The following is a 72,089-nucleotide window of genomic DNA, read 5'->3' as shown; positions in this document are numbered from 1 at the left end:
GGTGTCTCCTGCATTGGCAGGCAAATTCTTTACCACTGTGCCACTTGGGAAGCTCAGTTAAGGTTAAACGTGTACTTAATTTCTTACTTCTTGATGTTCCTTGTATGTGGAGCTCCTTTAGAAAATCTACAAGGAAGGGGAATAGTGGTAAAGGATAGTGCCAGCATTCCTCGGATATCTAATTCAATAACTCAGGGAGCAGCATTAATTATAATGACTCATTGAAAGTTAGAGAATAATGGCAATAACTATCAGTGTATACAAAAATTACTATTATCAAATGCTCCCTGTGCATTGGAAATAGTTCTAGATACTTTTACATGCGATGTATCATTTTAATATACCACCTTCATGTTAATCCTATAAGGGTATTGTTTTTCCTGTTTTACAGAATGAGTCCATTCTGAAGGAGATCAGCCCTGCGATTTCTTTGGAAGGAATGATGCTAAAGCTGAAACTCCAGTACTTTGGCCATCTCATGCGAAGAGTTGACTCATTGGAAAAGACTCTGATGCTGGGAGGGACTGGGGGCAGGAGGAGAAGGGGACGACAGGATGAGATGGCTGGATGGCATCACTGACTCGATGGACGTGAGTCTGAGTGAACTGTGGGAGTTGGTGATGGACAGGGAGGCCTGGCGTTCTGTGATTCATGGGGTCGCAAAGAGTCGGACACGACTGAGCGACTGAAATGAACTGAACTGAACTGAACTGAATCTGAAGTAAAGATAGATTAAATGAGTTTGTCAAGGTTACATAGCAAACATTGACCTCAGGAGCCATCTGACTCCAAAGCCAAAGTTCTTCACCTTGTGTTAGGAATAAAATGCTCTAAAATCTTTAAATAAATAGCAGAAATAACATGGTGTGATAGTTAATTTTACATGTCAACTTGGCTAGGCTAATGTACCCATCATTTGGTCAAGCCCTAGTCTAGATGTTGCTGTGAAAGTATTTTATATTAACAGATGTGATGAACATGTATAGTCAGTTGACTTTAAGTCAAAGAGATCACGCTTGAGTATATGGATGGGGCTTACCCAATCAGTTTATGGCCTATAGAGAAAAAAACTAAGGTTTTGAAGGGAAGAAGAAATTCATCCTCAAGACTGTAATATAGAAATCCTGCCTCAGTATTCAACTTGCATTCTACCCTGTGCATTTCAGATTCAAGGCTACCTCAACTGTTGCCTAAATTCCCAGCTTGCTAGCCTGCCCTTAGAATTTCAGGCTTGCCAACCCCCACAATTGTTTCAGCTAATCCCTTAAAATGAATATAGAATACACACACACACACACACACACAGATATATATATATATATACACATATATATAGAAGAGAATTATATATATATAATATAAATATATATAAATAAGCTTGTATATAATATATATAATATAAATAAATATATAAAAGAATTTACATATATATACATTCTTTGGGTTCTGTTTCTCTGGAGAATCCTGACTGATGTAGGGGGCATTCATTCACACCTACTCTAACACACTCCATGTACACCACTGACACTTAAGGAAAGATGCTGGTTAAAAACCTCCTTGCTTAAATTAGACTGATATAACAGAACTCATAAATGGCACCATCTTATGGCACATGCTGACTCATGCTGGCCATTAAAAATCAAAGGAATTTTTTCATGCATACTTTCAGAAATCTTACGTGCTGCTTTGAAACTATACATGCCTTTAAGATTTCAGGGAACTTCAAGGATCTCACCTTAGATTTCAAAGGATGAATAAACCTGCCCTGGCCCATTCCCACTGCCCCCAGGCTCCACACACTTGCCCCCAAATTCTTTTTGCTCGTGGTAGTTTTAGTTGCCTTCAATGAAACCTCATTGAATACCCAGGGAGAGTTACGTACATATTGTACATTTTAGTTCCTAGAACACCTTTAATTCCTTGTCCTTTTAGAGATTTTTGAGGTTCTATGAGGGATCTTTGCAATGACTTTTTGGGTTTAAAAATATCCACTCTTACTTTTTCTTGTTCAAGTTCTGAACTCATTAGAGTTGGCCATAAAATACAGGACACTCAGTTACTTTAAATTTCAGGTAAATAATAAATAACTTATTTAGTATAAATATGTCTCAAATATTGCACGAGACATAATTACACCTTTCAAATACTTCACTCCCTTGAAATTCAAATTTCACTGTGTTTGCTGCGTTTTTATTTCTTAGATCTGGCAACACTTACGAGTAGCTGAGATATATAATTACCTAAACAGGAGAGTAAAACATAATATTTTCTATTGATATTATAACTGGGAATATTGGCAAAATAATTAATAATTGCTTTCACTTTAATTTTTATAAGACCTATAAGTTACTGGCATATCAGAACTGAAAAAAAAGGCTTCTTGAATGAAAGAAGGGTTCTTATGAGATGCTCAACAGAAGGAAAGTTAGGAAAACCCAACAACATTTACTCACTGAGTAGCTAGGTGGTGTGTCACTTAACCAAGTGTCAGTAAGCTATATCAGCTCAAAGACTGACACAAGATGAACTGAATAATCACCAGTACCCAGTACTGTTTCCAAAGTTGACAGAGGGTTATTTTAGTAATTACAATGTAAAACAATGCACTGTAGACAATTTAAAGAAACTCAAACCAATGCATTAAGTAGAAATAGAAATTTTATAGTCCTTCAAATAGAAAATTTCCTTAGTTGTCTTAAACAGACTGTTTATATTTCCTTTTGTAAAGAGAAGCATTTCTGATTCTTTGAGATGTTTACTTGGTATTTTAAATCATAAAAAAAGATAAAATAAAATTAAATCTCTAAGTTTGGTGCCATTCTATGTAATATACTATATAAAAGTGAAAGTCATTCAGTCATCCCATTCTCTGCGACCCCATGGACTACAGAGTTCACGGAATTCTCCAGGCCACAATACTGGAATGGGTAGCCGTTCCCTTCTCCAGGGGATCTTCCCAACCCATAGACTGAACCCAGGTCTCCCGCATTGAGGGTGGATTCTTTACCAGCTGAGCCACAAGGGAAGCCCAAGAGTACTGGAGTGGGTAGCCTATCCATTTTCCAGTGGATCTTCCCAACCCAGGAATCGAACCTGGGTCTCCTGCATTGCAGGTGGATTCTATACCAACTGAGCTATCAGGGAAGCCCTAATATACTATACAGTTGCTTTTAAAATTTTTTATCAATTATTGATAAACTTACTGAAACCCCATTCTAGCTCTTTCTTTGGTATATTTTTCTTTTTTATTATCTACTTTATTTTTGTTAATGATTTTGGCAACTAAATAATAAAATATAAAGCCTAAAAATGATTATAACTGGGAAACCTACAGGACAAGGGAGAGGGGGGTGGAAATCTTAGTAGCAACTTATAAATGCTCATTGAGTGCTATCTGAAGTGGCAAACACCAGAGTCAAATTAATGTCTGAAACACAGAAAGAGTGAAAGTTGGATGATATTTTGGAATCAGAATCAACCTTGGAGCAAAAGCCTATTCACTTACACCAACTGTGAAGGCCAAGAAGAAAAACATATCATCTTGTAAACAAGTACATGAATTAACTTATTCAATCCAGAACAAGTGATTTAACCAAGTTAGACAACATAAAGTAACTTCAGCCAAGAAAGACTAGATATTAATTGTAACAGAGCCAAAAACATCAGAGTTAGAAAATTTAGGAGTGAAGTGTTAAGACTGTTGGCATTTATATGCCTGTGTAGACCTTACAAGTTGGACGTCAGAAAATAATCTCTAGGAAGAACATCATAAATGGACTGTGTGATCCAGTTTCCTGTTCTGATAAAAGCCTCTTTTGATTTCAAATGTTTTCCTTCAGCAAATATTTGCTAAAGGAGACAAAATTTCTGGAATTGGTATATAATGTACACAGTGTGTGGGTTTTCCCTGAAGATTAATGTAGGAACCTATCTGTAATTAAAGTAGTAACTGTGGGAGAGGTAGTACCCATAATCATATTTACCTCATTCTAAAATGTAGTTTATCTTTGAATGAGTGATATTTGCTCAGTTGTGTCTGACTCTTTGCGACCCCATGGACTATAGCCCGCCAGGCTCCTCTGTCCATGGAATTCTCCAGGCAAGAATACTGGAGTGGGTTGCCATTTCCTTCTCCAAGTTGATCTTTAATCCAGTATAATACTGAATATTTAGTCTAAGTTTTTCCTACATCAGGAGAATTCTGTAAAGTCATATACCCCAAATACAGTGCCTGATATGTAATAGGCACATAGAAAATAAGGCAAATTTGGGAGTAAAATAATATATTAATCTTTTTATTGGTGTGAAATGGAGACTGGATATCTAATTTTTTAGAACAGTTTTAGATTTACAAAAACATTTAACAGATGGTGCAGAGATTTTCATGTAACACTCTCCCATCCCCCATGCACATTTCCTATTTTATTAATATCTTGCATTAGCATGGTACATTTGTTACGATAAATGAAGCAATATTAATACCTTATTATTAACTATAGTCCATCATTTATATTAAAGTTCACCACTAGTGATGTACGGTGCTATAGATTTTGGCAAATGCATAATGTCATGTAGGGCTTCCTTGTTGGCTCAGATAGTAAAGAATCTGCCTGCAATGCAAGAGACCCAGGTTCAATCTCTGGGTCAGGAAGGTCCCCTGGAGAAGGGAATGGCAACTCCAGTATTCCTGCCTGGAAGATTCTGTGGACAGAGGAGCCTGGTGGGCTACAGTCTATGGGGTAGCAAAGAGTCAGACATGACTGAGTGACTTAACATTAACACATAATGCCATATATTTACCATCACAATATTACACAGATGAGTTTACTTGCCTTAATAATCCCCCCTGCCTCACCTCTTAACCCCTACTCACTCCCTCTATAACCCTAACCATCACAGATCTTTTCACTGTCTCCACAGTTTCCCCTTTTGCAGACTGCCATATGGTTGGAATCATACAATATGTAGATTGAGAGTCCCCAGTCTCTGGGATCAAATGCCTGACAATCTGAGGTGGAGGTGATGTAATAACAGAAATAACATGCACAATACAGGTAGTGCACTTGAATCATCTCAAAACCACCCCCTCACCTGGTCCATGAAAAAGCCATCTTCCATGAAACCAGTACCTTATGCCAAAAAAAGTTGGGGACCACTGTTGTAAACTTCTAAGGTTGTCGTCTTTCCTTTAGCAATGTGTATTCAAATTTTTACAAGTTACTTTATTGTTTGATCTCTCATTTAAAAAATTATTTTAAAAATGCTTCATTGTATGGATATAGCACTGTATATTTATTCACCTTTGAAAGACATCTTGATTCCTTCCAGTTTGGGGTGATTATAAATAAAACTGCTGTAAACAGATATTCCCAACTCCTTCCTTCCATCCTTTACAATATTGTTGTCATTTATTTTATTTGTCCATATGCTATAATCACCTAAAACATTATTGCTATGATTATTTAAACAATTATGTATTAAATTAAGAATAAGATAAATAAAGTATTTAATTTCATCTTTATTTATCCCTCCCCTTATGCTCTTCCTTTATTTATTTAGGTCCAAGTTTCTGACCTATATCATTCTTCTCTTTAGACTTCTTTTAATATTTCTTGCAAGGCAGATCTACTGGTAACAGATTTCTTCAGTATATGTTTGTCTAAGAGTCTTTATTTCTCTTTCACTTTTGAAAGATAGGTTGCATGTGTGTGTGCTAAGTTGTTTCAGTTATGTCTGACTTGTTGTGACCCTATGGACTGCAGCCCACCAGGCTCCTCTATCTATGGGATTCTCCAGGCAAGAATACTGGAGTGGGTTGCTATGTCCTCCTTTAGGGAATCTTCCCAATTCAGGGATCAAACCCGCATCTCTTATGTCTCCTGCATTGGCAGGTGGGTTCTTTACTACCAGGGGCTACCCTCAGAGGGTAAAGCATCTGCCTGCAATGCAGGAGACCTGGGTTTGATCCCTAGGTCAGGAAGATCCCCTGGAGAAGGAAATGGCAACCCACTCCAGTACTCTTGCCTGGAAAATCCCATGGAGAGAAAAGCCTGGTAGACTACAAGCCATGGGATCACAAAGAGTCGGACACGACTGAGCAACTTCACTTCACTTTCACTTTCTTTACCACTAGTGTCATCTGGGAAACCTGAAAGATAGGTTAAACAAATACATAACTCAAGAATTTAGGGTTTTTTTTTTCCCCTCAACACTTTGAATATTTCACTTCATTCTCTTCTTGCTTGCATCCAATGTAATTCTTATTCTTACTCCTCTAGAGATGGTTTCTTCTACTGTTTAATACTTTTTTCTAGATTTCCTCTTTGTCTTTTTTTTTTTTTTTTGGTATTTAACTATAATATGCTTAGGTGTAGATTTCTTGGTATTTATTTTCTGCTTGTTGAATCTGTAGTTTGGTTCTGTAAATAACTTTAGAAAATTCTATTATTAGTATTTCAAATATTTCTGCTGCTCCTTCCTGTCATTTTTGTCCTTCTCATGTTTTTTATTATACATATTTTATACCTTTTAAAATTCTCCCACATGCCTTGGTTATTCTGTTTTTTTGATTTTTTTTTTTTTTATTCTTTGTGTTTCACTTTTGGCAGTTTGTATTAGCATATCTTGAGAGTCACCAATTCTTTCCTTTGCCATGTTTAGTCTACTTATGAGACCATCAAAAGAATTCTTCATGTCTATTATAGTATCTGTGACTTTTATACTTTCCTTTTGGGAATTCCCTGGTAGTTCAGTGCTTTAACTGCTGGGGCCCTAAAGTTTGATCCCTGGTTAGGATCTAAGATCCCCTAAGCCATGCAGTGTGGTGGGAAAAAAAAAAAAATTGTCTGATACTCTTTCTTGGGAGTTTCTGTCCCTCCATTTATATCACCCATTTGTTCTTGAAAGTTGTGTATGCTTTCCAATGAAGTCTTTAAAATACTAAACATAATAGTTTTAAATTCTCTGATAATTTCAATATTCATGTCATATCTGAGTTGGGTTGTTTTGTCTCTTTATCTCAAAACTTGTTTTGTTTTGTCTCTTCAGATTGTTTCTTTGTTTTTTATCTTTTAGAATACCTTGTAATTTTTTGCTGAAAGCTGGACATGATGTATTGAGTAATAGTCATCAGAGTAATTAAGCTTTTACTGTGACGTTTTATGTTAATCTGACTAGGAGTTGGGTTGTGTTCAGTGTTTGCCATAATTGTAATTGCCAGAAGCCTAGATTTTCTCTAGTTTCCTTGTCAGACTTTTTTTATTCCTGTTGCTTTTGGGTTTCCCTAGGGACTCCTTCTTAAATAGAATCTGTGATTCTCATTTATAGTCTGTGACTCACTTATGATCTGTTTTAATATTGAAGCCCTGTTGAGGTGGCAATAAGATGTTGGGAAGGGTAAGAAGTCTATATTCTTATAATAAATCTCAGATTTTTAATAGACCATAGTCCCTGAAATGTGGTTTTCAAAACATTCCTTAGCCCCTATTTTCTCATTGTTTATGACAGACAAGTCTAGCACGGTCTGGAATTGTCCGATTGTTTTTGCTTAAGTAAGATAGGGTAGAGTAGTTCCCCATGGAGGACACTGTTAAGTTTCCTTTGGGCATACTTTAAAATATTTACTAAAATCTGTGGAAGAGTGGCAGAGTTAAGAAAATATACAGAAAATATTGAGATAATAAAAAAATGATTAGAGCAAAAACTGATGGTGATGGAACAAAGCAAAATGAGTTTCAATATAACACAATTATTATTCCAGAAAATGATTACAAGGAATTAAACAGAAACAAAATTTCAAAGGTATATTAGATGAGATTTGTCCTGAAATTAAGAATACTAATTAACCTGCAAGTGAAAAATGAACCTTCTTCTTTTGTAAAGATTGACAAAACTGTAAAGGTCAAGCCATCTTTTGTGATGTTACCAATATTCAAAGTCTAGAAAACATCTTGAGTGTGCACAGAGGAAAAGTAAGTAACCTAAACAGTGGAAAATAACTAGGCTGGCTTCAGACTTTTCCACTGCAACTTTTAGTGCCAGAAGACAATGAAGCAATGTCTCAATATTCTAAGAAAGATGTGACCTAAGAATATTCTACCAATTTGTCCTTAGAGTAAAATATTCACAGATATAAAAAAAAAGAAAGAAAAAAAAAAGCAAGTACTCAGGGAACATAGCACATATGAGAAAGAAGTGAATATACTTTCAAAAGAGTTCTATCAAAATCGTACATTCAACACTGAAGCAGATGTGAATAAAAAAGAATGAGTCATTCATATTAAATACTATTGTGCATATATCTAAAGTCAAACACAAGACATACAATTTATAATGTGACAAATAAATGGTCTGGATCTACATTCTTATAGTTTCAACTCTGACAAGTCTTAGGTCTATAACCTTGGGCAAATTAATAATACAAACTATTTCATGAGGTCATTTTGAAGATTTGAAGATTAAATGTGCTATAATCTGCAAATAAAAATGCAGGAGACATTAGATGATGTTGGCTAAAGTAAGCAAACATGTATTCAGACAATAAGAAAAATTGCCAGTCTTTGATAAGTAAAATATAACAAAATTGGAAAGTGAAAAGAAGTGCAAATATAAATGAGTACATAAAATTAGAAATATTTTTAAAAGGTTTAACTCAATAATTTCATAATTTTTAATATTTAAATGAATAATTTTGAATTTTTTGGATAAAATGTCTATTAAACTTTTAACAATTCCTTATATAAGTAATATATCATTATTATATCTTATTATCTATACTTATATTTTTCATCCTTTTTTATCTCTAAATATGCAGAGATAATAAGATTTTGTGTGGTAAGCATGTGGATGATTATTGGGTCTTTTTCTCAAAACTTATAGTCCTTGAATTTTCATAATGATGAGTATGTATAAATTCTACCAAAATAATAAGCTTTTTAAAAAATGCAACATAAAAATGACAAGTAAAATGTAATAATTCAGAGTCTAAATTATGATAAAATAAGCATTAACAGTATCTAAAATTGTTATTTTACTGATTAAGCATGAGTAATGCCAAAATGACAAGGAAAATAGAATATATACATATGCTATACATGAAGCAGAGATTTAATGATACTACCATAACATTTTGGTTTTCAATGATTTATGTATATCTTATATCCAATTCGTTAGAAGACAGATAAGAATCAGAAATTGAGCAAAAGAAACAGCCAAAATAGTTTTTACAAAGTCCATGCATAAAAGTTCAAAGACTTTGTGATGCATGACAAATTCACTCTTCTTTCACTCGTTTTTGCTGGGAACTACCATTCACTCTCTTTTCAGTCTGTTACAAGCTCAAGGAGAAAGCATTTGGTCAAAGGTCTAAGTCAACAAATATTTACTGAATGCCTAACCTGTGTAATGGACTAGAAGTACAGCAATAAACAAAACTGATAAGCCATGTTTTGTGGAGATAACATTCTGGTGGAGAAAATAAATAAATAATAATCTATGCATTTATGTCATATAGTTATGAGTGTTATGAAGAAGTTCATTCACTTTTAGATGGAGTGCTCAGGGAAGGAGTAACCGAGGAGGTAACATTAAGCAGAGCCTCAAATGAGGTAGGGATTCAACCAAATAGACACTGTATTCTCCCAACCCCATTGTTTTCTTTTTGCTAGTTTGATTTTTGAGTGGTGAGCCTATGATTTGATCAGAATCAATAGTACAAAAGAAAATATTTTCTTGGGTTATGAGAACAAAGAATTCTCATCTTCTTCTCTGATATTAACCTAAAATGATACAAGGTATGGAGCAGATGTAGCTACCACCTCTATGTGGAAGATCACTAATTACGGCATCAACAAAAAGAAAGCTCTCTGTAAAGAGAGAAATGTAGTTAAAAAAAAAACTACATTATTTATTATTTATTACTTTGAATTACTATGCATTTGATTTCATACAATCATTAATTGACTGATTCACATAAGAAACACTGGGCACACATTGTGGGCCAGGAACTGTTTTAGACATTAAGGATACAACTGTGACTATGACTAGTAAAGCTGATGCCTCATGAAGCTAGTATTCACCTAAGAGAGATGTATATAAGAAAAGAAAAAATATAATAGCAGGTTGTAACAGGTACCATGAAAATCAACACTTGGAGGAAACAATGATTGGGTGTGACTTGACAACAGAAAGGTCATTCATATGACTGCAGTAGACAGACTGAGGGAGAGGTGCTTGATCTAGGCATGGAGAAGGAGGTGGGCTCCAGCTGATGGGGAACTTTCTGGGACATGGATCAGGAGTTTAGATTTTGTTCAAAGAGAAATATAAAGCTACTGAATGCTTCCAGTGAAAAAGATGTGGAGTTTTATGCATTTATGTTTTAAATGACTCTTGCTGGTGTTTGGCAGAGAAGGCAATGGCACCCCACTCCAGTACTCTTGCCTGGAAAATCCCATGGATGGAGGAGCCTGGTGGGCTGCAGTCCATGGGGTCGCTAAGAGTCGGACAAGACTCAGCGACTTCACGTTCCCTTTTCACTTTCCTGCATTGGAGAAGGCAATGGCAACCCACTCCAGTGTTCTTGCCTGGAGAATCCCAGGGACGGGGGAGCCTCGTGGGCTGCCGTCTATGGGGTCGCACAGAGTCGGACACAACTGAAGTGACTTAGCAGCAGCAGCAGCTGGTGTTTGGAGAATAAACAATAGAAACACAAAACAGAAAGCAAGGAGACCCAGTAGCATGCTTTTTTGGTAGTTCAGATGAGAGAAGATAGTGGAATGAACTATATTTTAAGTAGAACTGAGCTCTTTGATGGATTGGATGGGACACAGTAAAGAATTGGAAGGATTCTACAATAATTGTAAGGCTTTGAGCTGGAGCCAACTAGAGAGATGTATTATCATTTAATAAAGTGTAGAGTAAAGGGACAGAGTTTAGGGCGAGTCCTAAGGCCATTATTTCGGGTATATTATGATTAGACACCCAAGTGGAGACGTCAAGTTCTAAGTAGTCAATGGCATAAAAGAAAAGAAATGGCAGCTCAGACTGAGCTGTGCAGATTGGAGAGGCAGCAGTGGGAGATTTATACATAAGGTGGTGGTTCAAAGTTGTGGTTAAAAACTTGGACTTTGCTGCCAGATGACTTCAGCTTTGATTCTGGCTCTGCCTCTTACTAGCTGAAGTCATTTAATCTTCCTGGACCTTAGATACTTCTCCAGTAAGTGAGGATAATAATGCCAGGCCCATAGTGAGCATTCACAATGGTAGTTATTCTTAAAATTTTGTTTTTGTTGTAATTTTAGAGTGGAAAGAGATGAGGTCACCCAAAGACTAAAAGCTAAGGTACTCCAACATTTATAGGCCGGATAGGGAAAGAGAAAGTTGAGAAAGGAATTGAGAAGGCATAGCCAATGAGATATGGAAACCACGGTGGGTTGCTAGGACAGCAGTTGGGACGAAGCCAGAGAATTATCCATACAGAACCCCGAACTGCTGTAGAATGAAGAGCGGATGAGAAAAGAGCAAGAAGAAACAGTAAATGCAAACCATTAGTTTGAGAATTCTTTTTTCTGTAAAGGGGACAAAGAAATGGAATATAAGTAGGAGGAAAATGTGGAATATAAGAGCCATTACTTTTAACGATGAGACATACCATCTGAAGTCATAATTGTAGAATTTATAGGATGACTCAAGTCTGTAGATATACAGTTTTGGACCCTGGAGTGTTTTAAAATAATTTGATTTTGAATTTTATTTTAGAAGTGGCATATGCTCTGATAGTTACTACTGTACCCATGGTATTTTGTACTTTCACTCAGCATAGAATATCTGCCTGACTATGCACAGGCTGTGTGTGTTTCTACATCCAATAATAGAGAGGGGAGCTAGTGGAGCAAGAGGAGACAATTAAAGAAGCACAGACCCACTCCAGTACTCTTGCCTGGAAAATCCCATGGACGGAGGAGCCTGGTAGGCTGCAGTCCATGGGGTCGCTAGGAGTCAGACACGACTGAGCGACTTCACTTTCATTTTTCACTTTCATGCACTGGAGAAGGAAATGGCAACCCACTCCAGTGTTCTTGCCTGGAGAATCCCAGGGATGGGGGAGCCTGGTCAGCTGCCGTCTATGGGGTCACACAGAGTCAGACACGACTGAAGTGACGCAGCAACAGCAGCAGCAGCAGATCTTGAGAAGAGAAACAGGGAATTAGATCCTGTTTGGGGAATTTACTTTACTTCTTCCACTGTCACAGAAAGCAAAACAAAAACACACATACATGCAGGTGGGTTTTATAATGAGTTAATTGAACATTTCTCTAATGACTTTCACTGTTACTCTGCTGATATTTGTCAGGAGAAACAGAATACAGGATGCGTTTAAGGACAATGGAAATGTAATGTAGTCATCTTAGAGTACTGGGAAGGGAATAAACATCAGAAAAATGGTAGATCTGCTGGCTAGGGTTGAAGCTTATTTTTAAGAATTTAAAGTGACATCAATTGCTGTAGGTGATTTTCATTAGTAATATACAGCTGCTCAGATGCAAGAGAGAAGAGGGTTGGGAGTTGTGTTTAACCAAAATTTAAGTTTTCATAAATGAGTTTGATGAAAGAAAAAGAAGAAAGAGAGCAGAAAGTGCTTGAAAGGGAGTAATTATGATAATGGTCCATCAAATCTAAAAGCTAAGGAGGAATCTGAAGATAGGAAATTTAATAAATAGTGAAAAAGAGACAGAGTCTGTGGAATGATGTTTTCCTGAGACAAAGGGAAAAATAACAATACCTCAGTAATAGGATTATGTCATGCCTGGTGATGACAAGCTGGGGTTATGACAATAATAGTGGGTAACTTCACATGAGAAGATAAGGCAACTCCAAGTTATGACCAACCTAGATAGCATATTCAAAAGCAGAGACATTACTTTGCCAACAAAGGTCCGTCTAGTCAAGGCTATGGTTTTTCCAGTGGTCATGTATGGATGTGAGAGTTGGACTGTGAAGAAAGCTGAGCGCCGAAGAATTGATGCTTCTGAACTGTGGTGTTGTAGAAGACTCTTGAGAGTCCCTTGGACTGCAAGGAGATCCAACCAGTCCATTCTGAAGGAGATCAGCCCTGGATGTTCTTTGGAAGGAATGATGCTAAAGCTGAAACTCCAGTACTTTGGCCACCTCATGTGAAGAGTTGACTCATTGGAAAAGACCCTGATGCTGGGAGGGATTGGGGGCAGGAGGAAAAGGGGACGACAGAGGATGAGATGGCTGGGTGCCATCACCGACTCAATGGACGTGAGTCTGGGTGAACTCCAGGAGTTGGTGATGGACAGGGAGGCGTGGCTTGCTGCGATTCATGGGGTCGCAAAGAGTCGGACACGACTGAGCGACTGAACTGAACTGAACTGAAGGCCACGGTGGTACATGGGTTATGCACATTGAAGCATGTCATTGGACATGATCACGGGGTATCAGTAGAGAGTATGAGGGACCCAGGAGTCAAAGTCATAGACAAGGAGAGGCTTGACTAGGAGGTCCCGCAGTTGATGACAGGAAGAGGTTGCAGATAATTAAACCAAGTGTCATGAGTTTCAGAATGGATAAAGTTATTTTTTTAAGAGTAAAGAGAAGAAATCATTTGGAAGAGACGATGTAGAGCAGGGAACGTCCCTGCATCTTTGCGTCATGTGAGTAAAGAAGAAGCACAGCTTTTACTTTAAGGACTACAGTGGGAAACGTTTCTTGGGAGACAGCCAGATTTTTAAGGTTAAGAAAAGCAGAGGGGGATTTTTCAAAAGAAACTGAGGACAAAGGAGAATTTTTGGATCAGAGATCAGGCTTGAAAGAATACTGGAAGAGGAGACTGGCTAGGACTAGGGAACACAGGCAGCCCATTGTTTTAATACATAAGTGTATGGTGATGCTAGAAGACTTACAAGAGCTTTGAGTGTCTGATGATGACTAGGTATTTGAGGCAACAAGGGGATTCTTCAGAGCTAATCATACAGGCAATGGTTTTACTTCTTATACTCAATGGAGTGGGACATCTATACCCTCCTGCTGAGTCTTACTAATGTGGTCTTTGGGAGCTGATAACAAGGGCAGAGAGTTGTGGGCTGCCCTCGGAGTGACTGCTCCTGTCCGCTCACCACTGCTACAGAACAGAGAGAAGGGAATCATTAGTACAAGACCATTCTGTTTAAAAATTAATTCTGTCTCAGCAAGAAGGATGGTATTTAATTAACTGTGTAGAGAGTTATAGCCAAAAGGATTTGTATTGATAAAATGTTTGGGGACTTAAAAGGGATAAAGCCTCAGTTACTAGATAATACAAGTGGCCATAATAACTGATCTCCTGAGCATATCTGATGACCAAGTTCAGGCTCTATTAAGAAAATTATCATGAAACTAGAAGATACTTACCAGGGATATGAAAGGCTGGAACTGGTAATTAATCCTCCCTCATTGTTCAGTGCAGATTAGATCCTCAGGAGGCTGTTACAAATTTGAGCTCCCAGAGTTCAAAACAGTTTTGAAATATTGGAGAGGGTCCAGGTAAGAATAAGAGAAAGTTCTTTAAGAATTGTCCCTTAAAAAAAAATATTGGAGTACAGTTGATTTACAAAGTTGTTTTAGTTTCAGGGGCACAGCAAAATGGCTGAGTTATACACATACATATATTCACCCTGTTTTAGACTATTTTTCCCAGATAGGTTATCACAGAGTGTAGAGTTCCCTGTGTTACACAGTAGGTTCCTATTAGTTATCTATTTTATTTATAGCAGTGTGTATATGGCAATCCCAGTCTATCAATGTATCCCTCTTCCCATTACCCCCAATAACCATAAGCTTGTTTTCTGCATCCGTGACTCTACTTCTGTTTTATAAATAAGTTCACATGTACCCTTTTTTTAGATTCCACATCTAAGTGATATCACATGATATTCGTCTGTGTCTGACTTCACTCAGTATGACAATTTCCATTTTTATAAAGAAAGAGAACTTGGAAGAAGACTCACAAATGATCATTTTTGCTGTCAATTCTATATTAAGACTAGTAATTGTCAACATAATATTAATTCTATATATAATTCTATATATAACACAAGTAATTTGGCTGTGAAATCATCATGAAAAAACTGCATTCGTGGAGTGTTCTGGGGCCTATGAAAGACATCACTGAAACATCAGTAACTTAAAGCAGCAGTTCCCAACCTTTTTGACATCAAGGATTGGTTTTTGTGGAAGACAATTTTACAATTTTTCCATGGGAAGAGTCGGGGACAGTTCAGGCAGTAATGCCAGTTATGGGGAGAAGATGAAGCTTTGCTCGCTTGCCTGCGGCTCGCCTCCTACTGTGTAAGTTTCTAACAGGTAAGTTTCTAACAGGTGTGGCCCTGGGGTTGGGGATGCCTGGTTTAAAGGACAGAAATGCCTCTTTCCAGAAATGCTCTGAAAATAGCCTCTAGATGATGTGGTGAAACTGAAAGCGTGCGTGGCTGCCAGGAGGAAACCGCTGCCTCCAAGATGGCTTCACTACTGTTCCAGAGGTCTGTGTAGATTTCATACTTTACATTTTATCACTGCTTCCATTATCAATAAAGCTGACCCTGAGAACAATAATTCACACTGAGAACAAATTATCTGTAACCAGGTACAGATGATGGGGATAATGACTGAGAGTGCCCTGAAGAGATGGGCAAAGCAGTTTGAAGGACGAAATATCGGAGGGAACCAGAAAGGGGAATGAGTATTCTGAAGACAGACCATCTCCTCCGTCGGTTTGTCCAGGATCAAACCTGCTTTCAAAATCCAGGGAAGCTATTCACCTCTGGTCATGAAGGAAAGATTCCTGGTGTACAGGTGAGAGCCGGATGCCTAGATTTACGTAAGACATACCAGAATACCAGATGGAAGTTTCAGTTTTCTCTAGAACTTTTGCAGTGTGAGTGAAAGCAAAGAAGAGAAATTTAATACAAATATATTTTCTATATATACCTGTAATAAAACTCAGCTTCACAAAACACGTCAGGTACCAAAAGCCTAAAATAAATCTTGTATTCTGGGGCGAAAAAGTTTTTAATGTAATTTGATTTTTGGGGCTCTGATTGATAGATAAAAGAGAAGAAATGGAGCCTTCTTTTCAAAACACTCAGATCAAAAAAAAAAAAAAAACACTCAGATCATATTTATGCATTATTTCTGGGCATAATTTTTTAAAAAGATAATAATGCAAGAGGTTATTGTTTGTTCTCAAAGCATTCCAAGCAATCAAAATAATTTGTTTGCTTTTGATTCTTCTCCTTACCCAACATTATATAGGTAAGGTTTTTGCAACATTTACTAAATTTCAGTTAATGTCAATGAAAATTGGAAAAAAAAAAGACAATTCAAGATATGCAAGGTTTGATAAAATTCTTTCTTCTTAGAACATTTCTGAAATATCCATTTACAGCATCACTGTGTACATTAATGTCTTCCCTTAACTGGTGAATGTGTTGTAGAAGAGATATGTTAAAACAAACTTTTTTTTTTAATTTAAATTTATTTATGTTGATGTATGGTAAAACAAACTTTTTCCATTAAATATTTTTAAGGTGACACATGTGCAATCAGAATTCCTTTAACATAATTTCAGGAGCTTTTTGTACTATGTAATTGGCTTCTGCTGCTTAATTTGAGTGATTATAAAATAATTTGGGTTTTTTTAAAGACTGAGAAGCATTTCCCAAGGTGAGCTTTTCCAAACAAAAAACTGAGTGTTATAAATTCCACCTCCAACAGACCAGAATTCACAACCATTGGTCAGGGGCAAATACCACTGGGACGGCATCCTCAGTCCCTGCGTGCCATTTCAACAAGTCGGAGCCAAAGGTAAGTTTTTACACTTGCCTTCTTCTTGGGTTATAGACTTTTTTCCTACTATAACAACCTTTGAAAAAAAATAATTCACCTTGCTTTAGTGTTTCATGGTGAACTTCAATGGATTGGGTTTAGTTTGCTCCTTTTATATTTATATTATTCTTGGAAAATCCAAAATTCTGAATTAGCTTAGGAATTCAAAAATACAGCAAAAGAGTTTATCTTAATAGCCATGACAGATGCCAATAAAATTATAGTTGTTTCCAATATAGTCCTTAAATCAGGTGCCCTGATACAGAACACATTCTTTGCTAGTATTGACAGGTACTATTGGTTGTTACTGATTGAAATATTATGCAAAAGAAGAAAATTATAAGAATCAGGTGTTTAAAATGTACTGATGATCATATTAGGATTGTGCAATTAGAATGCCTTTTTAAGCTATATATTTTAAAGCTTTATATAAGTATATGCTATTAAAATATCATTAGATGGCATAAAGTAGACATTAAGTTCAAAGTTTCAACAAGCCACTACATTAAACACTAATGTAAGTATTTGAAGGAAGAGATATGCTTTTTATCTACACATGGATATGTGTTCTTCATATTTCTAAGGTTCACAGACTGCCTTATTGGTGATAGCTTTAGGGGATATGTCAAATGCAAGTAAATTCTAATATGCAGATCTTTATAGTATGAAGTGAGAAAAAATAAGCAAGTGCATAATTTTTTTGAACAATGAAACTTGCCAGAAATGTACAAGGAAAATGTATACTTCTTAGACTAGTGTTGACCGTTGTTACTGCTTCCCCCCTGAATATGGAGATTGGTTCTTGAGAGATTTGCAAATCACACTGTTTTATTAAGCAGGACTTTGTTGGTGACTGCATAATACAGTTTCAAATCTGAGATTGTGCAAAACCTTCTGCAAAGGCAAGTAAAACAGAGGTTTAGTTTATCCTGCGTGAATAAAATTTATTTGAAAAAAGCATAGGAGGGGATAAAAAAGAGCTCCTTGTACTACTTCTTATTCTCAGAGGAATTCCATATGCTTCTGCCTAAACCTGCTTCATAAAGACTTTCTTTCAAGTAACTGAAGGTCAGTTGGTCTGCCAGTGCATTCAAGTTTAAAGGTAATATTTACCATGAATTCCTTTTTATATGTCTGTGTAGGTACAAAACCACACGTACTGTTCATAAGTAAATCCAAGAAATGTATCTGAAATACAAAACCTTTAAAATTAGACATGCTTGATAAAAAGTTTTACAAATATTTTGTTCCTCAACAAATGATCACAAGGTAACACTTTTGATAGGCTTAATTTAAACATTTAAAATTATGCTAAGAGATTTTTTTCTAAACTACGCTGTATTCAAAGGAGTATACACAGAATTAAAATAATTAAAATTATAAGATATTGACTGATTCTCCCAAATGCGTGATGCTACCATGGAAAATAAAAATTACATTAATTAAAGAATTACAAAACATTGCTCTAATCTTATGTGTGTGCAAATGCTCCTCTAAGGAAATCTTGCTAAACGGTGACTTTTAAACATGTGTTCCCATTGATTCTGAATCTAAACTTTAAATAGCCATTAATAATTGAAATAAAACACCAAGGACTAAAGGAAAAATGGTTTTTCTTATCGCCTCCATTTAGTTAAGAACAAATTTTGAAAATATTGCCATGAAATATTAATTTTATGTATGTACATATTAAATTATGTGTGTATTAATGACACCCAGAGGCAACAAAGAAGGAAAAAAAAAGTCTTCATTATTTTGTCTGGAAAAAGCCTTGGGCTTAAATGAACAAGAAACAGACTTAGTTGTATTACTGGCCAGCTCTGTCTTGGTTTCCTCATTTTTAAAATGGTATGACAGTTATAGTAATTATCATCATTATCAGCTCTGCATCCCAGAGCTGATGAAATAACTTCATGCTTACTAAGTGGTGAAACTTAGATAATGTGAAGGCTTTTGTGAATAAAGTGAAAGTCGCTCAGTCGTGTCCAACAGTTTGTGAATCCCATGGACCGTATAGTCCATGCATTCTCCAGGCCAGAATGCTGGAATGTGTAGCTGTTCCCTTCTCCAGGTGATCTTCCCAAACCAGGGATCGAAGCCAGGTCTCCTGCATTGCGGGTGGATTCTTTACCATCTGATAAACCTAAGTTTATCACAGTCTTTCTGCATCTCTTTTTCTCCATGTTTCTTTGTAAAATAAAATCAGTTTATTGTAATTACAGTATCTACTGCAAAAATGTGGGTAGGTTTGTGAATTAATTTGAATACCTGGCAGCAGTAGTCCTCAGAGTCCACACAGTTACACGTTTTGTTATAAATTATCCATTGAAAGAAAACTACCGGCTTGAGTTTCTCAGTATTGACAGTGATGTATCATTCCTGTTTAGTGCAAACTATTCATAAGTTGTTAGCAATTAAATATTTACGTGTTCCAATGTTTTATGATTAGGAAATTTGAAAAATGAAAGCATTAGCAAGACTCATTGTGGGACTTCTCATCTTGGATGCTGCTGTGACTGCCCCAACTCTAGAATCCATCAACTACAACTCAGAGACATACGATGCCACCTTAGAAGACCTGGATCATCTGTACAACTATGAGAACATTCCAATGGGGCGAGCTGAGGTAACGGATTCCTCCAACTCTTGAGATTTTTTAAGCATCATATAAGGGATTATTGGGGTTTCTTCTCTTCAAATAGATTTTTGTTTACTTAGAAGTAGAGATGGTCCTGGCTTCCCAGGTGACTCAGTGGTAAAGAACGGCCTGCCAATGCAGGAGATGCAGGAGACACAGATTTGGTGCCTGGTTCCAGAAGATCCCCTGGAGGAGGAAATGGCAACCCACTCCAGTATCCTTGCCTGGAAAATCCCACGGACAGAGGAGCCTGGTGGGCTGCAGTTCATGGGGTCACAAAGAGTTAGACACAACTGAGCGACTTAGAACATACACTGAAATGTTCCGACTTAATAATTTCATATTAACATTTTCTCCAGAACATGTTCAGTGTGATGGAGGTTAACATTGGAAGACTCTTTTCTTTTTTATTCTTCATTTCATTTTCTTTACATCTCCTCATAAAGTTGAAAAATAAGAGTTTCTATCAAGTTAGAACAGAGAAAGAGGCAATCAGTGAGAGAAAGGTGAATTCAAATAGTACATCTATAATGATAAAGAAGTTTGGGAAGTTTGAAGTGAAGAAAAAAGATGTGAGAGATTAAAATGTAATAGAAGAAAACTAAAAGAATGCAAAAAAGGGACAATGGTTTGAAACTTTACTGTTTTCCAAGTGAAAATATGCTTCCCTAAATGATCACTCACAGCAGTAATGTAGGCATTGGCAAGGTTACAGACCATTACCTAAATCTAATATGACATGTTCCTAATTAAATGGTAGGCTTTTTATATAACTAAAGGATACAGACTAATTTTTCTGAATCAGAAAACAAGCAGACCTTGAAATGTTGGAGTGTAATGAACACACAACATTGACAAAAACTAATTAAGTACAAATAAACCGAAAGGGAAATTACATCACCTTTACAGAATCAGAACATATTTGGGGCAGTCATTCAAGTGCAAATCTCCTTAGAATAACTTTTGATAAATAAGGACATGAAATATTTAAATAAAAGCATGTATTTAAATTGTATGAGACTTAGATACATCTTTTTTAAGATACTAAATGTTCTCATCTTTCTTTTTATTGCCTTATTAAATAGTTAGATTTTCACTGTACAATATTTTTATATCTTCTCCCCCTACCCTATTCTTTTACTGTCTTTCTCTCATTTGCCCTCTGTCTCTTTATCTTTCTCTTCTTTTTTTTAGTGAAATTTCAGGCTTGATAGCAGGAGACTTCTTCTGAACATTTGGTTATGATTTTTTAAATCTTTATTAATATTCACTGTTGATTCATTTCACTGTGTGCCTTCTATTACATGAAGGGGGCCTTCTGTGGAGAATTTATAGTTATTAATATCTATCTTGCTATAAATGTGATGTCTATATCTCTATTGCATCAATGCAGAGCATTAGAAGAAAGTTTGCAGCACTTAACTCATCTGCCCGTCTCCTTTTTCCATATTGCATAAAATTTTTTTAAAACCACAGTGCGTGTTTGTGTTGTTATCTACTAAAATAAAGATTTTAAACTTATTTGTCATTCTTCCAAAAGATATTTCATAGGATTGGTGAGTACCATAAGTGAATTCTCTATTTTAAGTAGAGCTGAGGAATTTGGATTCAAGGGGCTATTATTCACTTCAGAAGAACAGATGCACAGTACAGAAAACACCTTTTGAGACTAAGCCTTCCTCGTGGCTCAGAAGATAAAAAAATCTGCCTGCAATGCAGGATACCTGGGTTCGATCTCTGGGTTGAGATGATCCCCTGGAGAAAGAAATGGTTACCCACTTTAGTATTCCTGCTTGGAGAATTCCGTGGACAGAGAAACCTGGTGGGCTACAGTCCATGGGGTCGCGGAAGTGAGTAACACTTTCACGTTTTTCAATGCCCTGGGAAAACTGTGAAGGAAGTGAACTTTATCTGCAGACTGCTTTTAAGTTATTCCTCACTGTCAGGATTTTTTGTTGTTGTTGCCCAAGAGGCCCTACACATTCTCATGAAAGTCTAAAATTCTTCCTGCCATCAAGAAAATTAAGCTAATCAATATATCCATATAGAGATGATTTAGTAGACAACTTTTCCTCAGTGTTTGTTTATTCTAGAATAAGAACCTTTCTGTAAGGTACTGAATAGGTGGCATTATATCCTTACATTCTCTAGCCCTTACTTCAGGCAAACATTTCTAATTTTCATAATGGCCTACGCAAGCTCAGAAACCTAAACAGCAGCGGGTTCCAGAGAGTCACGGACAACACCTCGTAGTTAAATAAAATATACCAATCATCACTGTTTTAATAACCCTTTGTGGTGAAGTCATCATCAGAAAACTGGTTTTAGGTAGGTGATAGATATAGACACAGGTATAGATAGAAATATAGATATAAATGTGCTATCAGTTCAGTTCAGTTGCTCAGTCATGTCTGACTCTTTGCAAACCCATGGACTATAGCACACCAGGCTTCCCTGTCCATCACCAACTCCCAGAGCTTACTCAAATTCATGTCCATCACGTTGGTGATGCCATCCAACCATCTCTTCCTTTGTTGTCCCCTTCTCTTCCCGCCTTCAATCTTTCCCAGCATGAGGGTCTTTTCCAGTGGGTCAGTTCTTCGCGTCAGGTGGCCAAAGCTTGGAGTTTCAGCTTCAGCATCAGTCGTTCCAATGAATATTCAGGACTGATCTCCTTTAGGATGGACTGGTTGGATCTCCTTGCAGTCCAAGAGACTCTCAAGAGTCTTCTCCAACATCACAGTTCAAAAGCATCAGTTCCTTGGCGCTCAGTTTTCTTTATAGTCCAACTCTCACATCCATACATGACTTCTGGAAAAACCATAGCTATGATTAGACAGACCTTTGTTGGCAACGTAATGTCTCTGCTTTTTAATATGCTGTCTAGGTTGGTCATAGCTTTTCTTCCAAGGAGCAAGTGTCTTTTAATTTCATGGCTGCAGTCACCATCTGAAGTGATTCTAGAGCCCCCCAAAATAAAGTCTGTCACTGTTTCCATTGTTTCCCAATCTATTTGCCATGAAGTGATGGGACTGGATGCCATGATCTTAGTTTTCTGAATGTTGAGTTTTAAGCCAATTTTTTCACTCTCCTCTTTCACTTTCATCAGGAGGCTCTTTAGTTCTTCTTTGCTTTCTGCCATAAGGATGGCAATCTTGATTCAAGCGTGTGCTTCATCCAGGCTGGCATTTCGCATGATGTACTCTGCATATAAGTTAAATAAGCAGGATGACAATATACAGCCTTGACATACTCCTTTCCCTATTTTGAATCAGTCTGTTCTTCCATGTCCAGTTCTAACTGTTGCTTCTTGACCTGTATAACAGATTTCTCAGGAGGCAGGTAAGGTGGTCTGGTATTCCCATCTCTTTCAAAATTTTCCACAGTATGTTATGATCCACACAGTCAAAGGCTTTGGCATAGTCAATAAAGCAGAAGTAGATGTTTTTCTGGAACTCTCTTGCTTTTTCAATGATCCAGCAGATGTTGGCAATTTGATCTCTGGTTCCTCTGCCTTTTCTAAATCCAGCTTGAACACATGGAAGTTCATGGTTCATGTACTGTTGAAACCTGGCTTGGAGAATTTTGAGCGTTACTTTGCTAGTGTATGAGATGAGTGCAATTGTGTGGTGGTTTGAGCATTCTTTGGCATTGCCTTTCTTTTGGATTGGAATGAAAACTGACCTTTCCCAGTCCTGTAGTAACTGCTGAGTTTTCCAAATTTGCTGGCATATTGAGTGCAGCACTTTCACAACATCATGTTTTAGTTTTTGAAATAGTTCAACTGGAATTCCATCCCCTCCATTAGCTTTGTTCATAGATATGCTTCCTAAGGCCCACTTGACTTTGCATTCCAGAATTTCTGGCTCTAGGTGAGTGATCACACCATAGTGGTTATCTGGGTCATGAAGATCTTTTTTGTATAGTTCTTCTGTGTATTCTTGCCACCTCTTCTTAATATCTTCTGCTATGAAAGTATAACACACTTGAAAACATAAACTATATATAATTTTAAAAAGATATTCATGAAATTGGTTCAGTAGCAAAAATCAATCAACCAATCCACTCACCCACCACCTATGGCAAAAATCCAAAAACAAACAAATCAATATGATAAGGTAAGGTGACATGAGGAACCAAATTCAGAACTTTAGTTCAGATCTTCACAAATTATTACTATAAATTTCGTTATAAACAACTACCATATAATTCTCTAAAGAAAATACGAAATACAGCCAGTAGCTCCAGTCATGTGAATGGATTCTAGAATCTGATTAACATGGCATGAATTTCTTGGATGCAGTCTTGGAAGTTTATATTTTGGAAGGTCAAATAAACTTATATATCTCATCTTTATAAATTAAAGGCAGTGTTTCCACATGTTCTTGATCTTATGGGATACTTTTTGAGTGAACACTGATAACACACCCATACAGGGTCTCGTTGATGAAAAAGTTCAGAGTAAATGATGCACATTGAGAATGAGGGGATCAGATTCTTCAGTTGTTGTTGTTGTTGTTTTCTTTTTTTTCCTTTGTTCTTGATGCCAAGAGTGTGGTTCTGCATAATGTAGCCTAGAATTTGTTTCATCCGCACAAAAGACAACTTGATATTCTAAAATTGACATTGTAAAATTGTCATTTTACAATGACAGATATCCTGTCATTGTAAAATGACAGGATAACTGCTTTTAAATGCCAATTTTCTTTCTTATAAAATCTAAGACTTGGCAACTTATGCTAATATAGTTTATCCTTTGATCTAAACTTGGTATGATTATTACTTAAGGCCTTTGATATATGTGGTAGGCAGAATTCTAAGATGTGCTCTAAGTGGCCCATTCCTGGAGGCATCCAAGCTCTTTACAATTCTTAACACCATGAATATATTGGGATATCACTCCTGTAATAGGTTATGTTCTATGGCATACTTGAAATTTAAAAAGGGAGATTATCTTAGCCTGACGTAAACTCATGAGCCTTTTAAGTCAGTGTCTTGAGGTTAGGGACAAAATTGGAGTCACAAGAGTAATTCAGTGCAAGGGAAATGATCTGTTTCTGGCTTTAAAGATAGATGGGTATATGGAGCAGGAATGTAGGAAGTCTCTAAATGCTGAGGAGAAGTTGATAGCCAGCAAGCATATGGGGGTAGAAGAAACCCATTTCTAAATATACAGGAAACTTCAAGCTCCACATGAGGTTACAGCCCTGGTCATCACTTTATTTTGGCCTTGTGAGACCTTAAGCAGAGAACCCAGTCAGGCCATTCTTGAACTTCTGATCCACAGAAACTATGAATTTAAAAATGAGTATAGTTTCAAATTACTACGTGTGTGTGTGTGCTTAGTCGCTTCAGCCGTGTCCAACTCTTTGCAACCCCATGGACTGTAGCCTGCCAGGCTCCTCTGTCCATGGGGATTCTCCAGGCAAGAACATTGGAGTGGGTTGCCATCCCCTCCTCCAGGGGATCTTCCTGACCCAGATAGCAATTTTCAATGCAGCAACAGAAAACTAATAAAATATGTAGTGATTTAAACTGCTTTTCTGAAAGCCACATTTGAATTACTGTAAGGCTGCAAGGCTTGCATTTATGAGTCCAGTGATTTATTTAGTCAGTGAGCCAAACCAGCCTTGATTCCCAGGGTTAGAATCTCAGTAGAGCTTTATTAATTTCTACTGGTAATAGTATATTCATTACCTCCTCAGTGGTTGGAAAGTATTTCTTCCAATGGTTTGAAAATTATATGCAGTTAATATTTCAGACTGATGACTTATGTGATTTCTGAAGCTCTAGAATATCTGGGATCCACTGGACACATGTTAGAAAAATATTTTAGACCCAGCAATTCCATCATCTGGGCTTCCCTGGTGGCTCAGCAGTAAGAATCCACCTGCCAATGCAGGAGATGCAAGTTCTATCCCTGGGTTGGGAAGATCCCCTGGAGAAGGAAAGAGCAACCCACTCCAGTATTTTTGCCTGTGATACCCCATGGACAGAGGAGCCTGGTAGGTTACAGTTCATGGCATCACAAATGAGTCAGACACGACTTAGTAAATAAACAACAATGACAAATTCCATCACAATGTTTTAAATTATCCTGTGGATAAATTTGCTGATATAAAGTTGCTGCACTTTTTACCTCTAGCTTTCATTTTACCATAATGATATGAGTAGGAACTGGTTATAAGCCATAAGACTGAAATGCAGATGTTTTCCTTCTTGATGGATAATAGCTTAATTCTGAGCGCTTATTGCATGTCAGTACCATTCTAGGAATATCACATGTATTATCTCATTTATTTCTCCCAACCAAAGAATGAAGTCCATTATTATTCCCATCGAATAGATAAGAATGTTGAGACAAAGAGCAGTTAAGTAGCTTGAGTAAGATTACAGTTATTCATAATATATAATCATAGTGATGTTCTCTTAGTGAAAGTGAAGTCGCTCAATCATGCCCGACTCTTTGCGACCCATGGACTGCAGCCAGCCAGGCTCCTCTGTCCTTGGGATTTTCCAGGCAACAATACTGGAGTGGGCTGCCATTTCCTTCTCCAGGGGGTCTTCCCAACCCAGGGATCAAACCCAGGTCTCCCGCACTGTAGGAAGATGCTTTTACCGTCTGAGCCACCAGGGAAGTCCCTGATGTTCTCTTACCAGAATATAATTTCCAACAAACTAATAAAGATTATATTATCCTCCCTTCATTTTCTACCATTTTCTAATCGTCCTTTTAACTTGCACCAGTTTTGGCTGAACTTAATGCCACGTGCATTCTATACTGCACTCTTAGAAAGAAAAACATTCTTCTGTGGGTGAAAGTGCTGCACTCAATATGCCAGCAAATTTGGAAAACTCAGCAGTGGCCACAGGACTGGAAAAGGTCAGTTTTCATTCCAATCCCAAAGAAAGGCAATGCCAAAGAATGCTCAAACTACCGCACAATTGCACTCATCTCACATGCTAGTAAAGTAATGCTCAAAATTCTCCAAGCCAGGCTTCAGCAATATGTGAACCGTGAACTTCCTGATGTTCATGGGAAATAGATGGGGAAACAGTGGAAACAGTGTCAGACTTTATTCTTCTGGGCTCCAAAATCACTGCAGATGGTGACTGCAGCCATGAAATTAAAAGACGCTTACTCCTTGGAAGAAAAGTTATGACCAACCTAGATAGCATATTCAAAAGCAGAGACATTACTTTGCCAACAAAGGTTCGTCTAGTCAAGGCTATGGTTTTTCGGATGTGAGAGTTGGACTGTGAAGAAGGCTGATCGCTGAAGAATTGATACTTTTGAACTGTGGTGTTGGCGAAGACTCTTGAGAGTCCCTTGGAGTGCAAGGAGATCCAACCAGTCCATTCTCAAGGAGATCAACCCTGGGATTTCTTTGGAAGGAATGATGCTAAAGCTGAAACTCCAGTACTTTGGCCACCTCATGCGAAGAGTTGACTCATTGGAAAAGACTCTGATGCTGGGAGGGATTGGGGGCAAGAGGAGAAGGGGACGACAGAGGATGAGATGGCTGGATGGCATCACTGACTCGATGGACGTGAGTCTGAGTGAACTCCGGGAGTTGCTGATGGACAGGGAAGCCTGGTGTGCTGCGATTCATGGGGTCGCAAAGAGTCAGACATGACTGAGCGACTGATCTGATCTGATCTGATGGGTGAATATGGTAAACTAGAAGTGAACTTTATAGACAACTGACAGTTACCTAATTTTTTAGGAAAAAATGGCTTAAGATTACTTAAGAATAATTGCGAATAGGTATATGTATCTAAGTTATAAGGAATAACCTGAGTGTGTAGAGTCCAAGGAAACATTTCACTAATTTTTTAAAAGGTTCACGAAAAAATCTAAATAGTTCAAAATTCTGTATTCTTTGAATGGCTTAAGTTGAGATTGCGCTTTTGACCGAGCAGGTATTTGGTGTTCACATTTTCAGGATCAGTTTTTGCATTATTGATTATCCATTTCTCTTAGGTCTAAAAAATCATTGGTCTTGCCCATGAGTAAATGATTTTGCTCAGAAACATATTCAGTGGCTATATTAATATTTATTGATGTTCTGCTGAAAGGTATGAACTTCCAATCCTCCAGGAAATTTTCTTGGCTCCTTCTAGGTAATTAGACTTCTCCATACCTCTATCACATTATTTAGTCTTGCATAATTACTTCTACTTAACTGAGCCTGCACTGTTCCCATATCTTCAATAAACAGCAGAGATATATACCCTGTGGTCCCATGAAGCACTTGACTGTATTTGTTGTAGGATGGTGTCGGGGACATTTAGGATAACATCACACAATGCTTTTTCATGAGGACATGAAGGAAAATTTTCTCTCAGGCCTCAGTGTCAGAACAGGTTGCAATTTTTAAGAAATTTGTTTATGTTCTAGGCCATCCATCTTGTAAATGTGTTTGTCATTTTTTTTTTTCAGAAAACTAGATCTTAATTTTTGCCTCACTCTTCCCTGGCTTTGTATTATTTCCCATACCTCTATCTTCCCGTCACCCTAATCTCTTCAAGGAGGTTATTTTCTGAAATATTACCATATGTGCTTTAAAAATTGCCTTATATACCTACTGGAATGAGAGAAAGTATGCATTCATAAGGAAATAGCATTAATAACTAACAAAAAACATCAGTAATAATTGGCCAAGAGTAAGTTTCTTGAATGAGGAATGCTTTTCTTGCTGTTACTCTCCATTGATCTTAAAATTAAGGCCTTTTTTTTTTTAATTTCACAGAAAGAACAGGTGGCCAGATTGTTTAAAATTATCCTTAAAAAACTGCCATTGAAATAAATATATTCAGCTTCAAAAATAGCATTTATCAATAACCTTTGTCAAGGGAATGAAAATTAAATTTAGTGAAGTTATAGGAATGGGAGAGAACTCAGTGAAGGCAGTTGTATCAATTAACAATAGAGCAGTGATTTTTCTCTTGTCATAACAGGATGTCATGCAAAAAAAAAAAAATTTAGAATATATGTTGATGACCTGTAATACCTGAAACTGCTGAAGTAGAAGCAAACTAATATGGGTAAGCAAACTACTTACAGAAATCAATGTCCACTTTAGATAATGACATATAAAAAAGATCTTAAAATTAGGTTATACAAGTATAATGAATTGGTGTACAACTTCATTAATACTAGAGGATAGTTTGTCTCAAAACTCATCTCTATATATTCTGAACAAAAAACAATTAAATTAGAAATATTTCTACTATTTATTTCTTCTGGTGAAAAAGGCATGCAATACTTTATATTGTGTCTGGAATTATGTCTTACTTTGGCCAATTTATATAATATATTTTAAAGTTTCAAATATATGGTTGGCATATAAAATACCTCTTATTGGAAGAAGTAACTTGTTAAAGTGTCAGTCAGCCTGAAGTAAATATTCTTTTCAGACTATGGCAAAAATTAAAAGCTAATCTTTCTCTTTACCCTCCCTTTTCATCAAAGATACTCTGAGGATGAGAGGAAAGAATTTTGCTGATGATCCTTTAATATGGTTGTCTGATTGAGTTTCCATATGCTTCTTTCCAAAGCAGCATTAAACCATTTGATTTTTATTTTAAGCTATTGGAAAACCTTAAAAAAGTGAAGCAACAAAAATGTACAATCATTCAGGCTCATCAGGAGAAAAAGATCACTGATATTATTTGCCAGTGGTCGGTTTGTGTTTGTAACTGTACTATACATTATTTATGAGACCACAAATATAAGTTAATTATCAAAACTAGCCCTTGAAATAAGGCTTATTTTTAAGAACAACTGAGGAGCAGAGTTCTTATTCAACTAGGAAGTTTCAGAGTAAAATTTAAACCAGATTCTTCTGATGCCAAAGCGGAGAGACCCAGGCACTTAGACCTCAATTATTTTCCAATTCCTTCTCTTTCCTCTTTGCTTCTTTTAGCTGTGCCCTATATTGAGGCTTACTTTCTCTGAAATTAAGTTATTTGAGTATTAGGAACCAGAAAAAGTTTTCTAGTGATTACAATTAACACACTGTCTACGTATCTCTCTTAGCTGTCAAAGTATTTAAGGAAGAGACAGGAAAGATGATCCTTCTGAACTCAAAGCAGCTTTGTAAAACACATGCGATTGAGCAATCTTTGCCAAACACATTTCTTCCTCATACATTTTCAAGATAAAGTAGAAAATAAGATACAGCTTTCATTGCCTGTGCTCATGGTCACATTCTTTTAGATAATTAATATAAATCACTTAAATTAATTTGAGCACCAGACTTATGCTTAGCGCAGAATTTCATCACACTTAGCCAATTTCATCACCTACATGCCAGCATGTGGAACCCACAAGAATACTCTTAGTAACTCAGGCTGAATGAATGGCCCAGGGCCTATTTGGGAACCAAATTTTGATATAATGATGACAACAAAGAACACTTTCAAGACTGAGATTTGACTGGTGGGGTAATTTGGGAGAAAGATAAATTTAAAATTCTGTTCTGTTTTACTTGGTGCTGAATAAAAATCCAAATAGTATTCAGGATTTTGAAGACTTTAACAAAACAGGGAGATTGGCCTATAATTTAAATATTATGTGCTGGAGGAACGGAGTTCACTGGTTAGGTATAGACTGGCAGAGTGCAGACTCTAAGCAAATAAACAAGTAGGACATTTGCTTCTCAATCTGGCTTTGCCTGGGCACTTAAATCATTACCACGCACACTACAAAGAATGAGGGTAGAAACCACCAGCTTTGGGTGTTGCTCATGTGTACATCTGATTCATCCTTGAGAGGCAGTTTTTCACAGAGTTGAGTGACATGGGCTATGGAGTCAGACTCCTCATGTGTGAGTCTCAAGTCTGTCACACCAACTGTGTGGCCTTGGACTGTCATAAAAACCCTCTGAGTTTCAGCTTCTGAGTCCTAAGATATCTTGGGAGAAGACTTGAGAGTCCCTTGGACTACAAGGTGATCAAACCAGTCAGTCCTAAAGGAAATCAGTCCTTAATATTCACTGGAAGGACTGATGGTGAAGCTGAAGCTTCAATACTTTAGCCACCTGATGTGAAGAGCAGACTCACTGGAAAACACCCTGATGGGAAAGATTATCTTCAGAACATGTGATTTAATTCAACATAATTTTTAAGGGAATTTTTGAAAGAGTTAACTTTTGAAGGTAGCAGCTTTAAAAATGCAAAGAGCCAACTCACTGGAAAGACCCTGATGCTGGGAAAGATTGAGGGCACGAGAAGAAGTGGGTGACAGAGGATAAGATGGTTGGAGAGCATCATCGACTCAATAAACATGAGCAACACAAACTCTGGGAGATCGTGAAGGACAGGGAAGCCTGGCATACTCCAGTCCATGAGGTCACAAAGATTTGGACACGACTTAAGAGACTAAATAACATGATTTAACTTAGTTCAGTGAATATTATCTTTACCATGGAATCAGTTATTAGTCAACAGCCACAGAGGGTTATGCACTGGTGATCAGAGAAGCCTTCATGGAAGGGAGAGGATTTGTGCTATAATGAAGATTAACTGTACCGGCATGGGCTCACTTTGGATCCACTTACAAATCTTTTGCTGAAAGTCAGGAATAGAAGCAGGTAAATCAGACCAAGTCCCTCCCTGTCCCTCAGTAGCTCTCAGTCTAGTCATCTTAGAAACACACAGCTTCAACACAATAAAGGAAGTGAAAAAATTTAGTATAAACAAGATCTATAGTTTGGGGACATAAGGTTTCTATGAGCTCAGCCGCAAAATATACAGATGTGCTGAGAAATTATGTCTCCAAATCTGTCATGAGTCACAGACCTGACAGAAAATCTTAGATATAAGTTATTTTACTCTTGTGTTTATCTACTATTGTTTTTGAATAGTATGTAAGTCTAGTTACATGCATAAATGCTATAATGAATACAGAAATAGATGTATAAATATATAGATAAATATAATTGTAGATAAAATCAGATTAATATAAGCTATATACAATGGGTTTCCCTGGTGGCTCAGATGGTAAAGAATACACCTGCAGTGTGGAAGACCTGGGTTTGATCCCTGGGTTGGGAAGATCCCCTGGAAGAGGGCATGGCAACCCACTCCAGTATTCTTGCCTGGAGAATCCTCATGGACTGAGGGGCCTGGTGGGCTACAGTTAATGGCATCATAAAGAGTAAGACACACCTAAGCGACTAAGCATAGCATGAGCTATATACAATAATATTATCTCATAAAATAGTTTACAAAAATATATAAAGTATATTGTATTATATTATGCACATCACATCTTATATATTATTAATTATGTATTATATTATGATATAAAATATAAATTAAGACAGTGAGGCAAAGAGAAGAGTTGTTAACATAATATGAAGCCAGGGGTTGAGTACATTATTTGAAAATGCATACTATTCTATATATGACACATAGAGATACATATAGAAATTTTCTGGGCAATAGTGTTAGGTTTTAAGGGACCTTATACATGTTCCTGCTATGGCCTACCTAAATTTAGGATCAACTGAGAGACAGAAATGAGACTAAGACAAATAGAGTTCAAAAAATCCCCCTTATTACTGATAAAGGCTAAGTTGCAATATATGACTTAGGTGTGAAGCAACTGTGGGGGTTTTAATATAAAACTTCAGAAATAGACCAGGTCATCAGTCACAGGCAAGGCTAGTCAACCACAGGCCTCAGCATACAGTAAACCTTATTGTCTGCATGAAGGGGCAAAACAGAACGCATGCTCCTGGCAAGCAGGCAACTTCTTCTAAAAAAGAAGATAGCCACTCATGCTGAGCTCCTTTTCCTACTCACTAATCACCCTGGCCATTCTTCTTCCCTTAGGAGGAGTGGATGGACCTAATCCCCAACCCGGTGGCCTCACAAGCCATTAGGCGTGGCCACTGAATTCAATATAGCTCTCCACATCAAGAGAGGAAGTCAGCCCATTTTTTAGGACAGTGGCTCCTACATTCCTGAGGCCTGCCCTTGAGGCCTGCATGAGGCCAACCAGCACTCTCAGATATCCTCTGTAGCTTTTGATTGCACAAAATCCTGAAGTAGGTCCAAGCACATCAGTGAATTTATCTCAAAGATTGAAATTTCACTCTCAGTTCTATGTTCTAACCTCAAATTATATCAAGCCCCATTATTTAATATCAGAGCTTCTGCAATGAAGTGAAATGTTGAGTAATTATACCAATAAGACAATTTCAGAAACATAGAGGATACAGATTTGCCTATAGCTCCCCTACCTCTATTAAGTTTTGGAGGAAAAGTTAACAAGTACACATTAATGTCCCTTGCATATTAAAGCATGTTGTTGTTTAGTCGCTAAGATATGTCTGACTGTTTTGAAACCCCATGGACTATAGCCTGCCAGGATCCTTTATCCATGGAATTTTCCAGGCAAGAATACTGAAGTGGGTTGCCATTTCTTTCTCGAGGGGATCTTCCTGACCCAGAGATGGAACGAGCATTTCCTGCATTGGAGGCAGATTTTTCACACTCAGCCACCTGGGAAGTCCATATGAAAGTATGAGTGAAAGTCACTCAGTCATGTCTGACTCTTTGCAACCCATGGACTATATAGTCCATGGAATTCTCCAGGCCAGAATACTGGAGTGGGTAGCCTTTTCCTTCTCCAGGGGATCTTTCCAACCCAGGGATAGAACCCAGGTCTCCCACATTGCAGGCAGATTCTTTACTAGGTGAGCCACAAGGGAAGCCCATATTAAAGTAGAAAGTTGTTTACATCCAAAGAGATTATAGTACAAAGTCAGAATTACTTGCCTCATGATTTAAAAGATCGAAGAATATGGACTCCAAAACTCCCCTTTTTCACAACCTAAGTGGACTCTACCAAGTACAGATGTCGTTCTTCAAAGACACATAAATTGCTGTTTGTTCATTACCAAGTCTCCCATGACCCTGATATTTAAAGAGAATGAAGCACTGATTGCACATACAATATTATCACAATATTGACCCCAACCTCCATCAAATTTTAAGAAACATGTTAATCCTAAGTCCCTAAACAGCTATTCTAGGCAAAAGCGTATTCCTCATGCCTGTACATACTATTGCCAGAGACCAAGAAGAGAGTTGATGGTATCTGAGAATTCAGAAGATGGAAGAACTTTTGGTTTAACCTCATCCAGATATTGGTCAGCTTATGTTCATTGTCCCTAGCCTACAGAATTTGAGGTTAAGTACAATTTGGAGAAATCTCCCACTAGAAGTTAAATTATGGCACTGTTTAACTTTGAGAGCAGCTGTTCTCAAAGTGTAATTCTTGAGCTGGCAGCATCAGCATTTACCTGAAAACTGGTCAGGTATGCAAACTTTCACGTTCCACTCCAGATCTAACAAATCAGAAACCCACCCTCCAGGTCATTCTGATGTACCTATGAGCTGCACTGAACTAGAAAACATCCCCAAACACCATGTCTCTTCTCTCACAGTATCATTGGAGATATTACTCTTTCTTGGCCCAGTTTTAAACATCCGGTTTTTTAGCAGAGGTGACTGATGGCTTCGCTGGTGGTTCAGTTGTTAAAGAATCTGCTTGCATTGCAGGAGACTGCCTGCAATATAGGAGACCTGGGTTCGATCCCTGAGCCAGGAAGTTCCCCCTGGGGAAGGAAATGGCAATCCACTCTAGTATTCTTGCCTGGAAAATCCCACAGACACAGGAGTCTGGTAGGTTATAGTCCTTAGCATTGCAAAGAGTTGGACATGACTGAGCAACTAAACCACCACCCCACCAATCATCAGATCCATCTGAAGCTTATCTTTCTGCACATTCAAAGCTTTGAACTCCATTTTCCTGCTAAGTCCTGGTTTTCTGGCTGCTGGTGTTGCATTGAGTATGTGTTCTTTCAAGTGACAGATGGTTGTATGCAAGGGTTTTCAGCCAGGGGTTTCTCCAGTCTGGAACCTCTGTGTCCCAGGGGCTTTTAGCCTTGCTTCAGGTTGTGAAATTCAAGAAATCTACCTCCCAGAGAGTTTCCACTGCTTCCCCACAGTTTTTTTTGTTTGTTTGTTTTGTTTCAAGCTGGAGAATGAACCTCCGCAGATTCCTGAACTGAAACTGCCAGCTGATATCTCTCATGACTGTGGCCCTTGGGAGGCCAGTAAAAATCAATCCCTCTACTGTGTGTTTTAAGGCTATACTCAACATTTCAGAGTTCAGGACTTAATTGGCACTTGCGTCTCCTATGTTCTAGTCTGTGGAATTAACATTGACCTTGGCCATATATTTGAATCACCTCTAGAGTTTCAAAGTGAAAGTCGCTCAGTCGTGTCCGGCTCTTTGCGACCCCATGGACTGTATTACAGCCCACCAGGCTGCTCTGTTCATGGAATTCTCCAGGTAAGAATACTGAAGTGGGTTCCCATTCCTTTCTCTATGGGATCTTCCCAACCTAGGGAGGCAGATTCTTTACCGTCTGAGCCAAGAAAGAACATTTTAATGCCTGGAGCACACTCTAGATTATTAAAATCAGAATATCTAGGGGTAGGACTCAGACTGGGTATTTGACGGCCCTCAGCTATTCTTTTAGTGTTCATCTGTTACTATTGTGTTTAACCAGTTTACTATGCTTTTTAGTTGGGTCCCTTTACTTCTTTAGTACTGTGTGTCTTCTAGTAATGAGAGCCTTCTCTCTTCTTTCCGGTCCAGACTTGTTTTTCTGACAAAAGTGAAAGCGTTAGTTTCTCAGTCATATCTGATTCTTTGCAACCTTATGGACTGTAACCCGCTAGGTTCCTCTGTCTGTGGAATTTTTCAAGCAAGAATACTGGAGTGGGTTGCCATTCCCTTCTCCAGGGGATCTTCCTGACCCAGTGTTTGAACCCGGGTCTCCTGCATTGTAGGTGAATTATTTACCATCTGAACCACTATTTTCTGACAAAGTTCTCCAGATATTGTTTTGTGGCATCTTCTACAGAGACATTAAAAAATCAGTAAATGATAAATCTGCCAAAAGTAACATTGTTCAAAAGAAATTTTGGACATCTTCACATTTCTGAGTTGGATAATCCTATACTAGACATGTTCTTCCATTACACTAATTTCTAACCCAGGATTGGACCTGACCTCTTATTGTCCTGCATAGCCTTTTTAAAAAATGCAGTGTAAGCCTCTCTGTTCCTAGCAAACTCAAGACAAAGTTTACCATAACACTCCCTAGGAGTGTTAGAATGAGAAATGTGTGGAATTAGGAAAGATCCAATGAAAATAGGGCATTTAAAAAAAAAAAGGCTAGGCAGGACAATAAGAGGTCAAACAATGTTGTCATCCATTAGGCTGTACAATTATTGGCTTATGATGTCAATGTACTCCATATAAGATGCAGATAGGTGGGCGTCAAAGGATAATCACAGTGATATCATGTCAATATCTTTGCTAACTTTCAATGTGGGCTTTAAAGAGGAAAAGTATATGTGTAAATATATAAAACACTCCATTTCTTAAAGCATATAAGGAGAAGAACAAATGAAATGTATCTAGAAGGTATTGAGGATGGATCAAATATTTTTTCAATGTGTTCTCTCTGGAGTTATGATATTGAAACTGTGATCAAAGACATAAATATGAAATCAAATTCAGAACGTTTAAAAGTCCTTCACCATATCTATATTGAATCTATAACACATATATAGAATGGAGATTAAAGCAGATCCATACATTTTGATACTGAGATTAATAAGGAAGATCATAGAGCCAAATATTACCAGAGTCAATTAACTACTACTCAGCAGCCTTCTGTTGACTGAATGACTTCTATCAGGCTAATGACTGCAAAAACATATGATAGTCAACAAATTCAAGGATTTCAAACCCTTGAAAAACATTCATCTGTTACTTTATGTTATTATAGAGCTGATATACACAGGGTCTGGAGAAGGCAATGGCACCCCACTCCAGTACTCTTGCCTGGAAAATCCCATGGACGGAGGAGCCTGGTAGGCTGCAGTCCATGGGGTTGCTAAGAGTCGGACACGACTGAGTGACTTCACTTTCACTTTTCACTTTCATGCACTGGAGAAGGAAATGGCAACCCACTCCAGTACTCTTGCCTGGAGAATCCCAGGGATGGGGGAGCCTGGTTGGCTTCCATCTATGGGATCGCACAGAGTCAGACACAACTGAAGCGACTTAGCAGCAGCAGCAGTATACACAGGATCCTCGATTCTGCTTTTGTTTCTACAAAGTTTTAACTATAATTAAGCCCCCAAGTGAAGCTACAGAGACTACAGAGAACATACTGGTGGCAATAACAGGGTTCAGGTTAGTATATTAGGTTAGAATGGTCTTTTGAATTTGTTTAAAGTCATTCTGCCACTGAGAGATTAAGTCAGATTTATAAACTTGGAAAATTTTGCAAGGCTTTACCACCAATCCTGTACAATAGGAAAAAATATAATGTAATAACTATTTTGAAGACAACTGAATCTTAGCTGCTTCTCCCTAGAAACATCCTCTGAAATGCAAGTTTTCCTGTTTAAAATGTCTATAATCACCTCTGATAATATGTAAATCGTCATCATGAATGAACAGCAGTTGTGTTCAGAGACGCCCTGCATATTAAAAGGCACAGTTTGTTATACTTTGTGCCTCAAGAAAGTCTGTGTTAGAAGGAACAATTTGCTTTGTGTTAGGATGGGAAAGATTGAAACTTAAAAAAAAAAAAACGAAATTACTCCATCATAAAATAAAGAGCCAGTGTTTGAAAGGTTCCAAATATCTTGGTTTTCAGTCCAGCTTCTTTGTTTTCAATTACTGTGATTGACTCTCTCCCCCTACTCCCATCCTCAAGAGATTACTGATTTCAGCCTGCGCTAAATTGTCCTTCTGGCAACCTTACTTGGGGAACAAGGGCAGTAAGGGGAAAGGGAAAATGAACTGACTTTGCTATTAGATAATGGTTCTACAGCCTTTGCCAAAGTCCCCTACCAATATCATTTGGAGACATTCAATTAGAACTAGATGATACATTTTGTGAGAACTAAGATATTGGAAACCTACTAAGTTTCTGGAGCCTAAGGGGGTGATGGTGAACAGAGTCCTGAATAAATCGGGATAAAACTGAAGTAAAAAACAGTCTATCTGGCAAGTAAAAATGAAATATCTCCATTTTCTGACAACAAGAAAAGGAAATGAGAAAATAAACATGTGAACAAAGGAAGAAACACTGAGGTCCCAGAAGAGACACCGGCTAGAGAGGATATGATTAAATGCAACCTTCAAATCATCAGCTTTTGTTTCTTTTGTGTTACAGTTTTCACTTAAACTTGGCATTGAACACAAATCTACGAAGAATAGCTGTACATTAGGATAGATTTAAAAAAAGAAAGCATTTACAGGTTTTCTTCAATACATACATATCTTAGCAAGTTAATATCAAATATTATGACTGTATGCTATTTTGATTAAAAAAGCCATTAACTAGTCTTGATTTAGACTTTCAGACATTAATTCACTATATAGATTTATTAATTTTGAAATAAGTTAATAAAATACTGAGATTTAAAAATATATAAATTGAAATAATGGTCAACTGAGTAAAATTCGGTGATATATTTCAAAGTACTACATAAGTGACCTAGATCAAAGAACAGTAGTCTGTTAAAGAGAAATTAGAGAGGATAAAGAGACAAAAAAATGCACATATGTATATTTTTCCAATGTCAAAGAAATGTGCTAGGTAAATAAATTCCAAAAATGTTAAAAATTGTTTCATTAATTTAATTAGGAAATGGATAATAAAACAACAATTGGAAAGGTCTATTTTAGGGCAAGTTACATCAGCAGCAGTAACAAATAATTCAAAATCCCAATGGCTTAATGCAATAAGAAATTTATATCTTGCTGACATGGCTACCTAATGCAGGTCAAGGGGTTTACTGCCTTCCAAGTAGTTATTCAGGGATTCAAACATCTTTCATGTTAGAACGTCACCATCTTCACCTTTGGACTTCAAAGTCACAGTGGATCTTCTGTTGACAGATTAAGGGAAGAGAGAAAACCTGAAGAAAGAATGCTTGCTCTTCTGATTTGAACCAGACGTTGCACATGACCTTCTCTCTCCCTATCAGTTGGCCAGAACTAGCCACATGGCCCAATCTAGAGTCTAAGAAAGTGGAAAACTGATTTCAGCTGAATGCCCAAGAGGAAAATGAATATATGAAACTATCATAGCTTAAGCAGACTAGAGCTTCATTCTACATAAAAGCTTATTTCTTACAAAATTGAGAAAATTACAATCAATGCTGCTTGAATTTTACATTCTACCTACATCAGTGTTATGTGATATATTTTATACTTGTCAATTTCAGGAGAAAGACTGATTGGCTGCCAAGTGCTCTCATAGGGGAGCATGGCCTTGGTAGGGTGTTCAGCCTTCATGTGTAGCAACAGACTAACGTCATCAGTCATGGTCAGATATGACGGTAGGCTGATAAATGACACTAAGAAAAAAAAATCACATGAGGCTTAAAATATGTACAAGAAAGTCCATTTATGAATTTATAATGTGAGGTCATTTCCACTGATGACAATGCTCACTTCTCCTATCCAGAGCTCCTCTTTCTCAGAATGAAGATATGTAAGAAGTTAGATTATTCAGCAAAAATTTTTTTGGCTGAGTACAGAATCAGTAAGTATTAAGGAAGTTGTGTAGTTTTATGACAATCATAATCAGATTTAAAACCTGGGCTGACTACCTAGGAGCTGTGCGACCTCGGACAGCTTACTCAGCCCTGCCTCCTTCCATTCTCAGTTTATAAATCTATTAAATGTGCACAGTCATCGCACCTTCCACAGAGGGCTATTTTGAGAAATACATGCAAATCAATGGAAAGAGTATAACAGTTGTTCATATACAATGAGTATTCAATCCATGCCCAATATTTTCATCTAGCCCATAGTGAGATCCAGTGAATCCTCTCTTCTCCATTTTAGAGATGATATCTTTAGGTTCAATGAATTTAGTGTTTCTCTCTTCCAAACAATGATGGCTACAATAACAAACTATCATATATTTCCCCGGGCTCAATTTTTCTAGACTACCCTCTTCTTCAGTTTACTTGTGGGATACCCGAATTCTATCCCTAGGTCAGGAAGATCCCCTGGAGAAGGAAATGGCAACTCCTTCCAGTTTTCTTGTCTGGAAAATCCCATGGATGGAGGAGCTTGGCAGGCTACAGTCCATGGGGTCTTAAAGAGTCAGACATGACTGAGCGACTTCACTTTCCTTTCTTTGACTATATCATCATCACAAATGAGTCAAGAGTCATGAGTCAAGAAACCGCTCCCAAGGGTTTGAAACAGTCTCTTCTCACTGATCAGATCTACATCATAAGAACAATCTAAAGTAACTTCAGTTTCTTGGGCTGGGAATCTCACTGTGACTCTTTCTTGGACTCTATTTTATCTACTAAAATCTGCATTATTTTTTTTCCAATAGGGTTGATTATATTTTCATTCTTGGATCAATGTTTAGAAAATATTAATGACAGGGAAAATGGAGAGTTGACCATAGCTTAACTGTAATGCTTGGCACAGGCATTCAGTCTGGTTGATTAGATAATGATAAACACTGCCAAACTTTCTATCATTTATAAATTCATTCATTCATTTAGTGATCCTTTCATTCATTCATAAAGATAGGAATCGAACCCAAGTAATGATTTCCATCTCACATGTATTATATTTTCTTTTCATCCTTTCCATCTCACAGGTATAACATTTTCATTGAGTTTTTCACTGGAAATTTAGTGCAGATTAAGCACTGCTACTGCTGCTGCTAAGTTGTTTCAGTTGTGTCCAACTCTGTGCGATCCCATGGACTGCAGCCTACCAGGTTCCTCCGTCCATGGGATTTTCCAGGCAAGAGTACTGGAGTGGGTTGCCATTGCCTTCTCCTAAGCACAGATTAAGCACAGAGATGAAAAATATTAAAATATCAAAAAACAAAATATACTAGTTTTAATTAATTCAAACAATGCTTAAGAGCACCAAAATGGTTTGTGACTACCCTGAACAGGTGTGAGTAGCATGCTCAACAACAGGTCTCTACTGAAAGAATCAGTGGAAAATAAGACAATCAGAAGAGGTGTGGCTGTTTCTGAACATATTAATTATTTATAGTTTTACTCTGAAATTAGGACAAATAAATTTAGGCTTAATGGTAGTAATTCAGTTGCGTAGATCGTTTAGATATACTTTTTGCTAGAGGGCAAATTGATTTGATTAAAAGGATTTTTTTGGTTTTTTTTTTGTTTGTTTGTTTAATATTATGTTTCTTATTATTGGAGTACAGTTGATGACAGTGTTGTCTTAGTTTCAGGAGTATAGCAGAGTGAGTCAGTTATATTATATCTGCTCTTTATTAGATTATTTCCCCATGTAGCTCATTACAGAGTATTGAGTAGAGTTCCCTGTGCTATACAATAGATCCTTATTAGTTATACATTTTTATATATAGTAGTGTATATATGTCAATCCCAATCTCCCAATTTATCCCCACTTCTTTATGTTACTGTCACTTAAAATGGTGCTGGGTGCTTTCAGAGAAAGTTTCTTCTGTGAGCAACTCTGCAGACTATGTTTTAAAAATAAATTTTATTGGAGTATAATTTCTTTACAGTACTCTTAGTCTCTGCTATCCAACTAAATAAATCAGCTATATGTAAATACATATCCCTTTCTTCTTGAACCTCCCTGCTACCCACCTCATTCCACCCATCTAGGTCATCACAGAACACTGAGCTAAGCTCCCTGCCTGCTGACTATTTGAGAATGAAGGTCTCAAATCTTTCAGTGTTATTAATAACAATATAAACACAGCCAGTAAAAGTCTGAGTACACATAATCTGGTTAAAAAAAAAAAATGTAACTGACTTTCTTTCCACTTAGAGTCCTTATTTCTCCAGGAGCAGAAACTTCATCTAAGCCACCTCAGGGTCATTTCAGCCCTGTTTTCTCAGAGATTGCATTGAGGTTTGAGGTTATCTCCATGGAATCAGGGCTGTGCTGCGTGTGGAGGTCAAGGGATGGTGGAGGACACTTCTTGGTACTATTATCTCTTCAGTGTGACATTTGCAGAGACCTCACTGTGACTTCCCAAGTGGCTCAGTGGTAAAGAATCTGCCTGACAATGCAGAAGATGCAAGAGACATGGGTTCGAGCCCTGGGTCAGGAAGATCCCCTGGAGAAGGAAATGGCAACCCACTCCAGTATTCTTGCCTGGAAAAGTTCACGGAGAGAGGAGCCTGGCAGGCAACAGCTTACTGGGTCTCAAAGAGTCAGACATGACTGAGCAACTAAGTTCAGCACTCTACCCAGCCTGTGGGCTATGCATCTGTAATCTCTGATAGAAATATACCTCTTTCATGGATATGGAAGGTACTTCTAAACACTGTCTGCCGTGACATCAACTATCTAAAGTTCCAAGGCCAGTAAACAAGAAAATAGAACGAGACAACTGATTAACTCAAAGATATACCCTACTGGTCAAGAAGATAAGCACAAGAAGTAATGACACGTGGGAATGACCTTATGTTGTGTCTTTAAATTTAGGGAAATACAATGATCAGATCAAAAGTCAACTCAGTAGGGAGCAAGTTTGAATAAAATAAGGAGGCGAAATGAAAAAGAGGGGAGAAAAACTCCAAAAGAATAAATATTTATATCAGAGGCTCAGTTATGTGTGCATTTGAGAAAGGGGGCAGGGGTATTTTCTGGCCATTTATGTTTCTTCCCAAATTTAGGTTTCTGCAGCATTAAGCATAAAAGTCTGTTACTCGGACAGCCAGGTGGTTACGTTTCCCTGGCCTCATTTCCCTGCATGCATTGCCTCACCGCTTCATATCACAGTATGAAAATTGTTAAAGAGGAAAAGACAGAACCCTAAATCACTTCTATCCAATGGTGAGAATAAATGCGTCTGCAGTGCAAAAGGCTCTCCGGGCACAGTACTTTGAGGCTATAGTTCTGTAACTTTGCTGAACTGAAAATACATTCCTTTTCCTCGGTTTTAAAAGCTGCTCAACATTCACGTTTTATTAGCAAGGAAGCATGAACAAAACAGTTTTTGATAAACATAAAAGCTGTTTTGCCTCATTATATTGAATGACAACTGAGATCTTACAGCTTCACGTCAAATCAGTGGAAAAACAATTATCTGTAAAAAAAAGTATGCACAAACATTTTTCTACAAAGCTAAAGATTCAAGGCAACGTGTCTGGAATGTGTTTCTCCCTTTAGGCTGCCTCCATTCCATGAAACATCTGTCTCAATTTCCGTTCTTCCCAGAACCTCCTTTTGGTCTCTCTGCAAATCCATTCCTTCTGAAACTGCCTCCTTCTGACCCTGCAGATGGAAACCGTATGTTTCTCTGTTTAAGGAAGTGTGCTTCTCAAGCAGAGATTTCTGGACACGTTTTATAATATTTTCATGTATGGCTTCCTAATGCACCCAATATACTGTAATTTGCTTTAGGTTTGCCTTCATGCTTTAAATGCAGTAAAATAAGCTTTAGCACCTTCGTTGATTTTTCTTAGCAAAATGTCTAAAACTAAGCGTGGAGCTGTGAATTAGATATATTTTGGACAAGCAAAATTTTTTATTATAATCAATTAGCACTTGTTGATCACCTACTATGCTACAGCCTTGAGGGGCAAAGATAGAAGACCTAACACAAAGTGTACTGTAAAGTAGCCTTGGGTTGGCAGAAACCTGATGGAATCAATACCATACGATGCAGGAAGGGCTGAAATGGAGAAACTACAGATGCACAGAAGGAGACACAATCCAGAAAAATAAGTTGACCAAAAAATAGTTTAGTTTCCTTTAAAGGGATAATTTTCATTTGTGAAGCAATGTATTCAAGTGTATAAAAGTGACATTAAATCATAAGTCTATCATAAAATTTTAAAATAATCTGAAACATCTATCTAAAATACTCAGAAAGTATCTAGTGTAATTATTTATTTTACATATTTCATATTTCAAACATGAAAGCAATAGCTTGCATATCATGTTGACATTCAGTAAGTTAGAAAGTAATTTGTGTGTGTGTGTTTAATGAAAACAAAGAGGGATTAAAAAAATCAAGGTGATAAAGGGAGACTTTGGAAATTCTAGGGTGTCATGTGGAGAAGGCAATGGCACCCCACTCCAGTACTTTTGCCTAGAAAATCCCATGGACGAGGAGCCTGGTAGGCTGAAGTCCATGGGGTTGCTAGAGTCGGACAGGACTAAGCGACTTCACTTTCACTTTTCACTTTCATGCATTGGAGAAGAAAATGGCAACCCACTCCAGTGTTCTTGCCTGGAGAATCCCAGGGACGGTGAAGCCTGGTGGGCTGCCGTCTACGGGGTCGCACAGAGTCGGACACGACTGAAGTGACTTAGCAGTAGCAGGGTGCTATGAAAAAACTAGTCCTCTAAGGATGATTCCTACATAAGCCTGTGAGCGGGTGTAGTCACTCAGTTGTATTTGACTGTTTGCAACCCCATGGACTGTAGCCCACAGGATCCTCTGTCCACGGGATTTTCCAGGCATGAATACTGGAGTGGGTTGCCATGCCCTCCTCTAGGGGATCTTCCCCACCCAGGGATGGAACTCATGTCTCCTGTGTCTCCTGCTTGGCAGGTGGATTCTTTACCTCTGAGCCAGTTCCTACATGTTGACAACCAATTGTCTTGAGCAAATTTCTCACCCCAAGTTTCAAGGTCAGCAGGAAATTAGGGTAGGGAGGTAGGGATTTACAATACAAAGAAACAGGGGCTTCCCTGGTGGCTCAGTGGTAAAGAATCTGCCTGTCAATGCAGGAGGCCCTGGTTCAATCTCTGGATCAGGAAGATCCCTTGAAGAAGGAAATGGCAACCCACTCCAGGTTTTTGCCTGGAAAATCCAATGGACAAAGGAGCTTGGTGGGCTACAGTAAATGGGGTTGCAAAAGAGTCCGACACAATGTAGCAACTAAATAACAACAACAAAGAAACAGACACTGAGATAAGGGAAGAAAGTTGGGAGTAAGGGGTTCTTCTAAGTGCCAAACAGTGTTCTTAGAATCAAAAGCTCACTACATAAAACATGCAAGGAAGAAGGGAAAATCAAGAATAATCTAAAATAGAAGCCATCTTTGACCAGGTTCTCAAATTTTATAAAAGTGCCTTGTATTGTCAAAGCTCTCAAGAAGGTCAATTTTAATATCCCAATATTATTGGTAATATTTGTCATTCAAATAATAGTGAAAATATGTGAGAAATGGTATTCCATGGTCAAGTCATGTAGTTTTCATACATTTACATATTTTAGTTTAGCATAAAGGATAAAGGAAAGGAAAGTAAAGCCGCTCAGTCGTGTCCGACTCTTTGCGACCCCTGGACTATAGCCTACCAGGTTCCTCCATCCAAAGAATTTTCCAAGCAAGAGTACTGGAGTGGGTTGCCATTTATTTTCACTAAAAATGCAACCAAAGGAAGTGTAAGCCACTGTAAAGGAACAGAATATTTTAATCTAGAAAATCAAAGATTAAAAGGACTCGAAAATACACATCAGTTTCTTATTGGGAGTAGAATTGGGGCTGCAGGAGGAAGGGGAATTTTGGATTTTACTCTCAGAATCTTTCACAATAAGGCATTCTTGCAACACTATGTATTTAGAAAACAATAAACAAGGTTATTTTTAAACCTATGAAATAAACATACGCGGGTGTTTTAAAGAGCAATAAGACCATAATTAAAAAGGCACTGGAAACTATTACTAAGATTTGAGAAACAAAAATAATTAAAAAGAAAATGGGAACCGCATGTGCCTTCCCAGGCAAGCAGGCGTCACACAGCGTTCAACTTCAGGACACCAGCGACCTCTTGTGGCAAAGATGGATACATTTTTTAATTTGTGTCACGGCCACAAAGGGTGATTGAGAAAGCTGCCTGATGAAATTCTGCTTCTTTTTTAGATTGAAATAGCGACAGTGATGCCTTCCGGAAACAGAGAGCTCCTCACCCCACCCCCACAGCCAGAGGAGGCTGAAGAGGAAGAGGAAGAGGAGTCTACCCCCAGGCTGATCGATGGTTCTTCCCCACAAGAGCCTGAATTCACCGGGGTTCTGGGTCCACAGACCAATGAAGGTCAGGTCCATCAGGGCTGGATTGTAATTGTTCACGTGTCTCTTTCTCAAAACTGCCAAGTTCCAACTCTGCAGGGACCCACATGACCCAAGGAGAGAGCTTTGCTAGAGGCTAGGTTTGAAGCAGGAGATACACATGTATTTTGTGTTAAAATATAAAGCAGTTTTAATAATTCAGCTTTGGCATGATGGAAACGATCAAATAACCAAAGATCTGGGGTGAAAATATTTGTCTGGCATCATTACTCAAAAAGCTTTGTGGTGGAATGAATGCATTTCTAGACTAAAGGATACACTATTAGCAAGATCCGAATCCATGGCCGAGAGACCAAGTCCCAGCATTTCAAGGAGATAAGTGATGATGGTGAGGATGATGGTGGTGATAGTAATAATGTTTTCCATTGATTGAGCACACACTTTCTGGGGGCCATAATGCTCAGCAGGTCACATTATCTCATGTGACTACTACAACCTCCCTGTGAAGGTATTGGTATTCATTTTTTTACATTATTACCTAGGAAACTAGCTCAGAAAGGGTTGGAACTCTCCAGAGATCACTGAACATGAGTTTCACACATTGAGTGTTAAGCAAAGTTGTTCTGATTCCTGAGTGTGTTCTTAGTGGAAACCAAGCTGCCTTTCCACTCAGTCCCAGGGGCAGAGAAAGGACAAGAGAAGACAGGGTTCCATAATATTGGACTCCACTTTGTAGGACCTGAAAGTTATGTAAACCAGGGCCTTTTGGGTGATAAAAGGAATTCCTGGTGCTAAATGTGAGTCTACAGTTTGTCTATATTTCATGTTAGAATTTGTCAGTGTCAACCTTGGGAGGTATTCAAGTGGACTCACACTAGAATACTTTTACACACATGTGTGCTCTGATGAAGGGGGTGCAGAAAAAAATGAATAGTTTTCATTGTGAAGGTTTACTTACATTGAATGTCTCTGTACTGTAAGTTCTGGATATACAAAACAGTTTTAAATGACTACTATTTTCACAGATATTTCTGTTTAGTACAGAGACAGGCATGTAAAGCAACTTAGAGACAATAGATGTTATAGGTAATATAAGAAAAAGTCAGTACATAACACAATGAGAGAACAAAAGAGAGGAAAGAGCATTCAGATCCCCACTTTCAGATTTGCTGGATATTCAGTCTTGAGCAAAGCATTCAATATTTTTTTGCCTTTGTTTCCTCATCTAGAAAATGGGGTAATCAGTAACAGATGTCACCTCATAGAGTTGTTGCAAGGATTAACTGAATAAATTTAGTGCCTGGCCCACAGTTAACATCATCAATGGTAGCGATTCTCATTATTATTGATAGAATTTTTTTTACTTACTGTCAACAAATTGTTCAGTGTATGATACATAAACTGTAGGCACCATGTTGTAAGATGTCCAGGACATAATTCATTTTACACACCTGAAACTAGTCCCCCCTCCCCCCAGTCCCTGGTAATCACCAATGTACTCTCTGATTCTATGAGTGTCTCACTATTCACTAAGAAGTCATATGAAAAGTTGTCTTTTGTGAAATGCTGCCAATACACCAGTCACTGAAGTGTTTTATATTGTGTCTTTGAAGAGACACAGTAGTACTAAGTACGTGCTAGTTATTACTATTTTCACTTTATGAATAGGCAAACTAAAATTCAAAATACCACAAAAGTGGTCCAAGATCATGGAGGTGGTACGTAATGGTGCTGGAATGAAGACAGAAACCACTAAATCCTGTCTTTAATGAATACATTGTATTCTTCCCACACAGTCAACTTTCTGTGGGGTGGTAGAACATGCTAAAAACAGAACCAGGGAGAGACACATACAATGAGAAGGAAATGTGCACACCCGGCAGAAAGTCCTCAAAACAGGGAAATTAAATATCTCTAGAACATTACTTACTTTTAAGTAGTTTCAGAGCTTTCACAAGTTGACTGATTTGGAATTATCTGATGTGCCAAGATTAAGAGGAGTAGAATGCCCAATCTTTTGAAAAGCTCTAGTAAAATGTATGGCTCAATAATGTAAATTTTGAAACAATGTAAGAAAAATTATGACTTAAAATATTTGTTTCTTAAAGGAGTCTAAGTAACGAAATTAAAAAGTTAATTCATATTTTACTTTGCACAAAAGTAAATTCTAAACTTTAAAACTTAAATGTAAATCATAAATTTATTTAAGTCAAATAGTTTGGAAATATTTAAAACATTAAAAACTGAAACATTATTTGTTATTATAACTATCAATTTCTAGAACGAATACTTAGAAGCTACATTGAGTAGGCTTGAGTTATAAGTGGAAAAAAAACTAGAATTAAAAACAACTGTTGTGACTATATATAATTACTCTAAGCAATTACCGCTAAATTAGCATGGTCATATATATAGAAGAATGAAATGCTTTTCTTCTTGAAACATTGTGATGAGTAGCAAATATTTATTTATAATAATTGGAGAAATTAGCAAGTATTAAGGAGAAGGAAATGGCAGCCCAGGCAGTACTCTTGCCTGGAAAATCCCATGGACAGAGGAGCCTGGTGGGCTACAGTCCATGGGGTCGTGAAGAGTTAGATACGACTGAAGTGACTTAGCAGCAGCAGCAAGTATTAAATATTTTATAGCTCTCCCTTAAATTTTTTCCCCAAACTTCCATTCCTAAAATAGCTTTCATTCCTGAAGTTGTTGTAAGTGATTTTTTTCTATTTAATGACCTTGTTTTCTTGGGAATCCTAACTTTATAATTAAAATCACTAAAATCTGCCTGCAACGCAGGAGACTTGGGTTCAATCCCTGGGTCAGGAAGAAGGAAATGGCAGCCCACTCCAGTATACTTGCCTAGAAAGTTCCATGGACATTGGAGCCTAGTGGGCTACAGTCCATGGAGTTGCAAAGAGTCGGACACCACTTAACAACTAAACAACAACAACAATAAGACCTTAGTAGGTGCATTACTAATTCTTGATCTCAAACCATTGTGGATCCTTCAACAAGGGCAACCAAAGGTCCTGACTTGCCTAGGAGTGAGGGATCCCAAGACACGAGGCTTCCAATGCTAAAATCAACAAACTCTCAGCCAAATGAGGATCACCAAGCAATTCAAAGAAAGTCTTTCATCACTTCTATCTCTCATGGCTATTTTACTTTCTCCATCCATCTCATGTCTCATAACCATTCTCTCCTTCTCCCTAAACTCCTCAAACTCGTCAGAGAGCTTGGCTTCCTCCTACACAAAGAAAATACAGTCTTCAGGTTAACGGCTCCTTGGTCTTTCTATTTTCAGACACATAATTTACCTACATCTATATCCATACCATTGGAGAAGGCAATGGCACCCCACTCCAGTACTGTTGCCTGGAAAATCCCATGGACGGAGGAGCCTGGTAGGCTGCAGTCCATGGGGTTGCTAGAGTCGGACATGACTGAGCGACTTTACTTTCACTTTTCACTTTCATGCACTGGAGAAGGAAATGGCAACCCACTCCAGTGTTCTTGTTTGGAGAATCCCAGGGACAGGGGAGCCTGGTGGGCTGCCATCTCTGGGGTCGCACAAAGTCAGACACGACTGAAGTGACTTAGCAGCAGCAGCAGCATATCCACGCCATACATGTTTTACCTACATTTCCATCTACATCCAGCAAATTTGGAAAACTCAGCAGTGGCCACAGGACTGGAAAAGGTCAGTTTTCATTCCACTCCCAAAGATAGGCAATGCCAAAGAGTGCTCCAACTACCACACAATTGCACTCATCTCACACATGAGCAAAGTAATGCTCAAAATTCTCCAAGCCAGGCTTCAACAGTAGGTGAACTGAGAACTTCCAGATGTTCAAGCCGGATTTAGAAAAGGCAGAGGAACCAGAGATCAAATTGCCAACATCCATTGGATCATTGAAAAAACAAGAGAGTTCCAGAAAAATATCTACTTCTGCTTTATTGACTATGCCAAAGGCTTTGACTGTGTGGACACCACAAACTGTGGAAAATTCCTAAAGAGATGGGAATACCAGACCACCTTACCTGCCTCCTTAGAAATCTGCATGCAGGTCAAGAAGCAACAGTTAGAACTGGACATGGAACAATAGACTGGTTCCAAGTAGGGAAGAAGTACGTCAAGGCTGTATAGTGTCACCCTGTTTATTTAACTTAAATGTAGAGTACATCATGAGAAATGCTGGGCTGGATGAAGCACAAGCTGGAATCAAGATTACTTGGAGAAATATCAATAACATCAGATATGCAGATGACACCACCCTTATGGCAGAAAGTGAAGAAGAACTAAAAAGCCTCTTGATGAAAGTGAAAGAGGTGTGTGAAAAAGCTGGCTTGACACTCAGCATTCAAATAACTAAGATCATGGCCTGGTCCCATCAATTCATGGCAAATAGATGGGGAAACAATGGAAACAGTGACCGACTTTATTTTCTTGGACTCCAAAATCACTGCAGATGGTGACTGCAGCCATGAAGTTGAAAGACGTTTGCTTCTTGGAAGGAAAGTTATGACAAACCTAGATAGCATATTAAAAAGGAGACATTACTTAGCTGACAAAGGTCTGTATAGTCAAAGCTATGGTTTTTCCAGTAGTCATGTAAGAATGTGAGAGCTGGACCATAAAGAAAGCTGAGCACTGAAGAATTGATGCTTTTGAACTGTGGTGCTGGAGAAGACTGTTGAGAGTCCCTTGGACTGCAAGGAGATCAAACCAGTTCATCCTAAAGGAAATCAGTCCTGAATATTCACTGGAAGGACTGATGCTGAAGTTGAAGTTCCAATACTTTGGCCACCTCATGGGAAGAACTGACCCATTGGAAAAGAGCCTGATCCTGGGAAAGATTGAAGGCAGGAGAAGGGGACAACAGAGGATGAGATGGTTGGATGGCATCACCAACTTGATGGATAAGAGTTTGAGCATGCTCCAGGAATTGGTAATGGACAGGGAAGCTTGGAGTGCTGCAATCCATGGAGTTGCAAAGAGTCGGACATGACTGAGCAACTGAATTGACTTACAGACATCCTCGCCTCTTCCCCTTCCTCCTGTTACAACAGAAGAACTGTCTGTGCTCCCTCACGTGGATATAAATGCTTCCCATCGTGTTCTTAGTTCCATTTCCTGCTGCCCTCTCAGGATCCTTTTCATCTTCAATCTCTCTCCCCTTGGATTTTTTTTTCAAATCTCTCCCACTTTAGTCCATTTCCTCATCATACACACTACAAATAGGTCTTATAGTTATCACTATCTCTCTTTCCTTTTTCTTTACAGTCAAACATCTCAGAAACATTGTCTGCACGTTGTATAACTGTTTCCTCACCTCCTACATCCTCCTTCAGGGACTGTGATCTGGCTTCCAGCCTTATCACTCCACAGCTCTTACTGAAGTCTCCTTTAACCTCCACAATAACTACTTCAAGAGAGATTTTACAGTCCTTAACTAACATCTCAGCTGATTTAGATTATTTTCTATTCCCTGTTCCTTCAAACTATCTCTCCACTTGGCCTCCATAATACTGATCATCTATTATCCTTCTTTTCTTCTGACCATTGCTTCTCTATCTCCCTTAGAAGCCCTCTGTCCTCTATAAGATCAATAAGACCAATAAGTAGAGAGTGAAGGAGGGAGCTCTGTGTATGTGTGTGAAAGAGAGAGAGAGAATAGATTAATAAATGGAGATATAATATAACTTGAATTTTTTAGTGGGGGGGGTCTGTTGCCTTTTCTATCACATTGTCATAGCCAAGCAAGCACCATCTTTTATCTTGATAACTCATTACCCCTATGCCCATCCCACTCCGCCCCCTACCCCATCAATCAGTCTTCCAGTTCACCTTCAAGCAGGGTATATCTTAACACGCAAATCTGATCATGTGATACTCCTGCCCATCCTTAGGACAAGAGACCAAGCCTGTAACACAGCCCGTAGGCCTGTGTGTTTTGTGTCCTACACATTCCAAAGCTTCTGTGCTGTCGCTACAGGGACCGTCTTTCAGTCCCCTCAGAGTGAAGGGACCTGGTGCGCTCTGCGTTCTCGGCCTGCAGACTCTTTCGGCTCACCTGAACAGTCAGGTCCTGCTCTTCCTGCAGATCTCAACTCAGTCATCACCTCCTCAAAGAACCACGACCCTCAGACTGGATCAAATTCTCCTATTTTATGCTTCTATGATATTCCATGACATTGACCGCAATCATCATTTTATGTGATTAACATCCGTCTTACACAGCAGATCATGAAACAGAACTGTGTCTTTGTGGTTACCACTGTTCCAACAGCTACCACAGCGCAATTTACACAGAATAGATTCAATAAATGCATATTGAGTGAATTAATATTAATGATAATTGCCCTACCCTTTCCCTTGATTTTATTTCAGTGGGGTGTATAAATACTGAATGAAAGATAAAAATATTATATGTGATGTTTTAAATTTATAAAAACTGCAATCTTAATATTTACTTCTGAAAATAGAATTTTCAATAAATATAAAAGCAACAATCATGCAATATTCAGTAGATAATTTAAAATAAAATTTTAAAACATTACAAAGACTATATTAATTATTAGGGCAACCTGGGTTGTTATATTTAACTTTAGTATTTTATTTATAGAAAACTACATAAGAAGATATTAAATATGCCAGCATAGTCTATATGAGACTGTAATCTTGCTTAATAAACATTTGTAATCCCGTTATTTGTTAGAAATTGCTTGTTGCTTACATATATTATTTGCCTCTCTTTTAGACTTTCCAACCTGCCTTCTGTGTACTTGTATAAGTACCACCGTATACTGTGATGACCATGAACTTGATGCTATTCCTCCGCTGCCCAAGAACACAGCTTATTTCTATTCCCGTTTTAACAGAATTAAAAAGATCAACAAAAATGATTTTGCAAGCCTAAGTATGGATGCTGGCACTAATATCCTTCCCTTTTATTTCCTAAATGTTTGCATTATAAAATGTTGGTACCAAAAATGAAACTTGAATATTAAAATGTCTTGTAAATCAATTTTTACTTATTTGTATGCTTGAAGGTTTGTTTTAATTACAATAAGAAAGAATGATGAATCATTAAAGGTCGTTATGAAACTATATGGATTTCCCAAGTGGCATTAGTGGTAAAGAACCTGCCTGCGAATGCAGGAGACATAAGAAATGCGGGTTTGATCCCTAAGTAGGGAAGGTCCCCTGGAGGAAGCCATGGCAACCCACTCCAGTATTCTTGCCTGGAGAATCCCAATGACAATCCCCAGTCCATGAGGCCTCAAAGCGTCAGACACAATTGAAGTGACATGACTTATGCACATGAAACTATATAGTTGTTGATATTCTCACTATTTTCAAGTAAACAAAAATCACAAATAATTCTATTTTATAGGCTAAAACTCTTTATCATGTTATCACAATAAGAGCAGAAAGTCATGACCATATATTTAGTAGGATCTGGGTTGTTCGAATAGACTTCCATTGAAGCACAATTAAAAAAAAAAAGCACAATTGCTTTATAATTGATGAATGCAAATCTAAATTCTGGCCAAAGTTGTTGCCAACTTTGAAAAAAGTTGGTATTTGTCTTCATTAAGTGTTTTAATCATTTAAAAATTTCTTTTTAATGCCTGTGTATTTTAATGCTAATGTATCTATTACTGTTAGAAAATATAATAATCTGCCAGCACGGAGAAAAAATAAAAAATATTTTAAATAGTAAGATCCAGACAAAATTTATGAGGAATATAGGAAAAAGATCAATTATTTTAAATATAATGAAATATAATGGGTCAATTTCTTTGCTAAGGCTACACTTTCTTTGGAGTGCATAAATATGAATAGTATTTGGAGGAAATCCAGGTGGTTCAGTGGTAAGGAATCCGCCTGCCAATGCAGGAGACATAAGGTTCAGGGGTTCAGTCCCTGGGTCAAGAAGATCCCCTGCAGGAGGGAATGGCAACCCACTTCAGTATTCCTGCCTGGAGAACCCCATGAACAGAGGAGCCTAGAGGGCTATAGTCCATAGGGTCGCAGAGAGTCAGACATGACTGAGCAGCAGCAGTAGTCTATTAAATTTTTATAAAGTTGTTAGAAATAATTGTTTCATTAACTATCTCTAATTCATGTTTATATTTGTTTATATGTGGGAAATTTATATTTTTATGTGAGTGAAACATATTCAACTACTCTCGTGTTTTTTTTTTTTCCAGATGATCTAAGAAGGATTGATCTGACATCAAACTTAATATCTGAGATTGATGAAGATGCATTCAGAAAGCTGCCTCAACTCCGAGAGCTTGTTCTGCGTGACAACAAAATTAGGCAGCTCCCAGAATTGCCAACCACTTTGAGATTTATTGATATCAGCAACAATAGACTTGGAAGGAAAGGAATAAAGCAAGAAGCATTTAAAGTGAGTTTTAAGTTTGAATATGAAATACTTTAATCTTCCTGTTCCCTTTGCAATCAGTGTCTAGTCTTTTTATTTCCACAAAGGGATTCAATTTGATGAGACTTTTAATGCCTAAAATAAACTTTAGAACACTATGTGTCATGCCTTTGGGAAACACTGTGTCCTGGTACATTCTGAGGCTGCTCAAGAACTAAGAAGAGAAAGCAGAGCTGGAATAAGAAGTGGGTGGAGCACCAGTCTGTTAAGTTGCACCTAAGAATGCTATGAGCCAAATGATGCATATTTACCAAGGCTCCACTCAAGGAGAGTACTTTGTGTGGTTGGAAGGACAGTTATTTGCACAGAGTGTGGAGGGTGGTTTGAGGGTAGAAGCCTTCTAAATTATCTATAAGGGGGATGGATTCAGTTAATCTTATGAATTTTATTTTCTAAGTGAAGGAAACAAGTTTGGGGTTAGAATGGCTTTGCTTGGCATAACCACAGAGTCTGAAAACAGTAACCAGTTTGGCCTTCTTATCCAGTCTTATCTCCCTTTGAGCTGCTTCTCTAAATATGTGTTGAACAAATAAATTTAAGCTATTGTTTGAAGGGACATCTCACAACTTCCATGGAGGCTACAAGGGGTTGTGTGGATTCGCTAGCCCTGGGCAATGGTAGAAAGCCTGTATCTCCACCTGTGCTCCTGTGACACCACTGTGGCGGGCAAGGGAGTTAGGACACCTCACCAGAGCCTGGCAAAGATCAAATCTAGTCCCCTCACTCAGGGTCTATTGGCATGGGTGACAGTGAGTCACACTTTGTCCTGTGACATTTGGTTGGAGTAGACCTGGTTGTATCTAAAGGTATATTCTGTCTTGTTAGTCTGCCCTCTTGCTACTTGCGTGGGAGGCGGTAGGATTTTCTCAGGGAGAATTTCTCATTTCCCCATTCCTGTAACGTGAAGGAAATTCTTGTTATTTCTCACCATAATCCTCAAAATTTTACTGCAGAATCTCTGTGTGGGAAATCAATGCCTTGCTTAAACTGAGAAAGTTAGAGCGGACAAAGTAGGTTCTTCCAGAGACTAAGAAAGATGTTTCGTTTACATCGAGAGATATTTGCTTGCTATCAATTCTTGCAGAACTCAATTGAATAGTCCAGGAACACAGGAAACTAATTTGCCTCAACTTTAGAAAACATGGCACCCCATACCAGTACTCTTGCCTGGGAAATCCCATGGACGGAGGAGCCTGGTAGGCTACAGTCAACGGGGTCACAAAGAGTCGGACACAACTGAGCAACTTCACTCACTCACTCACTTAGAAAAGGAGACCTGAACAGGCATGTGTTATTTTACAAATAGTTTCATGGGCAGGGGATGAACCGTGTGACTGTGGCCCACTAATTTCTATTAAGGCCCTACATTTGGAATGTTTACAGGATATGTATGATCTCCATCATCTCTACCTCACGGATAACAACTTGGACCACATCCCTCTACCACTCCCAGAAAATCTGCGAGCCCTTCACCTCCAGGTAGGCTTCTCCTACTAAGTTATGTCCAACACATCCATGGAAAACAGATGCAGACGGGAGGAAGCCACGATACAAAAGCTGTGTATAATGGCATGTTAATACACTGTGACAGGTTTTTTTTTTTCTTCTCTCATTTATTCTCTCTCTCACTCTGAGTACAAGGTGTTTGCATATTCATGACTCTATCTATACTGATTTATTTCTGATAACTTTAGTCTTTATTTTCATTTTTTGCCAAGTCATAATGCATCTTTTTGGCACACAAATCTTCTTTTTTTAGAAAATAAGAGCTTCATCTGCTGAAGAAATGTGTGAAGACTAGAAATGAAAGAGAGTAAGAGAGAAAGAAAAATTTAATTTGATTTCCAGCTTTCAGAGGAAAAAAATGTCAGTTTTAGCTCTTGATTTTAGGTTCCATGAACTGAGTTAAATTCAATCCTAGGACATTCCTATCTGCTGAGAGATGATGGACTTTCATCTCTCTGGATTAAGAAAATGCAGTTTTTTCTAAACCAACATATTTGAAAGCTTGCGTTATTTTAAATTCCTTTAAGCTACATTTTATCTTTGAAGTAATGAGTGAAAACACATTTTCAAAATGTTACGATCTGATATTTTCTAAATATTGGGTTGGCCAGTAAGTTTGTTCATTTTTTTTTTTTTTTTCCTATAAGATGTTATAGAAAAACCCGAACAAACTTTGGCCAACCAAATATATTCCATTGAAGTATATTACAATATGATCAATAAAAAAACACTTTTGGCTGTTGAAACAAAGAAAGATAAGTTATTTCTTATTTCAGACGTAACTTTTGGTATACAGTTGTAATCAACTTTCTGTAATAATTTCATCTGTTCTATGGAATAAATCTATAGAGAACACAAGCATTATGTGCTCAAAGACACAATATCATAGTGCAATATTAGTCTTTTAGGAGGAAAAGTATAAACCATCACAAGAAGTGATTCTGCTCTGTGACAGCAAGTCTGATTCTTTTTTTTTTTTTTTTGCTCTGTGGATTCTGTAATTATTTACCTCTGTGTCCTTTCTTCCATTCCTGTTTACATCTTTCCATACTTCTTTTTGGTGCCTTTTTGTGTGTATCTGTCTATGGCTCTTGGATACCTATCTCTTGAGAGTTTTTCTGACTATTTAACTTCCTTAATGTGATATCCTTTCTAGTCCTTATCTGGTTTCTGGATGGCTCTCTATTGGTCTTCTCTTTTTCTGGGGGTGAATGTCTATGTCAATGAGAATTTCTTGCCTGGTTTAGGATTGGAAAGAGGATTTTCAAGGAAACCATAAAAGGAACTGGAAATTTTTTTTCCAATTCTGAATTAAATTTCCTTACTATGTCTGATGATATTGACTCCACAGAGTAACCAGGTCTCTGATGTTATATTTAAACATAATGTGATTGCATATACAATCTAAGATTTTTTTTTTGGATTGGCTTTACATTTCCTATTCTAAGGATTAAGAAAGTATCAAGTGAACATTTAAAAATATTTCTCTTTCACAATCACCTTACCAATATCCAGTATAAGGCTGTTTTTAATTTACATTGTCTTCATTTTATATTTATTTTTAATGCTCATAAAAAATCTCTTTTTGTGATTCATTTGAAAAATATTTTCCAACATACTATGAGAATGACAGATCTGGCAAAAGCAGATTCCCTGGGCTGAAATTCTACTTGACACTATTTACTGATTGAACAAGTATCTAAACCTCTCTGCATCTCAGTTTTAGTTTATAAACTGGGTGCTGCATTCACTGATACATGATAATGACTTAAAGATAAGGCATGATAATTATTAACTGTGTATGTATTACCTATCAAAGAAAATAGAATAGTGCATAGGCACTAAATCTGTATTATCCCTCATGGACACTTTGTAAAATAGAGAGTCAATCTATCAGAAAGACATAAGGCTTATAAATACATATGTACCTAACAACAAAGCCTCAAAATTTATAAGGACTTCACTATTAGAATTGAAGGGAGAAAAAGACAATTCAACAATAATAGTTAGAGTCCTCAATATTCCACTTTTAATAATGGATAGAGCAACTAGCCATAAGATCAACTAAGAAACAGAAGACTTGGGCAACACTATATACCAACTAGCCCTAACAGTCATGTACAAAACTTTCAACCCAATAGCCATTTTGACATTTTTTTTTCTCATTCTTGAACTTGCCATGCATATTTTTCAGAATTTGAACTTGGTGTTCTGTCTGGGATATTCTTACCTCAGCTCTCTCCCATGCCCATGCCTCCTTGTCATTCCATTCTCAGCTCCACTGCTGTTTCTTAAGATAATTTTTCACAGACACTTTCCTTTCTTCTTAGGTTAGATTATTTTTGGAAATAATTTGTTTTCCTTAAATTTGTTTTTTCATCTAATTATCTTATATTCCCATTACTGAAGTATAAGCTTCATAAAGGCAAGCATATGTCTATTATGTTTATTGGTTTATCCTCACTGCTTTAGAAAGTGTTGATGTATATAACAGTTGCATAATGTGCATTTCTGGATGAGAGAAGGAATGAAGGTGTAAAAACAGGGGTGAAGCAAAATTGACTATATTATTCATCAATACTAGGAATATGTGATAACTCATCTAATAACTTATCTTAATCTTTTTTAGAATAACAACATTATGGAGATGCATGAAGATACCTTCTGCAATGTTAAAAATTTGACTTATATTCGTAAGGCACTAGAGGATATTCGACTGGATGGAAACCCTATCAATCTCAGCAAAACTCCCCAAGCCTATATGTGCCTACCTCGTTTGCCTATTGGGAGTCTCGTCTGATTTCAGATAATGGTTAGCATTATGATGCCTCCCTCCTATAACAAAATGATTCTTCCTGCTCTCTTCAAAAAGAAAACTCGGCATGATACTTTCAAAATACATTCTGGAAGATGATATAAGTACATAAAATACAGCTAAAATTTTTAATATATGATAGCAATGTAGTAGTCTAAGAAAACACCAGATTAATCAGAAATAAACCAAAAAATGTACAGAAATAGAAGACTAAGAGAAAATATTTCATAGATATTCTTATAAATCACATGTAATTTTCAAGTTTTAGGAATTCATATCCTATATAACTTTAAATTAATCATATACTAAAAACTAAAAATTAATAGTGTAGGTATATTGCCAAGATTTTAATGTTTTAATTAAACTTTTCCTTTTTTTAACTAAAGCATGTTTTTATTTTCAAATTCATTAAAGAAAATGAAGAAAAGAATAAAAATATTTGAAAATGATAAGGGCCTTGTGGAAAATATTCATTATAATCACAACATACATATTTTATCATCTTAAAGCCCTGCCAACTCATTTTTAGACCTTTCCTAAATTATTAGTTAATTGGTAATATTTCTGTGCCTGTGGAAAAAATAAAACGTAGAAAATGGAAAATATAAACAATAATATGAAAATGACAGTAGGGAAGAAGTTAAGGAGTACCTTCTAGAAAGAAAGTTGAACTTTCTGAAATGTGTGATAATAGTACAAAAAACTGAAAGATAACAAAAGAGTATACACTGAAAGGTGAGTTTGTTTCCTGCAGCAAACCCTAAGTTCCACTCCTTGGAAATAGTCAATGGTTTCTTTCATTATTTTATCAAGTTTTCCATAAGAAGCAAAAACTTGCACATAAAATAACTGCTCCTCTTTTACAAAAATACATATGGATATATGACTTATATATAAATATATAAATATATCTCTCTATATAAATATATCACTATTATGTATGTGTCAGTACATGTAAACATGGATTTTTAAACACAATAGATAATCACTATTTTGCTTGTTTCACTTAAAACTACTCCTTGATCACTCTTACCACATCTACCATATTAGCACACACAGCTCTACTGATTTTGAAAAACAGATATCAGCTTACTACAAGGATGTATATTGTTACAACAGGAACCAATTCTTGAACACAAAAGATGTACTAGGCATCTACTAAGGTTTTCTGCATGTATTAATTCACAACATCCTAGGAGTTGAAGATAGTAATGACTATTCCAGTCACAGATCAGAGAGCTTAAACAACTTGCCCCTGGTTAAGGGCTGATCCCAAACGCCTATTCTACACTTCACCTCACTGTCCTATCTCATATACCAATGGATGTGTCTTTTCCCTGTATTGTAATACAAGAAAATGGTGTATGGACTGGACAGAGAAGTTGTTATGAGCTGAATGTTTACCCCCAAAATTTGTGTATTGAAGTTCTAAATAACCCCCTCCTCATTGTGATGGTGTTTGGAAATGGGGCCTTTGGGAGTTTAATAACGGTTAGATGAGTCATGACGTAGGGGCCTCATGATGGGATTAGTGGCCTTATAAGAAAAGGAAAAAAAGGAGACTACTCTGTGTGTGTGTATGTGTGTGTGTGTGTACCTATACTAAAGAAAAGCCATAAAGAAATCAAAGATGACACACACAGATAGAGAAATATACAGTGTTCATGGGTCGGAAGAATCAATATAGTGAAAATGAGTATACTACCCAAAGCAATCTATAGATTCAATGTAATCCCTATCAAGCTACCAACGGTATTTTTCAGAGAACTAATACAAGTAATTTCACTATTTGTATGGAAATACGAAAAACCTCGAATAGCCAAAGCAGTCTTGAGAAAGAAGAATGGAACTGGAGGAATCAACCTGCTTGACTTCAGACTATACTACAAAGCTACAGTCATCAAGACAGTATGGGCACAAAGACAGAAATATAAATCAACGGAACAAAATAGAAAGCCCAGAGATAAATCCACACACCTATGGACACTTTATCTTTGACAAAGGAGGCAAGAATATACAATGGAGAAAAGACAGTCTCTTTAACCAGTGGTGCTGGGAAAACTGGTCAACCACTTGTAAAAGAATGAAACTAGAACACTTTCTAACACCATACACAAAAATAAACTCAAAATGGATTAAAGATCTAAATGTAAGACCAGAAACTATAAAACTCCTAGAGGGACACATAAGCAAAACACTCTTTGACATAAATCACAGCAGGATCCTCTATGACCCACCTCCCAGAGTAATGGAAATAAAAGCAAGAATAAACATGTGGGACCCAATTAAAAGATTTTGCACAACGAATGAAACTATAGGCAAGGTGAAAAGACAGCCTTCAGAATGGGAGAAACAATAGCAAACGAAGCAACTGACAAAGAATTAATCTCAAAACTATACAAGCAGCTCCTGCAGCTCAACTCCAGAAAAATAAACCCAATCAAAAAATGGGCCAAGAACTAAACAGACATTTCTCCAAAGAAGACATACAGATGGCTAACAAACACATGAAAAGATGCTCAACATCGCTCATTATCAGAAAAATGCAAATCAAAACCACAATGAGGTACCATCTCACACCAGTCAGAATGGCTGCTATCAAAATGTCTACAAACAATAAATGCTGGAGAGGGTGTGGAGAAAAAGGAAGCCTCTTACAGTGTTGGTGGGAATACAAACTAGTACAGCCACTATGAAGAATAGTGTGGAGATTCCTTTAAAAACTGGAAATAGAACTGCCATATGACCCAGAAATTCCTCTGCTGGGCATACACACCGAGGAAACCAGAATTGAAAGAGACACATGTACCGCAATGTTCATCGCAGCACTGTTTACAATAGCCAGGACATGGAAGCAACCTAGATGTCCATCAGCAGATGAATGAATGAGAAAGCTGTGATACGTATACACAATAGAATACTACTCAGCCATTAAAAAGAATGCATTTAAATCAGTTCTAATGAGGTGGATGAAACTGGAGCCTATTATACGAGTGAAGTAAGAAAGAAAAATACCAATATAGTATACTAACGCATGAATATGGAATTTAGAAAGAGGGTAACAATGACCCTATATATGAGACAGCAAAAAAGACACAGATGTAAAGAACAGTTTTTTTGGACTCTGTGGGAGAAGGCAAGGGTGGGATGATTTGAGAGGGTAGCGTTGAAACATGTATATTATCATATGTGGAGTGGATCACAGGTCCAGGTTTGATGCATGAGACAGGGTGCTCACGGCTGGTGCACTGGGATGAACCTGGGGGATGGGATGGGGAGGGAGGTGGGAGGGGGGTTCTGAATGGGGAACACGTACACCCGTGGCAGATCCATATCGATGTTTGGCAGAAACCACAATATTGTAATTAGCCTACAATTAAAATAAATTAATTAATTAAAAAAAAGAAAAGAAAAGCCATGTGATGACATAACGAAAAGTTGTCCATCTACAATCCAGGAAGTAAGCTCTCACTAGGAATAAAATCAGCTGACACCTTGATCTTGGATATGCTATCCTCCAAAACTAGGAGAAATAAAATTGTTTTATTTAAGCCACTCAGTCTATGGTATTATGGTAGCCCAAACAGACTAACATAGGTGTCAAGCTCAGTGTTATCTTTTTGTATGCCACAGTGACTTCCAAATGGTCAAAGGCCTTTGAGTCACATTTGAGTAAACACTTCTAGGGTCTAGAGTAGGCTTCCAGATACCCAGCCTCCAGAAGTTCAGCAGAAAGATGGACTGAGATGCTTTGGACCAGGAGGGTAAAGAAAGACTCCCAGCAGGCAGGGCTGACTTATTCATTTTAGGAACTTAGCATGTGCTTTTCAATAAAAAGAAAACACATGATTATAATAATAATAGTAAACAGGCAATAAAGAATCCAGCCTGGAACATATTAGTGTTTATAGCAACATGGTATAAACTATAACGTTCACTTTTTAATGGAGGAAATGGTCCATAAATTCATAATGCCCTGCACACACAAGCTACTGATGATCTCAGATCTCCCCACAAATGACACAGAAAACCCCTCTGTTCTCACAGTCTTCTCAACACACCATGACTACAAAATCATGAGTGGGGTGTAGGAAGTTGTAGTTAAAGGAAAGAAAGAGGGAAGAGAGATAGAGAGAGAAAGAAAGAATGAAAAGAAAAGGAAAGAATGAAAAGGAAAGAAAGAAAAAGAAAGACTGGAAAGAAGGAAGAAAGAAAGAAAAGGAAATATTGGGATAAAAAGAGTATCATTATGCAAAAGCTATGGGGTCAGTTGACATTCTCATGGGCATTATGACTGCCTACTCACAAGGCTGCTTTACAGATGTAATTCATCATCAACTCTATAAGGACAAAGTAAGAACTATAACCCTGAAAACATGCAATTTTCGCACCACCTGATGTGAAGAGCTGACTCATTGGAAAAGACCCTGATGCTGGGAAAGATTGAGGGCAGGAGGAGAAGGGGATGACAGAGGATGAGATGGTTGGATGCCATCACAGACTCGATGGACATGGGTTTGGGTGGACTCCAGAAGTTGGTGATGGACAGGGAAGCCTGGTGTGCTGCGGTTCATGGGGTCGCAAAGAGTCGGACACGACTGAGCAACTGAAGTGAACTGAACTGATGATGGCATTCCTTTAAAATGTATCCTATTTAAATGACCACCTTAAACACCTCACATTCTTAATTGAAAGCTCTGATCTAAAATTGATCCCTGATTAAACACAATCTTTTTTATAGCAAAAGTTTTTCTTTATGAATATGCTATACACATTTCTTTTTCTCTAAATATTACAGGTTCTTTTCCAAGGGGGAGGACATTGCATTTTATTGCCCCATATTATAGTATACTTTAAAACTATTTATAAGCAAACATCTCCATATTGAAATTCCTAAGTAATTCTCACTGAATACACATATTTCTCAGATAATAGGACTACAATATATTTTGCTAATCCTCTGAAAACCTTGAGTTGTTGTAGGGTTAGTAATATCTTCAAAAGGCAATAGCAAGTAATACCTACACAGACTACTATTATAAATGTAAAATTCATATCCCTACTTCTCTTTAAATCTGTAACACTGTCTTTGTAGTTATTACAAACTTTCCCTTCATAATTTACTTAAATGAGAATCGTAAATGGAAAATATCAAGTGGTATTCCCTGATGCACAAGGTGCCTTATTTACTTGCAAACATCACAACTTTCCAAATTGAGAGAAAGCAATGAGTAATTTTGAATCTCTTTTTTCTCACTTTCAAAGTCAGAAAGGCTTAATACTTTGCATTTAGTCTCTGTAACCACTAGATGGCGACTACATTTTAAATTACATGAATATCTTCAGGGTGGAAAAAGGCAAATTTTTGAGAGTGCATAAAAGGAGTTATGTTTACATTATTTTATGTATATCATAGCAACACTGGGACTTCCCTGGTGGCTCAGAGGTTAAAGCGTCTGCCTGGAATTCAGGAGACCCGGGTTCAATCCCTGGGTCAGGAAGATCCCCTGGAAAAGGAAATGGCAACCCACTCTAGTACTCTTGCCTGGAGAATCATAGACAGAGGAGCCTGGTAGGCTACAGTCCACGGGGTCGCAAAGAGTCGGACACGACTGAGCGACTTCACTTTCACTTTTATAGCAACACATTGATTACAAAGATAAATCTGAAATATGCTTTGTATTTCATTTCTCTGACCAAATATATCAGGTATATACCACTTTTCTCTGAAGAATTTTATTTACCAGTTTAACTAGCAGAGCTGAGCTTTTCAAACTCCAGTCAAAAAAAAAAATGCTAATCTAATAAATATACCCGATTCTACCACTCCAGGAAAACAAAAAGGATAATTAATATTGGCAACCTGGAGTAACTTGATATATGTGATAAAATATTTTTTATAAAGTGTCTAATTTCAGTTTCTTTGGTATAAGGACTTTTACTGACTGAATCTTGAGTTACTACTGCCATCCAGTGTTAGAATTCATTCTTTTCAAGTTACCCAAATGCACAATCAAGACTGCAGTGTTTTAAACTTAACATAACGCTCTGAATAACATAAAACATAGCAAAACTAATGCTGTTACATGGCACTCATCAGAATTTCAAAATGCAGCAATATCATGAAAATCTCCCAAGTTGTAACTAGTTACTACAAAGGACCTATTTGACTGCCTTTACTTGAAACATGTGCAGGCAGACTAAGGTGATCCCCAGTGATTTCCTGCCTGTTGGAATTCGTGCCTTTGTGTCAACCTCTCTTCTTGAGCGCTGGTAGGACCTGGGCCTTGCTTCTAGCCAAGAGGAAATGACAAAGGTCAGGGATGTCACAAAAGTCAAGCCCCATGATTATGACACACACAGATATGTGTCTCTGTGTGTTCACCGTGCTAGGAAGCACGGACGAGAGGCTCTTGGCTAACAGGAGGGGGTGAGTGGCCACGTTGAGGAAGCCCATGACCGGGATCTGCAGGCTGCCTCCTAACCACTGGTGTCCTCGCCAACCTGCAGTTAGCCTTCAAATTTGAGGACTTCCTCAGCCACCACGAAAGCTAAAGTTTAGGGCCCTCAGTTAAACAGCCACAAGGAAATAAATTCTGCCAATAACATGAATGATCTTGAGAGCAGATTTTCCCAAATTGAGCTCCAGGATGAGAGCACAGCCAAATGCTTCTATCATAGCCCCAGGGAGATCCTGAGCAGAAAACACAGCTAAGTTGTTCCTGGATCCCAACATTTGGAAATGCTGAGAAAACAAATGTATGTACACGTTGTTTTAAGTATGGATGACTAAGTTTGTGGGAATTTTTAATGTAGCAATCTAGATGGATACAATGTATAAAAATATGGTGCCTTGGATTTTAATGTTGAATCAAAGTATGTCCTTTTGCAGTATTTGAAGAATATGGGTCAATTTTAAAAGTCTTTAAAATTTCTTAATTGCATATCTGATGGTGGTGCTTAACAATCTCTGGTGCCAATTCTCTTGGGTAATTTACCAGTATGAACCCCAGTCAGTATTATAATGTAAATCTACTGAAAAAAATAAAAATCATAAAAGGTAATTTGCTGTTTTTCTTAAAAAAAGTAAGACAATTCTGCATTAATGTTTTTAAGTAGGGAGGATAGGTCTGAAAGATATATATCTCACCATGAAAAAAGTGTATTAAAGTCAGTATTACTTATATAAATTTCACATCAACTGAATAAAAAAATGCCCTTAATTATCCTTGAGGTAATCTTTTTTTAAAGAAAGAAATGGATAGGAATATCACTAATCAACATGCTCAATTTCTAGAGATCTCAATTAAAACTCAATATCATATATCATATATGTTCTTAGAAAAATAAATCTGGAATGGCACAGTTCCAAGTTCAGCAGATCAGGGGGTGAGTCACCACCCAGTGTGTGAGTCTCTGTTCAAAAATGGACACGGGAGGCTTAAAATGTCAGCATTCTGCCCTGGGACTCAAGCAGACTTGTCTCCTCAGCAAACCACAGAGCAAATGACCTTGAATGATGTCTGTGGAGTCTATAAGTCCCATGTCAAAGGGTGGAGTGCTGATCCAAGAACCCCTGTACTATTCTCAATTTTCAACCAGGAAAGTATAATGACCTTTGCAAGCATCAAGGCTTCGCCACATTTTGCTTCTCTGTCATTTAATGGAAGCCTGTATGGACTCAGTTCCCACTGGGCAGTGTTCCATTTTGCACAATTCCACTGAGCACAGGAAGGTAATAAAAGAATATACTCGATAGTTTTCTATAGGGTCAAAGCTGGTGGCACTTTCCTGCTATTTCTCAAAAGTGGGACAAGAAAAAGGACATGAGGATGGGGATATCTAGTCTATTTTTGCTTCCGGCATAAGGTTAGTTATCTCTATATGTACTGTATCAATTTCTTGACAAGTTCTAAAACATGTAAGTATGATAATGATGCTAGTTCCTAGTTATTAAGTGCCCACAGAGTACCTGTGTTATGTGCTTTAATCGATACTTAATCCTTAACATAACTCTATGCAACAGGCACTATAACTATACTCAACGGTATGGGTAAGGAACTGGAGGCTTCCAGAAGTTAATAATTGCTGAGCTGAAGTTGAAGTACCTCTATTTTTTATTTTTGTTGTTTAGTTGCTAAGTCATATCCGACTCTTTGTGACCCCATGGACTGTAGCCCGCCAGGCTTCTCTGTCCATGTGATTTCCCAGGCAAGACTACTGGAATGGGTTGCCATTTTCTTCTCCAGGAGATCTTCCCAACACAGGGATCCAGCCCCAGTCTTCCTCATTGGCAGGCAGATTCTTCACTGAGCCTCCAGGGAAGCCACTATTTTTTTTTTTAGCCCTTATTTTTTAGAGAAATTTTAGATTCACAGCAAAATGAGAAGAAGGTACAGAGATTCCTCATATACTCTCCCCCCATTATAAACATCCTCCACCAGAGTGGTTTATTTATTAATAATGAACCTACAGTGACACATCATTACCAACAAAAGTCCATAGTTTTTATTAGAGGTCATTAGGGCTCCTCTTGACATTACACCTTCTACAGATTTGGATAAACCTAGACTTTCCAGATGGCCCTAGTGGTAAAGAGTCCACCTGCCAACACAGAGGACGCAGGAGACACAGGTTCTATCCCTCGGCTGGGAAGATACTCTGGAGGACAGCATAGCAACCTACTCCAGTATTCTTGCCTGGAGAACTCCATGGACAGAGGAGACTGGCAGGCTATGGTCCATAGGGTCACAAAGAGTCTAACAGGACTGAAGGGAATCGTTCAGGGTAGGCTCTTGTCTATTTAAACTGAAGCCCATATTCTTAACTGTAATATTACAGAGGCTCCCAAGGTACCATGGTGCCTGGTTAACAAAAGGACAAAAGGAAAAACAATTGGCACTGTAGCATTCTTACAAACAAACCCATGGTAAACATCCTGGTAATGTTTAATCAAAGCACATTTACATGATATACTACAATTAGTGCAGTGCTTGACCATACAGATTCCCTGTACTCTTCATCACAGTCCTGTTTAAGGTGTTTGGGCACTGCAGTAACCTCACTAAGAATTTGGGCTCTGAGGTCAAACACGTTTAAACACTAGCCCTTAAATTCACTGACCTCACAAGCTCGGGTAAATTAACGTCTTAGCTTCCTAACCTAGGAAATGTGGTAACCATGCCTACTTCACAGAGCAGGTGTGGGACTTGTGTGCCACGAGCCCACCTGCACAGAAAGCACAAGCAATAAACGTTTGCCATCTTGTTTTATGCATGATGAAACAGAGCTCCAGGAGTTAGAGCAGTGGCCACAAAGTAAGGCGTGGCACCCTGTTTCCGACTCCAGGGGCTTTCTCTTTACCCCTTCCATCACCCCAAAGGCATAGGATATTGTTTTTCAACAGACAAGTTTCTCCCCAACCCCTGCCTCTGGGTTCGGCTGAAGGTGCATCTTCTCTAACTCAGCACCTCAAGATGGTAGGAGGGGGCAAAGGAAAAACCGCCTCAGGCGGTTCCTAACGTGGGCTGCACAAACCCAGCCTCCGCCCTCCCTCCCGCAAAAACTACGTCACAAGCCCCCTGCGAATGTTCACTGGGCACCTGTTCCGGCTGGAACCCCACCTCCACGCCCGGGGAGAACGACCTCAACCCCAATTGGCTGTCTCCCGGGGCGACCAAGGATGCGGTGGGCACGCGGGGCCCCTGGCCGGTATTTAAAGGCTGCCGCGGCCCACGCCACCCCAGTCCGGCCCGGACGGCGACGGTGAAGCACCTGGGTTGAGAGGGAGCAGGAAGGTAACGGCGCGACCCCTGCCTCCCCCCGGCCCCAGCCTGCGCATCCACTGAGGCGGGTGTGAGTGGGACCCGGGAACGGGTCTCACCGCGCGTTGCCCACCAACACCTTCCTCACCCACCATCCTTACCCAGCCCCAGTCCCACCCAACCCGCCTTGGCGAGACAACTCGTGTGCGAAGGATCAGAGATTACGCGGAGAGCGACTGAGCGAGCAGAGAGGCGGGGATCCTTCTGGAGACAAAGGCGTGATCCCAGCGGCGGGCACGTGGTGCTGGGCAGAGAGAAACGAGGCCCTTGAGACCGTCAGATCTGTCCAAACGCGACGACAGCTCCTAGGGCGCTACCGTGTCGACCTCTCGGAGCACCCTGAATCATGACCCAGACCCTCGACACAAAAGAGGATCCTCTTAACCTGGGCGGCGGCTGGGCATCCTCTGCCCCGTTACGCACCTGGTCGTTTGGCCCCCGAAGGCGCAGGGGCGCTCCCGTTTACAGGCGGCGGCCTCGCTACGGCCCCAAGGCCGAATACGAGCCCCCGAGGAAACAGGCGAAGCAGCAATACGGTCCAGGCCCTTGGTTCCAACCACCCTGGCGTCCCTACTGGGCCGTGTATTCTAACTGGGGGCGCTGGAGAGGGCCCTGGTGCCCACCTCCGGCGGGATTCAGGAAGCCCCCGGGCCGGGTGCAAGTGATCCGGGTGTACGGCCTGCATCCGCTCTGCCTTTGCTGCTGCTCCTGCTGCCATGGGCCCTGGAACCCCGGCTGGGCGAGGCCCCCGGGCAGAAAGAAGCGCTGGGGTCGCCGGGGCCGCGGCCTGCGCCGTCACCCTCGCCGCTCCGCCCAGAGGAGCCCTCCGGTGGATCTGAGCACATTGCTGCGGCCGGTCAACCTGTACGGGTGGCGCGCCCCTGGCATGCGGGCGCCGCGCAACACCACGCAGTTCATCATGAACCAGATCTACGAGGACATGCGGCAGCAGGAGAAGCTAGAGCGCCAGCAGGAGGCGCTGCGGGCGCAGCAGGCCCAGGCAGCGAGCACAGCCTCCCCGGAGGGCGCCTTCGGAAACGACGTCCCACCTAGCGGTGGCCAGGAAGACGAGGAGCTGCAAGATACTCTGTACAGCTTTGTGCGGAATCCCTCTCTCGTCTTCAGCCCTGACCCAGATGAGGAAAAGCAGACGGCCACCTCACAGCTGGTGGAGGAGGAAGAGGAAGGGGAGAGAGAAGAGGAGGAGGAGGAGTGGTGTGACGAGGAGGAGTGTGATGGCAAGGAGCTGGAGAGCCAGGAGGAGGACGAAGAGTCAGAGGCCAAAGATGAGGAGGACGAAGAGTCAGAGGCCAAAGATGAGGAGGAGGGCGAAGAGGCTGATTACATGGAGGAGCGGGAGGAGGAAGATGAGGAGGACGAAGCGGAGGAGATAGCAGAGGAAGAAGAGGGGCTGGCGGAGGATGAGCAGACTGAGGAAGAGAATCATTTGCCTCTGGAAATGCCTTTATCATTCCTAGTGGGGGCCGAAGAAGAGAGAGAGAACTTTATGAACTGTACCTATTTAAGCCCCAAACAGGGAATTCCCAAAGTGGCACAGGAAGCTCTCTTCATGGTACAGGACATTAACTGTTAAGACATCAGGAAAGGGATTGAGGAATGCTATGGAACTGATTGAAGGCTAAAATGATTAGCCACTTGTCAAAAACTAATGAAAAAGTGAGTTCCATTAATAAACCTATCATCTTTGGCCATTATAAAACATTTAAAAATTGGTGTGTTGTGTGTATGACTATGGGTGGGGGAGGTAGAGCTTTCAAATATAATTTAACTGGAAATGATTAAAGGCCAAATATTTTATTACTACAGTTTGAATATTTTCATTTGGTGTTTTCTCCTCTAGATGCTTGAGTTTTTTGTTTTTTTTTTAAATAATTCTGGTAATGCTGAAAATGTTTCCTTTTAAACAACTTTATACATCATCTCTACTTAATGAGCTTGGATGAACAGTTATTTTGACTGTTAGATGCCTAAGAAACATGTGCCATGTTTATTAAATGTTCGTCATGACTTTTAACATGAGAGCTGAAACCATTTTAAAATGCCTATTTTAATAATTTAAGATTTTCCACCTTCAGAGTTCATTTTTGAGGGCTGTATTTTGGTAACCCAGTTTGCAGTCTCTTGTGGCATCGCTCATTTATATTCCTTGTTCCACAGTGCTATGGATCTTCCTCAGAAGAACATGAAGTTGCTTCTGTGGAACTGGTTATCTGCCATGGCCTCAGCAATCCATAAATCCATGCATGGAGAGGATTCCCCATGGTCAGAAGTCAACTTGCACACCTAGTTAAAATCTAAGGTAACTGCAAACAATGGAACATAGATTTTGAAGCCTTGTTCCTGGATATATTCCTTGTCATAAGTTCACAGGAATAATAAAAATAGACTTTGCAGAATGAATTTTTTAAAGATGATTGGCCTTTTGGGGGTGGAATATCTTTTTTAAAAATTTTCTTTCCCAATTGTCTTCCTTATAAAGGAGAGTAAAACAAATATGTTTAAGTGCAAGCTTGTGTGAACTAGTTTCTGATGTCTAAACAATTACCTATGGAGAATTCAACATTCAAAATAACAGCTTTTATTCAGACATTTTTAGGAAGTAATACTGTTCTTGGATCCTTGATTCTCATAACTCAATAAAAGTTACAGTCATAGTATATTTCCAAAACTCCCCTAGATGAAGGATTTGAGTCCAGCTTATCAAAAATTACATCTTTTGACAAACTATACTACTAAGTATAGTCTGAACCACCATTCAGTATTTAATGAAAAGAAGACTGTAGGGTCTTCTTTACCTGTAGGGTCATCTCTTACCTGAATGCTGATTTTATTGCAGCTTTTGGGGGTGATAAGCTTAAGCTGTTAAAAAAGATAATAAAATAATTAAAGTGTTGCTGTGCTGCTCAATTCTTATTTTTGAATATCAGACATCTTATTCAGTGGTCAACAGGATGAATGTAAGAAGAAAAACTAACACAAAGATTGTAGGATGATTTTTTAATGACACTAAACAGTCCAAACTACAGCAGTGACTAACCAAACATTTATTATGCTCTTAAGAAATCATTATTTTCTGCAAGATGCAATTTTATGGTGACCTATAAAATTGACCACCCATATACATTTCTAATGCACAGGGAGAAACCAAGAATCCTGCTGCTGATAATGATCAATAAATCCTTACAAGTTACAGTCCAAAATACTTTCTCCAAGATACTCAAGTAATCGCTAAGTTCTCATTAAAGAAACACTTTCATTTAGGACTGAATGAAAGTCCTATCAGTTCACAATCATATCTGGACAGTTCTCAAATTATTCTTACAAAAGATTCCACTTTTACATGACATACTTCAGCACATGTTAATTGCCTCCACATACATAAGACATTATCCACTAGTCTCTGGGAGGGATGCAAATATGAGCAGTGCTCAAGAGTTCAGTTTGGGAATGATTATTTACCAAATAATTATGGAACTACCAGGATCCAGGGACCACAAACAGTGATTAGGATACAATGGCAAATAAGCAAAATCTCCTTTTGTAGTTTAGTCCAAAGGACAGACACTAAATGAAGTTAGTCAAATCGGCCACTGCCAGAATTCTAAAGGAAGTGCAACACTATGAAAGAATGTGTCACAAGGGAGCCCAAAGAGAGAAGCTGGGAATGTTCACTGTGGGGAGAGGGTGACTTGAGGCTAAAGGTAGAGAGCTGGGAGGAGCTTGGTGCCTTGGAGGAACAGTACAGAAGCACCAGAGTGTCCTGAAGGAGCAGCCAGTGAGAAGTGAGAGAGAAACCGTATTATCCACTCATTTCTGCA

General features: G+C 38.3%; 2 protein-coding genes across 4 annotated transcripts in view; both read left to right on the top strand.

Annotated features, from left to right (window-relative positions):
* Positions 1 to 16,781: 16,781 nt before the first annotated feature.
* On the top strand, positions 16,782 to 58,807 carry EPYC (epiphycan). Of its 2 annotated transcripts, none has more exons than XM_010804759.4 (7): positions 16,782 to 16,863; positions 19,334 to 19,510; positions 45,500 to 45,671; positions 52,411 to 52,569; positions 53,867 to 54,069; positions 55,489 to 55,584; positions 58,241 to 58,807. In XM_010804759.4, exons 2-7 carry the CDS (start codon positions 19,346 to 19,348, stop codon positions 58,409 to 58,411), a joined length of 966 nt encoding a protein of 321 aa, XP_010803061.1. In that variant the 5' UTR covers positions 16,782 to 16,863; positions 19,334 to 19,345; the 3' UTR covers positions 58,412 to 58,807.
* Positions 58,808 to 68,044: 9,237 nt separating this feature from the next.
* Positions 68,045 to 72,089, top strand: part of CCER1 (coiled-coil glutamate rich protein 1) — a 7,804-nt gene continuing 3,759 nt past the window's right edge. The window contains exons 1-2 of one of the 2 annotated variants that reach the window (XM_059886728.1): positions 68,045 to 69,927; positions 70,429 to 70,570. In XM_059886728.1, coding sequence (XP_059742711.1) covers positions 68,597 to 69,844 — 1,248 coding nt within the window. In that variant the 5' untranslated portion in view covers positions 68,045 to 68,596 and the 3' untranslated portion in view covers positions 69,845 to 69,927; positions 70,429 to 70,570. Of the gene's footprint in view, positions 69,981 to 70,428; positions 70,571 to 72,089 lie in introns of those variants that run through there. The other variant, NM_001038578.2, reaches the window with a different exon arrangement.

The sequence above is a fragment of the Bos taurus genome, chromosome 5 (assembly GCF_002263795.3).
Source record: "Bos taurus isolate L1 Dominette 01449 registration number 42190680 breed Hereford chromosome 5, ARS-UCD2.0, whole genome shotgun sequence".
NCBI classification, from domain to species: domain Eukaryota; kingdom Metazoa; phylum Chordata; class Mammalia; order Artiodactyla; family Bovidae; genus Bos; species Bos taurus.
The sequence above is the reverse complement of the archived record's forward strand: the minus strand, read 5'-3'. Positions and strand labels throughout refer to the sequence as shown.

What these genes read in the sequence shown, in the direction of transcription:
- EPYC (XM_010804759.4), top strand. Translation starts at nt 19,346, where the DNA reads ATGAAAGCATTAGCAAGACTCATTGTGGGACTTCTCATCTTGGATGCT. An exon ending in GGGTCCACAGACCAATGAAG is followed by an intron (nt 45,672 to 52,410) that starts GTCAGGTCCATC and finishes CCTCTCTTTTAG; the next exon opens with ACTTTCCAACCTGCCTTCTG. An exon ending in TGCGAGCCCTTCACCTCCAG is followed by an intron (nt 55,585 to 58,240) that starts GTAGGCTTCTCC and finishes AATCTTTTTTAG; the next exon opens with AATAACAACATTATGGAGAT.